Here is a 71,752-nt window from a genome sequence, read left to right as displayed (position 1 = left end):
GGATTTATAGAAGTGTAGGAGGTGTGTCCCAGGGGTGCAGGGGGACGCACCGAGGGCAGAGAAGCCAAGGGACATGCGCTGAGACAGACGACCCCGTTGGTCACAAGGTCACATGGTTTTAGGGGATAAAAGGGAGCGCCAAGTTTGAATAAAGCCTCTTTGATTTCCACTTCATCGGAGAGCGGTCTGCATTTCTTTATCATATAAAGACACCCACGCTACAGAGAAGGGCTTAGTAGGTTTGGTGAGGCTTCAGGAATCTGTGAGTCAGGCCATGCACTTGTTTCTCTTCTTCTTCAGTCTATCTCTTTTCCTTGAAACCCACTAGAAAAGGCTGCCTTTTGCTCACCTCATGCTCACACAGCTGCGTCTTGCAAAAAACAACCTCCTTACTCATATCCTTACACTTTTGAGTTACAACAGGTCCTAGCTGGAATTGATCTAGAACACTTGAGAAGCGAGTCACTACATATATTTCTGTCAAGGATGTGAATAATACAGGGTGGTGGCTATTGCCATTTATGTAGGTGGATAGTCTGAGATGATCTTTTATAGGAAATAAAATGAGAATTCTTGCTTATATTGTAATGGGAGTTGAATCAAAGCATATACTTTGCAAAAGAAAACATGTCATTTTTAAAAGTAACCATATGACTTCTTCTTTGGTAGCTAAATACCATTTCAACTGCGTAAGAGGCTAATTGAAAAAAAAATAAAATCCTTGTCATGCTTTAAAAGTGTTTGGCCAATTTGAGCTAGACCAGGCAGCATTATGAAGTCTTTGTGGTCTGGCCTGGCCTGGGGAAGAAAGGGGGAGGTGAGGAGGAATAAAGACAGAAGCACCACACATAATTACTGATTAATATCATGTGAAGTATTTTAAGCTACTTGTGGCACATGTGAAGCAGCAAAGTGCCATTTTATCTTTGTACATACCTCTCTCTAACCACAAATGTGCTTAATATGGACATATTCACTGCTCTTGGCTTTTCTCTTTGCAGATAAATCAGCTTGATGATCTTTTTTAGATTTCCTGAGCAAGGCCACCTCCTGGATCATCATGTTCCTTTCACAAGCCCCAGTGTTGCAGAAGTTTCCTTGCCTTAGATGTAGAGTGGATTTTTTCTTCCACTAAAAGCTCCTGGTTTGTTGTCAGCAAAGTATTCTCAAGCAGTGAGTACAGAGTCCTTTTGAGGGGAGCTGTGGAGGCAGTTATTTTTTACCTCAACTGAAAAACTGCACCTGTATTTCGTAAAGGAGGGAAGGTTATACCCCCCTGCAGGTGATCATAAATGCCTCGGGGAAGAAAACAAGGCTTTTGATGTGTGATGAAGTATGGTTACTGTGAGGCCCTATGTTTCTTTGGCTAGGGGCTTGTAAGGGCTGGAGGGAGACATGCTGGCTGCAATAGCTCCAGCTGACCAATTCCTTGGACCAAGAACTGTCTCACAGCTAAAGGACCCAGTTTACTTTCAAGAGCTGATGAGAAAAAATAGAGGAACAACAAACACTGGAGAAAAGCATGAGAACTCTGCAGAGTCAGGCCAGCAGTTAACTGAGCCAGGCATTCTGTCTTCAGCAGTGGTGAAAGGAGTTGCTGAAAATCTGACTGGTATCTCGACAGCTGCTCCAAGCTGTGGGCTGGCTCTCCAATTGCAGAGGCAACCAGGTTGGTTGCTGCTACCTTCTCATCTCTGCACTGCCCAGATGCAGTGCACTTCAGCTTCTGGCAGGATGCTCTGTTGTTGCTGGAAAAGGGTGACATTTCTGAGTGCTGAGGTGGGCATTGAAAGTGAAGCATTCCTTGCTCTGGTGCTGCACCTGCATGGACAGCCTCCCAAGGGTGCCAGCTCCAGCTGCACCTCTCATAGCTGTCAGCTCAAGCCAGCTTGGCTCCCATGCCATAATCACTTCTGTGCTTTGACCATCCTGTAGGCTGCTGATGCAGTGTTTGAGGTCTAATTCTGTGTCTGTCATCCTTAGAGCTTTCTCACATACTCCCTCAAGACAAAGGAGTGGAACCAACAGTAGGCAGGCCCTAAAAGGAGCCCAGCCTGTAGACCAGACATGCTCCCACATGAAACCTCTCTCCTGTTGCTTGATCCAGCCTTATCAAGCTCTATCTTTGATTGTAGACACACCTTGTGCTGACAGGTTAATGGATTTTGTCATCACTTGCTGTTAGCTAGGACTAACTGGGGTGTTTTAATGTCACAAATTCCAGAATGCAGTGGTGGTTGAACAAAAGTGAGTGACATTGTCATATAAACACTCGAAGATCTTGGAGTGCTCTGAGCTAATGGTGTGTTTTGGTCTCCCTTCAGCCTATTTGCCAGCATACACCATCAGGAGCTGTGCACCTTTGCTGCTGCTGGGCCATGGCTAATTCAGACTACATGGATTTTATCTCCAGCACTCAAGATGTGAAATCTGAGCTCCACTGAAACCCTGGGATCAGGGTAGCATTCTGGTGTCTTAACCCTGAAGTTTCTTTAGTATTTTGTTTCCTTTTCCTCTCTGTAGCAGCAAACAAATCCTGAAGTGAAAGCTGTTAGGATTTGTGTGGCTTGTTTGGCCTGTGTTGTTCCAGTATTTCATGGCCTTTTGCTACTGCCCGTAGCAATAGTAGCCAACAAAGTTGTGTATTTACAGTGAGATGCTTTTATCATGCTAAGTCAGCAAATATTTAGACTTGGGCATGCTGTTGACTTCCTTTCTTGAGAGTGAAAAAGAAGGTTTTGTGCCTTCTGCAAAGTCCGTTGCTATTGGTGGGAAAGAAAGCCACTGGGGTGAAGTATCAGAACCCAAACTCTGTTCTGTAAGCCTTGAAAACCACAAAGAGTAGTGTCTATTTCCATCAAGATATAATAATAATAAATTGGTCTATTTTTATTGCATAACACAATTAAACACATCCCCACCAGAGCTGTCTTTCCTTAATAAGATGACTTGGAACACTGGGGGTTATTAAAACAATCAACCTTCTCTTGAAGAAAACATCACTCTTCATTGGCTCTTGGTCAACAAACACTCAACAGGAAGTTACCAGAGAAATGTCTTCAAGCATCATGCTGGTGCAGCCATCCAATGCCGCTGGATATCAGGAGACTTGTGATACTTTTTTTGATATCTTCTGTCATGGTCTGACAGGTGCTTAATCACTGTCCTCACTAGTTTGGACAGTCCTGCTCCTTCTGTCTGTCCACACCCACTCAAGTCTGTCCTTTCTGTTGTGCCAGCACAGCTGCCTGTCCAAGAAACCGGCCCAAGAACCAAAACAGCTGAAAAAGAACTGCTTTTGTTGTTCTTCTCAGCTAGTTAGTTCTTAGGTAGGTCTGTTTCCTGAACTCTCTGCCATGTAGGAAAACAAAATAATTCTTTTCTGGCACAGGGGAGTCAGGGAAGGCGAGAGTGGATGTTTAAGGTGGTGTTGGATGCACTGCTCCTAAAGCACAGACTTGGCAGGGCTAAGCAGTCTGTATTCTTGTGGCTATACCATTTCCAACACTCAAGTATTTCCAACACTTTGGAGCTCCCTCTGTAGATTGCAGTACCGTGTCAGGAATACACTGAGATAATGTTTCTCTTCTCTGGCCACCTGTTTGGGTTTTAAGGATTCTTATCTATGCATTGCATCTGATGGACTTTCAGTTGCCCTGGTCAAGGGGTTGAGCAAAAAAAGTCATATCCCATACTAAGCAGCATAGTCTCACACACCAGCTTCAGATGGGGGGTATTTTCTTCAATCAACACAACTCTTCTTATGTTTTTTACCCATTCCTTTCTCTTGCTTCAGCACAATCTCAGTTCTGGCCATTCAGGATGTTAGAGAGAAAAATATGATGGATCTTCAGGAAAGAGGCAGCAGCCCTGTGTAACTCCTTCACAGAGGACATTGCACAAGGAGGAAGTTCACATGGGTTCCTGCAGGGACCAACCCTGGAATAAACAGACAAAACATAACAGCCTCAGGACATTCTTGATGCTGAGAGCAATTGAAGGCTAGGATAGTACTGAGGTGGAGTTATAGTGTATGTTGGATATGATCTTACTCTTTGTTTTTCTTAACAGTCCTTACTACAGAAGAAGTACTGAGTTGGATGGTCTGAACCAGCACAGCTATTGTCATATTTCTATGACTTGAACCATAACAGAAATACAAAAATGGAGCTAATCTATCAAAGTTTGCTGTCGCTGCTGTTGGCAAGCATTATTTCACTCCTTTTTTTATGTCATTTATTGATAATTTAATTTAATAAATAGCAATTATTGGAAGGAATTATCTTGTTTGAATTGTAGACTAGTCAAAATTCAGCATTGACTACTTTTGTCTATCACTACATGTTCCTTTGTGTCAACAACATTTGTTGTCATTGTCCATTTTGTTGCCCCAACAAACTCCCCAGTTGCTTTTTAGCCTTCTGAAAATTTGACATTTTGCCATGATTTCAGTTATCCCAACTAGATGTTTCTTGTTCCAATATCTGGTATTTTCATTGTTTATCGCAATAAACATTATTTATTTGTCTTTTCAAGCTTTAATGTACCATCTAAAAAGAAACTAGGTGAAAATCTCCTTGAAACATTTTGCTAGAACAGGTTCTACTTTTGTCATCACTATTTTATTGTCTCAGTCTTTGAAACATAAATATTTATGTTGTCTTGATGCAGATGATACTTTTACTGCTTCCCATTGGACATTTTGACTTAAACTTCTGTGTGCTTCTTCTTTCTCATTATTTTACCCAAAATTTAATTAATTAAAAGTTAGCTCCTTTTTTCCATATATTGTTTGACTCAAATGACCAAACCAGAAGAAATAGCAAGAATAGAATATTTTTAGTAAGAATAATGACTGAATGATTTTAGTATCTCCCAGCTATTTTTTCAAGATTATATAATGTAGCGATTGCTTTACAGATATGTTTCCTTCATTGGCTTATCAGCCACAGGGTTGCTGTTCTACTTATGAGAACCTTTAAATTGTGTCTTTCCACCCTTTAGCATATGAATTCATAGAAAAAGAGTGCTTTTGCTAGTAATTTAGAGAGAGATTAAATCTATTTTCTGGTTTTATTTTTTATTATATACTGCCATTTCTGCTGAGCTCTTAAAATTCAAACTTTGCAGCTATCCAAAGGTCAGATCTGAAACCTGAGGTTTTGCTGGGGCAGGGAACCAGCTTGACGGAAACTTTATGCTGACTTAACAGTATTGAGAAACTTTGTGATAGCATCAGGAAGAAAGTCTGTGGAAAGAGCTCTCCACACAAGTACTCTCATTCAGAACACTTCTGGTTGTCTGAAAAAATTAGTATAAAGTAATTTTCATGATCATAGTACTGCTTCTGTGATATCCTGCAGAGCTGAAGAAGTCAGTGCCTATGGACAAGAACTTAGACACACACAACCCCCAAAGGGAAAGGGATGATCCAGTCTGGTTAGTGGCAGAAGGCAAGGACTTCTAAGACATTCAGAGAGAGTTCTGCTTTCCAAATTGGCTACTCTTGATTGATCCTTACTGTTGAATTTAGAGAGAACTAATGGGAAATGCTTACTTCTACCCCCAGTCATGATGTAAGCTGGACATCTGTCTTCTGAGAATAGATGTTAACAGAGGAAAAACAGCTCTGATGATACAAAAAATTAGAATGCATGGTGCACCCCCGCTCAGTTCTTCATTCTCATACTAGCCCTGTGGTTAGAGCAATCATCAGGAAAATCCCTGAAGGAGTGTGTGCTCCCTCAGCTCCTTTTAGGACACTTTCTTTTCTGAGGTACCTGGGCCAATTTGCACCTGGTAGTACAGTTTTGCTTGTTGAAAGCAAATCTGTTGGAACCCAACCCACTTGAGAGGAGTCAGAGCCTCAGAATTCAAATTTCTCATCAATGTCCATCCCCTGCATAGCTAGGGTCAAATTCACTTGCGGTTGTTCTGTCTTCCTCATGATTTATAAGCTCCAACAAGCAGCAGCCCAGTTTCAGGGGACAGAGTGGAGGGTTCTTCCTGTGATTCAGAAGCCCCTACAGACCTCAGAAGTTGGGTCTTCTGGTTTCTGGTTATGTGTTCTGACTGAAAACCTTGTCTGGTCATTGCGGATTGTTCTCAGTCTGAGTTGTAAATAATTTTGCATTGGAGAGAAATCCTTGCCCTTTCCAAAGGATGGGGTTCTGATCCTGCAGAGTGCCTATCTTAAGCATAGAAGAGACCTTGAATGAGTTCAGGCAATGCTGAACATCAGAAGTATGGGATTTTTCCCTGAGGTATGGGTTAATCGTATTTTCTACATCCCAATTCAGGCAATATTTAGGTAGACATACATGACAGCTGGAGCCTGAATGACAGACCATTTGTGGCCATGTCTGTGTTGTCTGGGCTTCAGTGGCCTTTTGGAACAGCCAACTGATTCTGTCCTTTATAATGCACCAAGATAACCTTTTCCTGGATAATGGAAATGAATACCAGGAAAGAAGCCTCCTGCTAGTCTGCAACTTTAAAATAAGACAATAGCGAACCTTGTTGCTGTCTGGATGTCCAACATCTGACCCAATCATCTCCATGTAACCCACCTATCCTATCATATCCCCAGCAGTGTGGGTATATCTGCACTCGGGCTGCTGGTGCAGTACTGAGCTGGCCAGAGAGCCCCCTCGGCTTGGTGGCCTGTCCTGTGATTACTGTGTTACATAGTATGTGTCTCTGTAATGTCATCTGAGGATGTCAGACAACTTGTTTAAGACACAAGAACCTCAAGATCATTACTGAGCTAATCAGTGCTCTGAACATGGGCTGTGGCACTCACACGTGCAATTATCTGAACAAAATGTCCAGGGTGGCTGACACTTGCTTAGGAGGCCAGTACACGGTGCATGCTGACTCTGTGGAATTAAGAGTATGTGAGGGCTTATATGCCATAATTTGTCAGTCTTTGCAGGATGGATATTCACTGAACTCAAATGCATTTTAAATATTTTTTAATAATTTTTAGTACTCTACTTGTGCATTAAGGATGTTTATCTACCTGCAAGATACCAACATGCCCACACTAAGTAATAAAACCAAGCATCCTTGAATTTTCCGTCTTTTAGACTTAACTTGTTTCTGCAGTTACAAAACTGCTCCTTTGTAGAGAAGAAGGAATGAAATAATGGTTTATCTATGGCACTGAGTTATAGTTTCCACAGCAGCAGAGGGACCCAGAAGTGCTCAAAGCAGCTCTTTTTGTATTCATGTTTTTCCTCCGATTCTCCACTTTAACGCAAATGGAGTCTGCAGTTGACATGGTGGCTCTGTCAAGTTGTGTAATGTGTCTATAGTCTAGATCTTACCTCTGTGGAACAATGCTTCCTTCATATTTCAATGGCCATTTGAACACAAGGTAGGTTTCGTTTCATTTCCTTTTGCACTTGCATGGCACTGACTGACCAGTTAAAAAAAACCCAAGAGCAATGTGAAACAACAATCAATGAGGCAGTACCTATAATGGAAGACCATGGCTTCAGTACTCATGTGCTTCTGAGCAGAGTGCCCAAGGGCCCTAATGCCTAGCATAGGTGAATCAACTAAGTGCAGTTTCAACTGAGCTGTGTACTTGAATGTATGGTACTTCAGCAACTGGTAAGAAGTACCAAAGAAGAGACTGTACCAGAAAGTCTGTTTCCCAAAAGGGCTTTGACATAGCAGTAAAACTGGGATGTGGAATGGGAAGTCATCTATTGGCATAAAATATTAGGTTTCTTTGCTTAGAAATGGAAAATCTTGTCGTCTTACATTTATTGCCAGTGTTCAAACTACACGAGTTTCATTGTTTCCTCTCTGGAGAAGCACTTTTCCGTACATCTGCATTACTCTCTATTTCCGAGCCACAAAGAATGGAAATTTGCTAGTGCGTTTTTTTTTTTCTCAGAAGTTTTTTCTACTCTGAAGTAAGAACAAGGGGAGAAAAGGAATGAACCTTTTCGAACAGCACAACTTCAGACCTTGTTCCTTGAGTCTAGGAACAGATCTCCAGCCTCTGCAGGAATTCCTGGTTTCACGGAAGACAAATTTCTCTTTTGTCTCTCAACAAAATTATTAATCACAGTATTTGTGAGATGAAATGAAATGAAATAACTGACCAAAAAAAAAAGGATTTAAATTAAAGTAAGAGTTAACTATACTTTTTCATTTCCTCTGTTTTCCTATTAATGTAAGAAAATAAGAACTATCATACCAGCAATTGTCTTTATCCCATTGCTAACCAAAAGAACAAGCCATTAATAACGGGCAAAGGAAAGGATATTAAACCTTGCCAGTGTCAATCATGTGGCATGGACATCTTCAGTTAAAACAGTTTTTTCAACAGCGTCTTCAATGGTGATCAAAGTATCTCTCATTCTTAAATTTGAGTCATGCCTTTTGAAACCAACTGCACATCTACTTTACTAATAACTTCACATGCAATTAGGTTTGGGTTTTATTTATGTGAAAGAGTACTGTTTTCTGCTTTAACTATATGCCTGATCATTTCCCTATTTCTATTCTCATGAGAGGTACTGAAAAATTGTTTCCTGTGTAATTTTTCCTAATGCTGAAAGTCCTCTCCTTTCTCACCTGCAGAGTGACAGACAGTTTGATTTATTCTTGTAGCAAAAGCCCTCTTTACCTTTGATATCCTTACTGCTCATTTTAGTAACTTTTTTTCATGCTACTATTTCCTTTCTGTCACTGGATACCAGAATTACACCCAGTTCAAGATAAGGATGTGTTGCATCAGTATAATAACATTTCCTGTTTTGTTCTCTGTTCTTTTGCTAATAGCTCTTCATAATCTGTTGGGCCTCTTGGCAGCTGCTGAACATCATGTTGTTTTCAGAGAAAATCCAAAATGACCCTGAGATGTTCCTTCCATTTATATGTGTTGGTAGGGTTATTTCTCTGAGAATAGGGCTTTGTGTAGCTCAGTAGCTAAAATAAACAAATAAAGCTAGAAGACACCTGATCTCACGGCATTTCCCATGAAAATTTATCCACTGTCCAAAAACAATCATTCTGCTACAGAACTAAATGACAGGTGGTCTTTGCATTTCAGTTAATTTCACAGGATCTAGGAAACTTCCAACGTTTGTGCCTTGTCCTAGAGCCTCAGTCCTGGACCTGTGGGTCTGGGAAACACAGGTAGATAGTTTGGCTGTTGGGCTCTGGTGTATAGGCTGTGATGTGGTGAGAGGAGGACAGAGAGACTCACCTGTTCATGTCATACAGTACAGAGCACAGTCTTTGATGCTCATGCAGGAGGTCTCGGACAAGCTTGTTTCTGTAGGATGTTGGCTGCAGAGTATAAGTCTAGGAACAGTTTGGCCTATGGTCATGGACTCTCAGAGCAATATCAGACAGGAGTGCTCGAAACCTGCAGCTCTTGAAAGCGTTGAGGTCCTCAGAAGCTGCTAGGAGACCACAAGCTCTGCTGCTGGCCATGGAAATGAGGTGGAACAGAGATGTTTCTAACTGACATTTTGGATAAAAAACTGACAAGAACTGACCTCTGTTTCTGGCTGGATCTACACTGAAGACCTGTATTTCTAGTGTAGGCATTGATTAGCTGTGGGTTAACCCTCTCATAGGGGAGGGAGGAGCTCGTGCTCTATTGCCTTGGAGAGCTGCCTCCCAGAAGTCATGGACCCAAAATCCAAAGAATAAATGTCTTTAAAAAATGTTTGCCTAATGTTAAGTAACTCCATCATACATTTCCTGTGTAACTATGAATTGCCTGTATTATACTGCCTACATCCTATGGGGAAAGCAGATGGGGTAGAGTGTCTCCTGCATCTTTCCAGCAACTGCTGCTTCTTATCAGCACCTTGCAGGCTTGTACACAAAGACTCATAGATCTGTGAAGTAGCCCTGGTAAACCCTGCCTGGGTTTGCAACAGGCCATAGTTACATACAAGCTCTTTTCCATGTAGAATCCTGCAGAAATTAGGAGTTTGACCCGGGTGACAATGGAAAAGTGAGCAATTGATACACCAAGACTGTGTTATGCAGTGGGAGTAGGCACGGTGACCATCAATAAGAATAAATAACTCATTTTATATTGATGGGAAAAGAAGATTGGGTCCTGGAACAGCTCATCTCACAAGATGACTTGCAGGAAATCATGTGGAAAGCTGCAAGAAGGCTTTTGATAAACAGAGGATTCCTGGTTAGTGAGGGAAGGCAAAATAGTGTGTTGAGTTTCTGTTTTCATGGTGGAAGAAACAAGCCTGATATCTGAGGTAATCAGTGCTAAAAGGCACTCTGCATGCCATTTGGTATCTCTAAAGAGATAGGCAACTGTCTATATTCTCAAAATTTCTTGCAGCTGGCCAAACTGGGAACATACAGCACAATAAACAACCTGTTTCCTGACATACTCTATCCTAATTTCCATGTAACTAGCTGATGAGAGTCAGGCCCAGAGAAGGTTTTCATGCTGATAGTCCTCCCAGTTTTGACAAGTGCTCTAAGGTCTAAGGATTAGGTGCTTTAAGGTTTTCTGAACTCCAGCAGGGGAATCCTTAGGGCTTGGATACCTGAGTTCTTCAAGTATAGAAAAACTAAAAAAAAAGATTGAATTTTTTTATTCTAGAAAAAGTAACTTGGGTGAAATTTCCTTTTTATGAAAGCCTTCTTTTTTTTCCAAAATATTTTAAACTTTTAGGGAATGCAAACTTCAAGATGCAGACAGATCTGATAGTAAATACAATTAGATTATAAAGGAAAAAACGTTCTTCTAAAAATCCAGTCCATAACCTAGAGAAAAAAGATAAGACATTTTCCTAAATAGTGGTATAATCAAAAACATAAATAATTTTTATAACAAAACTCTGCTTCTGCATGCTTTCAGTATGTCATGACCCTCTGTTGTCAGTAAGACATTAACTTCCAGTAACTCACGTACATTCAGGAACAAACAAAAATATTTAGTAAGAAGTCATTATAAACAATATAATTTATCAACAAATTATCTTCAATGACTTTCCAGAGAGTCCTCATTCATTTTAGTTGTGTAAATTAATAAGAATTGTGTCTTATGCATCTGAGTTATGATTTCCAGAATGCCATGTATTTGTAGACATTTCTTCCCAAGAAATTGTGTAGAAAAAAACCTCTTTATTCTCAAGATAGAGGTCAGATAAGAACAACAGTGATGTGCTGAATAATTGTTTCCACAGTAATGAAACAGAGTGGGCACTGCATGGGAGGAAATTAGCTTCCCGTGCACTCCAAGGGGAAGATTTGCTATAAGGACCTGAGACTTCTGGAATTAATCTATGCTACTACATCAAGCAATGTCTTCCTGTGCATCTCATGGCCTTAAGTTATCAAGCATAACTTAAAATTTGGAAGATTTCACTTACACACATCTTGTCTGTGCTGTGAAGTTATTTAGGCACAGGAGGGTTGTTTTGTTTGGTGTTTCTTTTGTGGAAAAACCTTGGACAGATTTCTTGCCCAAAGATAATTGCCTGCTCAGACTCACTCTCACCTCTGTATTTTAAAGTATTCTGGCATCCAAGGACAGGACCATCTGTGGGAATGGAAGATCCTGAAGACTCAGTGAAGTATTTTAATTTCCATAAGAGCAACAGATCTGCTGCACCGATTCTCTCCCTGGTGGGCTTTGTGGTCTCCCCTCGGGGATCCTGCTGGTGGCCTGGTGACATTCAGACATTCAGAACAGCTGCTATTATTTTCATTCTGGCTGGCTGTATCCAGACTCTGTGGGATGGCGGTGCAGCTACTTTCCTTTTGGGGCAAGGCATGGAGCAGAGAAATTGAAAACTTCTTTATGAAGGGAAATTGCTTTTAAGACACATGGGCTTTGTTAATGATGTTATGTTTTTTGTTTTAATATTGTTCTTGGCCTGACAAGCATAACTATCACTGTTAAGATCTTTTCTAAACTGCTAGTGATCAAATAACATACCAAGTAATGTATGAATGTGCAACCCAAAGGAAATACATGCCATCCACATAAAAAAGGACAGATATAATTCTTGTTATTTTAGCCAATTGCTTCCTTCAAGATGGTGTCAACTCCATTTTGCATTCTCTGAACTTTAATACACTATCTGGCAACTACAGTGGATTTGAAAACCTTATAAGAGATTTGATATCTCTGGTTTGGTGGAATGAAGGAGAGAGATGAGTATGGTAAAAATACGATGGCTTTCTAATACTTTAAAACTTATTAATCCTTTCCCGTCCACATGCATGTCCTCACTGTTGTGTGAGAGCTTGCCATGCCAGTTGACCTTGACTGGCTACCAAGGCCCCACCGAGCTGCTCTATTAACCCTCTCCCTCAACAGGACAGGAGGAGGAAATACTATTAAAGTCCATGGGTTGAGATAAGGACAGAGAGATCACTTACTAATTAGTGTCAAGAGCAAATCAGGCTCAAGTTGGGGAAATTAATTTATTGCCAGTTAATAACAGAGTAGGATAGTAAGAAATAAACCAAAACTAATCCCACTTCTTCCTACCCCTCCCTTCTTCCCAGGCTCATTGCCAAGTCTTCTACCTCCTTCTCCCAAGTGGCACAGGGAGATGGGGAATGGTGGTTTCAGTCAGTTCATAACATTTTGTTTCTGCTGCTTCCTCTTCCTCACACTCTTCATCCGCTGCAGTGGGGGGTCCCTCTCTCAGGAGACAGTCCTTCACAAACTTCTCCAACGTGGGCTCTTCCCATGGGCTACAGTTCTTCACAAACAGCTCCAGTGTGGGTACTTTCATGAGCTGCAGCCTTCAGGAACAGACTGATCTGATGCGAGTCCACCATGGGCCACAGGACCTTCCAGAACACCTGCTCCTGCATGGGCTCCTTTCAGTGGCCTCAGTTCCAGCCAGGAGCCTGCTCTAGCATGGATCTACGGCTTCCTTCAGAGCACATTCACCTGCTCCACTGTTGTCCTCCTTGGGCTGCAGGAGGGCAAACTCTGTCATCACGATTTTCTTCATGGGCTGCAGGGGGATCTCTGCTCCAATGCCTGAAGCACCTTCTCCTCCTGCTTCTTCAGTGACCTTGGTCTCTGCAGGGTTGTCTCAGTCTTCTCTCACAGTTGCTGCGCAGCACTTTTTACCCTTTCTTAAATATGTTACCATAGAGGTGCTACCAGTGTTGCTGATAGGCTCAGCTTTGGCCAGCGGTGAGTCTGTTTTGGAACTGGCTGGGACTGGCTCTATTCAACATGGGAGCAGCTCCTGCTGTCTTCTCACAGAAGTCACCTCTGTACCCTCCCAAGTTTTGCCGCATAAACCCAATACACTCTGGTTAGGCATGTATCCCTCCAACAGTGTCTTCTTGGGATAACTGTCTCAAACTTCTCAAAGAAAGGAACCAGCAGAGCTATTTGGGGACCAGCCCATTCTTCTTATCACAATGTGAGTGGTAATAGGACCGCATGATCAACAATAAAGACCAGGGGCAACTCTTACCTTGGGAGAAGTCCATCCCCATTACAATATTATAAACCTTGAAAAATCTTTCTGATTTCTCTTCTACACAAAGCACAAGATGCCTTTGTTAGCCTCAAGAAAGGTACCATGATACAGAAGAACAGGAAGGACACTGCAACCTCAGTAGGGTGGATCCCCACCAGCTAAAAAAAGCCTTAGATATAACAGGTGGGGACACACCCAACATCTTCCCCTGCTGTCCCACCATTCACTGCCAGTGCTCCCTGGGTTGGCCTCAATGAAAGTAGAAAGCAAAACCTTTCCTGACAGGGCCACCTGTGTCCAGATGTTCCCTACTGTGTGTACTGATGGTCTGCAAGCAGGGAGCAAAAATTTTACACAGTAAGTATTTCCTGCCTAGTAGAGTTAGGTATTAGACAAGTAGGACTACCGTGTTGTTAGACTAAACACTGCTTCTTGAAGCAGAGTGAACCCTGAAGTTGCTGAATTGGTGTTTCCCTATCTCTGCTTTTTATCTGAGGACTTTTTCTGTGTTACTGTTTTTCCTCTTGAAATGCCTAATGCTTGAATGCCTAAGTATTAAGATGTCAGTAACTTCTTTTGATTTGGGTTTTCAGTTTTGGCATCTCACATGCTTTAGCATGCATGCTTTTCACAGCTTAGAAGTAATTTTGCCAACACAATTGAGTCAAATTCATAGTCATGCTGCACCAAAACCAGTCATTGAACCACGGACAGCTGAATCTCTGGGCCATTGACTCCTAGTGCTGATAAGGACTTGTGGGGTCAGCTACAGCATCGTGATACCAATACTAAATTTTTCTCTAATATCAAGTGGCAGCTCCACTAGGTTCCCAGGAAACACTTCCAGTGCTTCACTACCTTTCCTGTCAACAGATTTTTCCTGCTGTCTTGCCTAACTATTCCCCACTTCAGTTTAAACCCATTACTTCTTGACCTCTTTGCTTTGAGAACAGATGATTCCCTTGCTTGCTGAAGTACTATGCATACTGGCTGCCAATGGAGCATGATGCATCTCACTCCTCAAAGAAATCTCTTGAGATATTTCTGTAAGCACACTTTTCCATATACTTATCAGTAGAATTTTTTTTAAAGATGGGCCAAAAGTTACAAGGCATTCAACATTGATTGTAGTTTCTTATGAAAGCTGCAGAATGGCTTTTGCTCAGCTGGCAACTATCCTCTCTAGCCAGGAGCTCAATCCCTGCCTGCACCATGATCTGGGAACAACCTGGGCATGGGTAGCAAACTACAGGATGAAGGGCTCTTCCGAAGGGCTCTTCTGAGGTGTGCAGCAACGCTATAAGAATCCCTGATCTAAATTTCAGTGGACTTTACGATAGAATAACCTATTCTCTGTCCAGGCAATGGAAGTTAGCTTTACCTGAATATATTCAACCTTTCCCCAGAGTACCCTAACATGTTGTGTTTAGAGGATGTTGAACCTCCCACTGAATGCAGACGGTTACGCCAGACTTTTTTCCAAGTCTCTCACATCAGGAAATGAGGAAGACCTTGATGTTGATGAAACTTCACAAACCTGAGCAAGGAGTAGTTTGTGAACTTTTTAAAATAGGGGTCTGATCTGACCCTGACTGGTTGACCAAAGCATTGTGAGATTTCATTGTTGCAGGTGGGTTTTTTTTAGCTCTTTTGCGTCTTCTGGGTCATATGAGAAACGCAACCCCCAGACCACTTCAAAGGAAGCGCTGTACCAAGAACTGGGGAGAGCAAGGGTGTGACATCAATAAGATTTTTGCATACTGGAATACGATTGGTACATCTTTGTGTATTGATGTGGAGTTGCTGCATGCTGACAGTAGAGTCCCAGGAACACTGGAAGGGACAAATGGTATTCATAACTCTGCCAGAGGGAAAAAAAAAGGGGTTGAATAACCACAGAATAAAATCTTTCAGAGACTTAATTTAGCTGTTGATGCAGAAAACTGGTTTCTCAGCACCTTCTTTGTTCAGTTTAGCTTCAGTGAAGCAGTTTCCTTCACTAAAAACTATTCCTGATTCACCAGGGACTTTTAGAGCTGTTCTCAAGAAGCTTTCACCTGACTAGACCAGGCAAAGCTGTCACTTGTTTTCAAGCAGAATGTTTCAAAGCAGTCTCTGTCATCTGAGTGTCCCTTCTTTGTCCTCCCCATCCAGCACATTTATTGCAATATAATAGTACTAAAATGGAATAATTTGCAATTAACGGGAAAACTATGCTAGTGGTAAAAGATATCTGATTGATTTGAACTATGAGATGCCACCTCTGATAGATATTTAAGATAATTACTACAGTCATTTGCATGTTCTGCTCTCTTCAGTGGGAGGTGTCTCAGGATTAAGCAGTGTATTTTGCTATGCAGATATGAACTGCACAAGCCAGATAAAGAGTTTCCAGTAATGTCTGGTACAAGCTAAGCAGAGAAATCAGTGCAAAAGACCCAGCCACAGAGAACAAGCCACTTCTCTGCTTTCTGAATTTTCCAGATGGTAGGTCAAATTTTTATATTATCATTTAACCAAAAATAATTGTAGGATTTGACAAGGAAGTTTTTATTCAGTTCACTTATGTGCTTCTTTATCTCAAAAAGTAATACTAGATTAGAATAGTGGATATGCTTCCATGATAGACAATGTTGGAACCAAAATAAAGATTTATTTTATAGTGAAGTGTATTTAGAAATGGATTTGGCCTCAGTTTTCTGGCATACAGTTTTACTAATAAGTGAGAGACACAGAAAACCTTTACTGAGCAATTGACTTATCAGAGTTTAATATATTTGTGTACTTTCTTCAAAATAGTTTTAAGAATACTGTGTATATCAATTCTAACATTTCCATATTTTGATATTGAAATTCCTAAATTTTACACTGTAACAAGTGTAGTTCTTAACTCTTGTGAATGTTAGTTCTGGAATAAGTACAGTTTTACTGTTTCTATTTTAACAGCCCATTTTCAGTCAGAATGGATTTTCTGGTTTGTTAAAAGAATGAAAATCACTTTCAAAAGGTATGTGGGTTTTATATCTTAGTAAACAAATCTCACACAACTTCTCTTTCACGGTATGTTTACATTGTAAAATCTGTTAAGCTTTTAAAAATAGAAATTGCAATAACGTTTCCAAGTTTTGTTAGCATGCAAAGTATGGTGCCTTTATAATGTTTGTCACTTTTATAAACAGTACTATAAACATTTTGTTGCCAAATACAATTTTGGAAAGAAAATCAGAAATATATTACTAAGACAGGTTAAGCCCTATAAAGTACTGCTTCTGCAACATACACAGTGGGATCCCAGTTCTTTCACCTTCCTTTGATATTGAATCATTAGAAGCCAGGTTTTGACATACTCAGGTAGTTATCCCAAGTTTTGGATCTACTGCTTTTTCAGCATCACACTGAAATTTTTATTCTGAGCTATAGGAAGAAAGAGATTTATGGAAAATGTCTCTGTATCTTTTTTCCCTCTTAATATTAGCAATCTAAATTTATGGTATACTGAGGACCCAAAAATATGTTTTGCGGGTTTCACATTAGACAAATGTAATAAAACAAACGTTCTAAATGATACTACAAAAGCAGAAAGTGCATAATTATTTCCAGAAATTATGGCCTTTGTTTCTCAGTGCTTCAAGCTATGGAAACTTCTTTTGACTATGGGACATGAGGTGTCTTACTGCCTTTGTTTTGTGCCTCAGAATACTCTTTTCATTTGACCTTAGGATCATGGACATATGGATGCCTTAATTTTGCTTTGTGCAGAGTAATGCCACAAGCTGTAAGGCACTATAGAACCAGTTCATCTCTTGATATTTTCTGTCTAGAACTGTAAACTCTGCTTCAGTTCATATTGAGGTAATCTGATGTTTGCTGCTGACTTTGGAAAATGCAAACAGAATCACATTGTTCTTTTAATTGCCTGATCTCTTTGTGTTTTCAGGGAACATTCCTTTTTAATTAGAGCCTCATATATTGTCTGTATTCATACACACAAACCCTAAACTCTACTTAAACTGCTGCCAGTACAAGGTAGCTTAAAAATGGAGGGAAAATCAATAAAGAAATCATCAAATTAGGGAGAATCCCAGCTCAAATATTTTACACTCTTTTGGTGCAGGCTGGTAGCAAGTATGGAGATAAGAAATTATAAATTTCTTACTCCTGAATCATTCTGGCACTTGTTAGAAAAGTTTTTGAGAGCAAGTAATTGGCTCCCTTCCTGGACAAAGCTGTATCTCAAAAACAGAGAAAGCACAGCTCCTCATAAGTTTCTCTTAATCACCAGCCTTCCATTTCTAGGGCTGCAATAGCACTGGCAATAAGGGACTCTCCAATATCTCTGCTAATGGTATTACTTGTGGTCAAATGCATAATAGACACATAAATTAAAATATAAAATGAGAAAGGACCTCATTTCAGACAGTCTCCAAACTTAGTCTATGAAACTGATTTTCCTTTAAAAATCAATTGTTTTACTTTTTGTCATCTTGCTGAGGTATCAGTTGCTTAAACAAAATAGCTCTAAAAAATAGTAGGGCAGTTAGTATAACTGCTGGTATACCTTGTTGGGGGCAAATAAGTTCCTGGAACAGAACCGAACACTTGCTGGGAAAAGGCTCTCAGCAGAGAAGGAATAGTCAGGGTATTTTTGGTCCATGGTAGTGTTAGAAATAATGCTCTGAGTTTTGTTGTGTGCTGTTTTGTGACATATCTTTCTCTCCTGAGGGTTTGTCCTGACCCAGGTCACTCATGAACCCTGTTCTTGGCCAGCTTATTAATTTCTTCCAGGGCAAAAGTCCTGATGTTTGTTATGTTCAAAAGTATCCTCTAAAAATCTGTTCACCTGGCCTAAAGTTTCCTTAGAATTAATGAAGTCAATAGACTTACACTTGCATGTGGTGCTTTTGTCCTGCTCTAATGAAAGCAAATAGCACTCCTCACACACATTGGCTGTTCACTCGCTTTCTGTAAAAGACATGGCATCAGCCCTGCTGTGACATTAATGCTGAGACTCTGCTTTTTTTGGTCTAAACCTCATCTTTTCTGTGATTTGTGAATATCCCTGCACCATACCTATGTTGAAATTCTCACACTTTTCTCTTCCAATACTAAGTTTTGTTATTATTTTTCACAGTTTTAGAATAGCCCTATGGATGTTATTAAACCTTCTAAAAGAAGAAACTTTCCAAATCAATAAAAAGCTGGTGACATTTGTGAAAGCTTAAAATTGAATCTGTTGTGAATTTCAGACTTGGCAAAAATGTAGGCCTTGATAAGGTCTGTCAATGTTTATTTAGTTTGGAAATCTTTGGCATTGAAATAAAATTTCCTTGCCATAAGTGTGATGATGGTACTTACGTTTCTTGCCTGTTTTTCACTACTTCTGCTCACTCTCTGTAAGATTAATTACAATTAATTTCTAACTTGATTTCTCTTGAAAGCTTGTCAATTATCTGTAGTATCGTGGGAGTGCTTCTTACTCATACACGATAATAGAATCCACCACTCTGTGATCTGCAGTGAAGGACAGCATTCAAGGGAAGGGTTTATTAATGGTAAGTAAAATGCTTACAGCTATGTAGTAAAGCTGGATTGCATGCCTACTGTCTCCTGATATATTCCTGGGTTAGATCAATCTAATGTCCATGATCAAATGATCAGTTTTTCTAATAAAGTGGTTTGCTGTGGAGTTCTTGAGCCACATCATGAGATGGGAATTACAAGAAGGTCCATATCAGTTAGACACAAATGAAAATATCAGTGAAGGATGGGATTTGCCCTAGAGGAGCTGTCACTGAAAACACCTCCATTTCCTTAGAAAGACAAAAAGGTGTTGTGCACCTAAGTAGTTGATTGGATGTAACCTTCCTTCAAAGCCTGGGTATATATTTTCTAACCCAGATAATATGTTCTTTTCTAAGTTGAGGTATAATTTTTCTGCACTTGACTATGAAGAGAATGCCAATGTACATATAGCTTCCTTAAAAAGAAAGAAGCAACCAAGTGAAAAGAGGCTTCTGCCTGAGACCTACAACCGCAGAGTAATTCCCCAACCCCTAAAGTCATAACAGTAGTTCCAATGGAAGATCAGCTATTGCACTGATAATAGAACAAAGAACATCTCCTCAAAGTTTCAAAACCACTGCTACACACCCACACACAGATACACTGTACAGAGCAGCTCACATGATGCAGTTTATCACTGCATGATACCATTTTCTGTTAGTCGATGTACATTAGTACAGTATTTTTGATGCAGTCAGAGTATATTCTAAGATACCAATGTTTTTCTTTCTGGTTTAGAAATATGCCGGGGTATGCAGATTTGATCTTCCTATCTACCTTCCTCTTGGTTTCCATGACAACTGAACCATGTAAGTCACATTTTAAAAATACTTTCTGATGAAGTTTGTTCTGTAGAAATGTGTAAGCTGTTTCCAAACTGGTAGTTTTAGTTTTAAACCTAAAATTACTGAGTTTATTTCAAGCTGCAAATTATGACTTAAAAACTTGGTGTGTTTTCTCTGTATACTAAAAAACAGCAAGTACTGTCTGTTTCTACAACATCAAGTCTAGGTTCTACTCTGCCACTTGACATCTCTGCAAACAGAAAGAAAAGGGTCTTTTTGAAAGAACTTGAGAGTAGCTGTTGCTCAAGGTCCCAGCCAGGCAATGTCTCCAAGAGCATGCTTAGATTGCCCTGAACAGGGCCTATGCATATGCGCCCTGCTGAATCAGGGGTTTAACTGGGTGCTCTGCTCAATAAAAATGCTCTTTAAAGTCCCAGATTTAGGGGTATTAACTGAAGAGTGCAATTTAACAACAATATTTCTCTGCATATGAGGGATGTTCAGAACAGTAAGTCTTTCTGGTGGGTCAGCTCTTCTGACTCAGCTCTATATTGCTGTCCAGTGACATAGTGTTACCCAGCGCTCATGTACTTCCATTCTCTAGCTGAGATGCTTATTTATCTGAAAAATTTTGTATGATATGATCTCTAAATATTTCCCCATATTGTCAATTTTACAATATGAATGCTAAGATTCAAACAAATTAGATTTATTAAGGTGCCAAATCCTGCCGAAGAATTTACCAAAATAATTTTCACTGAAGTAATTGAGTTTAGATGAGGCCTCTCTTTTTCCATGTCTTCCTCCTCCCTACTAATTTTCCCTAGAGAAAGCTGTATTTCCAATGTGTTTCACTTTTGGTGGGACAATGTTGCCTTTTCTGACACACCTGATATGTCCCACCATCTTTGCAAGGCTGATGGGTGGGAATGCTGTTAAAATGATGAGGCTGGGGGTATTCATACCTGATGTGGCTAATTTAGGGGCCTGAATTAGTAAGCAAGATGACACCTAATATCAGTGGAGGCGGACTGCTTCTTTAGAAAGAACCAAAGCAGAAGAATTCACCATGTAGAGAGGCTCACCATCTGATTTGTGCACCTATGTGTCTAAAGCCAAGTGGTGGCAATACTCTCAGAAAGTGTCAATTTTGATAGATACTCTCTATTTTGGTTACCTATTTGGTTGTTTGCTCTCATTTTCATGTTCCCTTATCTACTGCAGTTCCTCTGCCAATCTCCATCCTTATCCCATCACTATCCATGCTCATTTCCTCATCTTTCTCTTCTCAACATGCAATATAACTTTCGGATTAGTATTTCTTTTTTCAGTAGGCGTTTCACTGTTCAGGTGCCTGAGCACTCAAATGTTTGTCAAAATTGCTTGATTCAAGTTTCTCTGGATCAGTTTCAGTACTAAAAAATAGAAGTATATGCAGTTAAAAAAATTATTAAAGAATGTAGTGTTTTACTCCCAACTTGTTCCTCTTTTTTCTTATGTGTGAGCATGTGTGGTTTATTGTCCTAAACTTCTTATTTGTCTCTTATATATTTCTAGCATCTTTTCACTGTCCCACCTTCTCATCAAATTCTTCCTTTCAGTCTGTTATATTTCTTTCATTCCCCCCCCCCCATTTTCATGAACTTCAGAGAGAAGCTCTACTTTTGTGGTTTTTGTTTGGTTGGGTTTTTTTTCCCTAAGGATCTAATCTATAGACTTCCTCCATCTATGATTCTTTTCTTCCATGAAAAAAAAATCAATTTCCTTTTTCTGCCTTAAAAAACCAGAACAAAACCACTTATGTATTGTATAAATAATTATTCATGATATTGAGGTATGGAAAGCTAACTTCATAGTGCAGCATTAAAGACAGTATTTTTCTTTGTGTTTTAATTCCTCTTTTGAATAAAAACAGTATTTCAGGCTAAGATTTACATAAGAAGTTCATTGTAGGAAATCACTATTTTTTCAAATAAATCCTCATAGTTTTTAGCATGTGTCTGCTTAGAATCTAGAGATTTGTTTGTTTGTTTCAGTCTCATAGATGAATTACTATTTTTGCAAAAAAATTGCTCCATAATTCAAGATAAACAAAATCGAAAGAAAAAAATCTGGTGAGAATCTGGTCATCTCTGAAAGCCCAAGGAATGCAGAGGGACATGACCGGCCTGCTGATTCAGGAATGCCAAGTTCTCCTCTGACTCAGTGGGGCAAAGGTTTAATTCATCTAAAATTTTAATCTTTTGTTCATTTACAGTTGATCCAATGGAAGGTGAGGCTTTAGTTATAAAATGTCCCAAACGGAGTTCATCTGTGAAAGTCACCTGGTATCACATGGATACTAACAAAATAATTCCTGCAGAAAAGGAGGGATCACGAATATTTTCCTTAGAACGATTTCTTTGGTTTCTGCCAACTTCTAGAGAGGATTCCGGAAACTACACTTGTGTTACACATCTGTAAGTGCCACATTGAAAAATGAAAGGTGTAAGACTAGCAAGAAACACACACATTTCATTAACATCTTCTAATTATTATGTGGGGAAATGATGCCTTTTTCCCCATAACTTTTCATAAGTTTTCATCCTGCAATTGCTATTTTTATAACAGATCATTAAAATCAATCTGTGACTGAAGTAAAATAATCATCCACAGGTTTATAGAACAAGACTCACATTTTTAAAAAATATTTAATAAATTCTGTATATAAATACTATAATTGACATACCTTTATTCCATTTTTGAAGTTCAACAAATCGCACAAAGTCATTCAACGTGAGTGTGCAAGTGCATTCATACAAGCAAGGAGTATGTTTCCCAAGTCAGATTCGTTACCCAAATGACACTGAAAGAGGAAAAATTGTATGTCCTACCATTGATAACTATAAGAATGCTACTATCGTCCAGTGGTATAAGGTAAATAAACCCCCCAAGAGTGCCAGTGTAGATCAGAATACTGTGAAAAGCTACTTGCAACCAAATAAATTTTTCTTTTCCAGGACTGCAAACCTCTTCAGGGACAGAGATACTTCAAGCAAGAAAAATACATTTATATTGAGAACCCAACAAGGGAGGATGATGGTTATTATACTTGTCAGTTTATTTATACTCATAAAGGAAATGTGTTTAATGCATCAGCAACAAGAATTTTCATAAGTGAGGGTAAGGCAGTAATTTTGTAGCTTGCTAAGATAAAAAAGACTAATGTCAACTTACAGCAAAGGAAACCCCTTTTTTACATTAAAGAGAAAAGGACTTTCAGTTGGTTTATTTATCTTCTTAATTAAGCTTTAGATCAGCCTTTTAAGGTGAATTTTGTGGATGAAAATCCAAATGGACCAAGATGGGGTAAAGTCAGGCCTGGTCACGTTCAGCTTTTTACTGAGGACTCTGATTATGTTCTGTGGTTCATAGAGCTGTCTGGTAGCACTTATTTCTGAAATGAAGGATCTCCTCAGAGGGATGCCACAATGCTCTGCTTTCTATTTGTTTGAGGGGAGTAGAATTTGTAGCTAGTGAGGATCATCTGGTGATCATTAGATCACTGATGTGTTGATGTGGTGGTGGGAAACAGTTTTCCCCCTGCAGTTATAAAATGGTAAGACCCCAGGGGGTGGTGACCCTTGAAGTTTTGAAGTTTTAGCCAATGAGTGCTTCTGCAAAATATAAACATATCACAACCATAACGGAGGAGAAGGTAGTTGTAGTTTGGTAGTAGCCATGTTGTGAAAGCCACGAGGAGAAACAGCAGCAGCCCACTGGGGGCTGGCCCCCTCCCCAGCCCCTAGCTGGAGCTGCAGGGACTTGGAACAGCGTAATGCTGGGCTAAGTGCCTGTAGCTGAAAGCTAAAGGAGTTTTCTCCACCGTGAGTGAGCAGAGACAGAGCAGCGGCAGAAGCAGCATCCAGAGACTGTGGCTAAGAGCCAAAAGATAAGAAAGCAACAGTATGCAGCCAAGGAAGACTTAGAGTTGCTCGAGCCGAGATAGAGAGCCAGCAGAAGAGAGAGAGAGAGGAAGTTGGGGTAAGAACTGAATAAAACCCCCAAACTCCTTTGAGACCCCTCCTAGAAAGGAGGAAGATGATGGACTCTTACTTGAAAGAGCCTTGGAGTGCTACAGCACTGCAGAAAGGAGCTAAAGAGCTCCGAGAGGAATGCAGAGAGGGTGACCTTGGCTCCCCCCGCTGCTTGAGACAGAGCTCTGTAGGGAACTTGGATCCCCTGAAGATACAGACCATCACGAAGACCCCTGAGCTTCGTGGTATGACCGTGGTGAAACGGCCTTGTCTGGGTGAACGTAGCCCACGGAAGAAGACCCTCGCTTGAAAGACAAGTGGCCGAGGGGGCTTGGATTTCCCCCTCGTGTGTGCTGGCAGAAATCCAGCTATCAGCTGCTGCATGAGGAGAGGATAGATGACTGCTGCCCTAGAGAAACTGCTGCTCTGAGACTGGAAAGGATCTTTCCTTCTTCCCTCCTGGACTTTTATTTGGAGGGGAAAAGAGATTTGATCCATTGTAAATACTTGTGTCATGGTAGAGATAATTAAGACTGTATATAATGTATTGTAGTATTTATTTCTACAGTCATTATAATATATTCCCTTTCCCCCATTCTGAGTCTCATGTGGTTGTCTGGAAAACACATCATACACTGGGTTGAGATCTGGGAGGGGGCTTGGACCAGGGAATTGGATTTTGGAGTTCTCAAACCATGACAGTTGATAACCTATAACCCAATGCCTTTTGGTCCATCTTGACTATCTAACATTTATTTGATAGTAGGTTTGAAAAAATCTTTAGATTTGTCTTGGATGAGACAAAATGAACAAGATACATATAGAGACAGAAAACGAGTGGAGTTCAGCAATTACTGTGTCTTTGTGATTTTGAACATGGCCAACATGACTCTGGCATGTGGACTTTGGGGTGCCTCTAGGATGCAGTCTTCTCAGGGAGGATTTGTATTTGGATGTGGTCAGGGAATAGCACACAGACATCAACCCTTTCATGTTGCATCAACTTGCAAAACTTCAAAATGGGTTTTCAGTTCTGCAACCAGATCAGTAGCAAAACAGTCAGAAAGACCTTTCATTGAAGGGTGGTGGAGGGTTTGAGCTTGGCTTGTGTAGGGTTTTTTTGTTGTTGTTTTGTTTAGTTTTGGGGTTTTTTTTCAAAAACAAGTAATGTTCATTTGCTGTGGGGAGGCACCCAGCTTGTGGGCAGAATGCAGATTTGGAGTGTAGGAGCCTTTCTTGTAGTTTTTGCTGCTGTGCCCACATCTCAGTAGCAGAGTTTGTTCTAATTATTCTGAGCTGGACAAAAGGCAGATTTGAGCTGAGACCTAGTACAGTAACTTAGACGGTCTGGTGCCTTTCCTCCTATTCTGTGTAATACCATGTTGGTCTTCATGACACTTCTCTGCCTAATAAAATTATTATTGTTTGAATGTACTTCCACCAAAACTTCTCTGACTGGCCAGGAATATTGTTCTGCCTGGGTTATAATAAACATTTCTGGGTTTTATTTGGCATAAAATCATTCAAATTTACAAAAGCCTCTGTTACATTCAGGCAGATTTTGAAGTCAATCTGATTTTCTTTTGAAATCTTTGCAGAAAGAAGAGATTGCAACATAACGTGAAATATGAGCTGGGTCTGTCATGTCTGCTCCAGTTTTTGCTAAATTCAAAGTATAAAATGAAAACTTCTTTGAGGTTTTATCAGACCTTAAAATTAGTATGCTGATGAGTGGAGCTGTTAAGTTTTGTTAATAATACTGAATTATTATGTACATTCCTGTTGCCTTGCAAATCCATACTGATCCAGAGGACCTTCTGCCTCTGAATGCTGGCAGCTAAGAACTTAGCATATTCAGCTAGCTAGAGCTACCGGCTCTGTCCACACTTCTATTTTATTAGATTCAGTTAATGAAAATTAGAAACAGTTAGGATGGGTAAAGAGAACGGCTTTTCTGGTAGTCTGGGAAGCAGAGGCATAAATGAGTCCTGCAGATTTTTTTTAGGGTATATAGGTTATATGGGTTTCACGGATGTGCCTTGAGTTGGAAAAGTTTAATGAGGAAAACAATAGCAAACAATGCATTTGCAGTGTGAAATATGAGACAGTATAAAAGGCAAGAAAAGAAGAAAAAGGCATAAAGAGAAAAAATTCTGAAATATCTGAATGCCTAATTCAAATGGCTGGATGTAATTTGGACATGTCCATAGCAATTATTAGTGGGAATAAAAACCAAATATGTCAAAGAAAAAATAGTATTCCTTCTGGAAGACAATTATAGGAAATGGCATAAAGTTGTACTAAGGGAGGTTTAGATTGGATATAAGAAAAATTTTTCACTGAAAGGGTAGTCAGGCATTGGAATAGGCTGCCCAGGGAAATGATGGAATCACCATTCCTGGAACTATTCAAAAGGCGGGTAGATGTGGCACTTGGAGTTCACTTGGTGAACACAGTGGTGCTGGGTTAATGGTTGGACTTGATCTAAGAGGTCTTTTATATAACTTTAAGATTTTATGACTGCACCATTCTATGATGAGGAATGCTCAATGTCATGTAGACTGATGTAAAGAGAAGCAGTTGTGTGCAGCAACAAGAGATGCACAGACAGCACAGTCTTCAGAAGATGGGGGAAACACAAGAACATGGACAGGTAGCTGTGGGCTAGAGGGTTACCAGTTCAGATACTGCAAAAAAGTATACATTAGCTGTTTCATATAGTGGATATGAGTAATTTCTCCATTGTTGGAAGGAATCTCTGTATCTCTTGGAAAAAAAAAAAAAGCAGCTGAGAAAACAAAGCCTATAACTGCATTTGATTTTTTTTCCCCACTCAGCAGCTAAAACAGTACTTCAGAAACTAAATTTTTTCCTTGCTCTTTATGTACAAACTTAAAAATTAAATAAATGGGTAGAAAATACTGAAACTATTAACATCTACGTACTCCCCAGAAATATTTGGTTATAGAATTAAAATCAGATTTTTCCAACAGGCATGTGAAACACTGTTAGTTTGCAATTCTGTTTTGTGATCATAAAATATTAACTGTACAGATTACAGATGTTATCTTACAAAATGCATTTTAAACAACTTTCTAAGATGTGCTTTCTTTTCCTCTTTTATTTCTAAAGCAAAACACTCACCTCTACCTCCTCAAATCTTATTTCCAAAGAATAAAGAAGTAATAGAAGTGGAGCTTGGTGAGTGCAAACTTCAAATTGTTTTTAAATTAACATTTTGTTATGGCCTAGCAAATATGGGGATCTTCCAGAAGATTCTTATTTTTCATTACAGTTTTGCATCACAATGTTTACGAGATTTAATTCACTGCTAGCACAGTTGTGTGAAGTTAGAGATAACTGATGGGTTTTTTAGGTATGAAGTGTAGTTTAAGGGGATTTAAATAACCTCTTCTACTCTCACTAGGATAGACTAGGATTAGTCACACAGTGAATCATTACGTCTCAGCTGAAAGGGTGACAGCTTCCATCCACTTCAAAGAGGACTTCAGCTAAATCCCTTGAAACTGCTTGATGGTACCACTTAAAAGGGAAAGATGGACTGTTCTTGCAGTTAGATCTACTCCATGTTACTTTCAGTCCCCACGTGGAGACAGTGTCTCTGTCTCTGTTGAGGAGTGAAGGAGAGGAAGGGGCTGGTCGCTGGCCCTGAGACTGAGGAACACTGCCTCTCTCATGTCTGTGTTGGCTAGCATGGATCAGACCAGTCTGATCTATCAGGAAGATACTGGGAGGGCTGAAAGACAGGACCAAGGAGTGAACTTAGAAATAGCTGGTTGGAGAACCCATGAGGTAGAGCTTGCTCCCTCCCTCCATTTTGTTTAGGCCTGTAGATGTTCTCAGTGATTCACATTCATCTTGGGTAACTTGAACCATCATAGCAAGGTGTTTCTGGTAGGAGTGAGAGTTGTCTGGGATTTCTGTATAGTCAGTGCAGAAAAGTGGACCTCGCCAGCAAGTGACCAAACCCATCTGAAACCTAAATAGGTAATCCAGGATGCCTGTCTCCCAGGGCAAGTGGGGTGAAGCTGGGCCAGTGGGAGAAGGGATCACAATTACCACTCCACTGTTTCTGTCCTACAGCAAGACTGCTCTGGTAGCAAGTACTTCAGGGGCCCACAGCCCTCTTTGAGGTGCCACATGCTGTGGTTCATAAACTTACCATGTTGACTTGCATTACCGTTATTTTTTTCTCTTTCCCCCAGTTGTCTCCTCACATTATTAGATGTGAATTAGATCTATTCTCCAGGAAAAGCTTTCTCTAGTAAGATGGTCAGGGTATAGTGCACTGTGGGCTCTGTCTACCCATCTGGGACAATAAGTAATCTGGCACTGCTTACATGAAGCAAATTCACTTTACATATAAAACCCACTTGTTGTACTGGTACTATTGTCCCTTGTTTGCAAAAATGAAGGTAGTTCTCCATGCTCTCAAATACCAATTCATGATTTAATCATAAGATTTGATAATCTTATCTAAGTCCTGCTTAGATGCAGATTTACATGGAAACAATTTCACATGTTTTATTTATACCTTCTTTTAGTGCAATGGTGATGCTTACTTTGGAACAATTATTTCCTAATGACAAATATATAATAAATATTTTCCCATTTTAATTTTACTTGGACAGGTTTACTTTACTTTTGTCCAGCTTGTATAAAATCCAAGATAACACTCTGCACACAAGACTTATTCAAAATAATAAATACTAAAATTTAAATGTGTTATTGTCTATGTACATTTGTGTGTAAACCAGCATATACTTTCCATGTTTCTCAATAGCCAATTACATGTGTTACACATCACAAGTAAAATGTACATTGCCTTCATCATAATAAATATAAACAATTCCTTTTGTAATCCTTGGAGTCTTATTAGATCTTTTGTTAAATTTCATTTTACTAATTATTTTTGAGTCTTTTCCATGCATCATTTTGTCAGCAGTAGTTCAGAAAAATATGTCAAAATCATTAAGACAAAACTCACAAGTCATATGAAGATTTGTAGAAAAAGATGTTATGAGGAAAATAAAATTACATTTTTCATCAAGGAATGTTTACATCTCTCTGTGTCTTGATTAGGTGCTGCTTTGTCTCTGAAATGTCAGGCCCTCCTGGGGATTAAGAAACAGCCAATGTCTGCTGTCAGTTGGGATGTGAATAACATCCCAGCAAAACACTACGATTTTACAAGATTTCATGAAGAAACACATTTGTAAGTGCATATAACAGCATAATCTTTCCTCTATGCAAACTGTGCCTAGCCACTAAAACCAATGGTACCACCTCTTTCTCTCTCTGTTAGTTTTGAAGGACATGCGCAAGAATACTATGAAGAGACCACTTTGAATGTAACTGAAGTAAAAACGGAGGATCTGCAGTCAAATTTCACATGTATAGCATTGAACGCAATGCACAACACAAGAGTCACTGTGACGTTACAACTCAAAACACAATTTGAGGGTAAGATATTTAATTTTGATTTTTACACTTTGAACTCAGTTCGAAATATGTTGGTGAGTTTATTGTTTTGGTTGGTAAGAAAGTTTCTGCTAGTAAGAAAAACAGCCTGCTTCTTCCCCACATATTCAAGCCAGTGGCAAAATTCTCATGGCTGAAAGTCCTTGGGGTAAATTCTGTTGTGTGCGTGGGGCATTATTCAAACAGTATCAGCAAGAGATGAAATATACAGAACAGAGAGTGACTGTATCAGCCCTGTGATAAGAATATCCTGTTTCTAGGTTATTTCTCCACTGTGACAAACTGTTGCTTCTAGTGTGAAACCACGGCAGAAAATAGGCAAACTTTAAAAATAAGAGTTTCAGCTTTGATTTTGCCAGTTGCCAGTTGATTTGCCTTCTTTCCCATACTGTATCCACTGTAGTGCCTTTTTTTTGACTGACTGTTAAGTGACTAACTGCTTTGGAGTCTCTTTATCTTCTCTCTCTGAGAGAGATTCACTCTGTGCCACACAGAGGCATCAGTAGCACTTCCAAGGCCTTCCCTTGGTTTTGTTTCAGGAGTACCTGAAACAGAAGAAAAATCCAAGGCAGTAAATGGTGGGGACGGGAATGATCCTTAGCTCATATGGGAATTTTTTTTTTTTTAACAGGGATAGGCAGATCCCTAAGCACTGTTACCAGCACTCGTAGGTTAGATTCCTATGGCAGAAAATGCTATTTTGTCTGTGAAGGCACAAGGAGAAGCTGCTGTCAATGGTTTCCTTTCTTATCCCTTCAGATATGCTGAACCACCAAGAATCACAGAATGGTTTGGGTTGGAAGGGACTTTTAAAGATCATCTAGTTCCAACCTCCCTGCCACAGGCAGGGACATCTTTCACTAGACCAGGTTGCTCAAAGCTCCACCAGGGATGGGACATCCACAGCTTCTTTGGGCAACCTGTTCCAGTGCCTCACCACACTCTGAGTAAAGAAATTCTTCCTAATATCTAATCTAAACCTGCTCTCTTTTGTTGAGGACCTTAAGAATAAATGTCAAGGCCTTAAACAGGGATTATTTTTCTATAAGTGAATGGTGGGAAGAGTAAAATCAAGTGCATTGTGATCACAGGATGTGCACAGATCCATGTTTTGCAGTATTCTTGACTGCCCATAACTTTCTACAGGATCATGGCTTCCAGGACTAGACATTTTTCCTTGCCGTAGCCAAGGCTAGAAGGCACGTAGGTGAATTATAATAGCAGCATAGCACCACATCCTTCCAGAGGAAGGTGGCAGATGTTTTGGTTGGATAAGTGAGTGTGAGCATAGCATCACTCAAGGAAGCTGGAAGCACACCAGCTCTGCACTGAAGCATTTGAGCGTGGGAGGGTACTTGCAATGAGAGGAAAGGAAACTGAGTAACATGTTCTGCTCACTCTAGTTCAGCAATGCAACTCCTTTATTGGTCCTGTATTACAGACTAGACAAAGGAAAGAGTGTAACATATTCTGTATTCATCCAGTGAATCATTTAATCTGACTTCTGTTGTAGTCAAATCTTTGTTTTTTATCCATAAGTCTTCAGTAAATGTTCATGAAAGCTCTTGACTGTGATCTCCTTTTTGCTGCTGCCCTTTTTGTGTGGATACCTGTTCCTTTCTCCTTGTTGCTGCTATTGACAAGCTGTCTGCTTCTGCTCCTCAGCACTGTTGGTGTAAGCAATGATGCGTCCAGAAGTAACTGTGCTCTGCTTTAGTTTTCTTCACTCACTCCTCACACAGCTGAGCAATATTTATGCTAGAACAGTGACAGCTTCCCTCTGAAGATAATAAAAATGCTGACATTTGACAGTCTCTGCAGCTGTGTTCTTGCCTCCATTAGGAGGTGCTAATGTCCCTGCATCTTTTGGCTGCTGTTGCTGCTGCTACATTTAGAGGTTGCTTCTCCTTCTGCTGCGGAAGATTTCTCAATTTTTTTCTTATTCAACCCCTGCCTAGACTTTGATCACCCATAGTCAATATGGAACCCATCTTCCACACTATTTCCCATCCTTTCTGTCCCTTCTTTGGCTGAAGCTGTTTGGTATCTTCTGACTCCTTCACCAACACTTCATGAGTCATAATACCTCTTCACATCCCATTTCCTACAGATCTTTCAGTACTGTACCTTTTTAGTGCCACAGATGGTGAGTATTCCAGATTTTACATTCTCTTTCTGCCATGAGACATGTCTACTCATATGCTCTGAAACTGTCTGTGTCACTGCAGTAGTGTGCCTCTGGTCACTAAGGCTAATAAATTTGTGACAACTTTTAATTCCCTTTTCTTCCACGTTTCATGGCAAAGACAAAGCTAGTCTTGCTGCACACCTGGCAAGAGACAGCAACTCTACCTGCCAGACTACTCTCAGTTGCCCTCTGCAGCTGCTTGGTATCTCTTACGCTGAAAGATGCCACCTCTCAAGAACGAGGAAATTAATCATCTACACTGTTCATGTCAGTTCAGGTCATTGATAACTGCAATGGATGAATGCTCACAAAAGTATCTCTGCTGGTGGAGGGAGGGAAGCTGTTAGCTCCTGAGACAGAGGCAATGACAAGTAATTGCAGAAACAGTGAATGTGTTATCTCTTTCTACCAGCAAGGACAGGAACATCCCTTCAGCATCCCTTTTAACCTGTCTGCTAGGGAAATATGGACTTTCTGAATATCTTTCAACTCCTTCCCTCTTTATTAATATATAAGCTATCACTGCTTTTTAGTTCATTATCTTGATTCAGGACTTGTTAAATAACCGGAGGTGGCTTTTCATGTATCTGACCCACAAGTATCATCTTATTTCTCCCTGAGCATTCCTCAGTTCTTATTCAGGAGGAAGTATAAAATGCCCAGAGGACCACAAATCATACTGGCACGAACCCTCTTCTCTGGAAAACACCAGAAATTCCAGTCATTCAAAGCAGAGATAAAGGTCAGCCCAAAGCATCAGCTCTGTTCTTCCTCAAAGATACTTAATGCTGAACCTAACCTTTTGACTCATATTTGGGGGACTGATGTGGACAGGAATTCCAGACCCAGATCTCTGCCTTTACTGTCTGGAAGTGCATCCATCTTAGAAGTTAGAGAAGTTAGAAAAAACTGCTCTGAAGTTCATCAGGAAATCCTTCAAAAGTTGCTTTCTGGCTTGTTTTCTCTGGCCTCTCCAATATTGTTTCTTGTGAGCTGATAGTTCTGTATTCCCATTGCTCTTGAATATAAATAGAAGACAGCCTACTCATGATCTGTCTGCCACTAAATGATGCAGCAAAGTCAAATGGAACAACAGGATCTATTCAACTTTGTTCAGGGACTTGTGGCACTTGCTCCCATTGTCCTGAAGAGAGCTGATTTATTCCAGAGAAATGAGAGGCTAAGCCGGTCCTGCTGGGAATTGAACTTCGTCTTCCAGGAAGACCTCTGTGGAATTCTTGTCTAATGCTTTACAAGTTGCATAAGCACAGGAAATTTATCACTTCTTTTCCAGCCTTGGTCTAATCAGTACAAAACCAAACATAAACAGTTTTTTAGGTTCATAATTGCAGAAGTTGTTGTTGGAACCTGTTTCTTCTATAGATGCTTATAGAGACATGCATTACAACAGTAGTAGTAATGTTGTGATAGGCACTGTCAACAAATGAATCAATAAGAAACAGTGTCGAGTTCTGATGCTTGGGTCATCCTCACCAGGCAGTGTCAGGAGTTTCCTCATTTTGTGAGTGTGTGTGTAATTGACCAGGAAAATGGATCAAATAATAAAATTTGAAGGTGTTGACAAAGACAAGATTCCTTCATAGGTATCATGTGGCACTGTGAAAAATACAAAACAGTCAAACTTCACCATAAAAGGAACTGTTTTCTTACTCACTTCAATCTTATCAGAAGGTGTTTTCCTCAAATCTAGTTCTGGTGAGGTAAGCTTCATCACAAGCCTGATGTTTCCTTCTCCCTTTAAATGGCAAAGAAAAAATGTAAAGAGTGTGAAAATAGTGATAGATTTACCTCACATCCTACCAGAGAAAAGGGAAAATGTACTTCTAAATTGTTCATTTCTATACCTTTTCAGCAGAATTTCTCTGGCACTAATATTTTTATGTTTCCTCTATAAGTACAACTCAATACACTGTAATTTCAGTGATCTGAACCACAGACAGTCCCCAGAGCAGTTATATCATTACAACTATAGGATGGTGAGTTGTCCTGTTAGGCACAAATAATTATGTAAAGGCAGTGGACTGTGAATGGAAATCTCTTAATGGATTTAGTTGTGAGAGAAAAAATGTACACAGGACTGCTCTGAGTCTACATGTTACAACCAAGTGAAGAAGACCTTGGTATCTTTTTCATTGGCTTAGGAACAGATTTCTATGACACAATTGCCATTAATCTTCCCTGCAATGGAATAATGAATCCTTTTTGTGTAACTGCTGTAGAAAGCTTTTGATATTTTAATTTCAATCTTGGCCATCTGGAATTCATAGTTTTTTCAATACTGAATCCTGGTGAATTCCGTACATCCAGGACATAGGTCAAGAGTATCTTCTTCAGCTTTGTGACTGTAATAGTCTGTAGATTAAGATTCTCTTTCTAGTTTGAAGTGAGTATGAAATGACCTTGCTTCTACCTCACCTTGTCTCCTGCTATAGTAGAACTAGATGTTATCTAGAGGATGCAGATATCTAGATTGACTTCTGCTCCATGAATCACAGAACATGAGGAAAAATGGACTGTTGCAAAAATGTGTCTAACTGGGTTATGATAGAAATGCAGCTCTCTTCTAGAAGAGTGTTAATCACAATCATGTCCTAGACTAGCACAGAGTTGGTGATTGCCTTCTTTATAGAATCATAAATTTATAGAATGGTTTGGGTTGGAACGGACTTTTAAAGGTTATCTAGGCCTAACACCTCAGCCATTGGCAGGACACCTTCCACAGTTTCTCTGGGCAATGTGTTCCAGTGTTTTACCACCCTAAATGTAAAAATTTCTTTCTTATATCTAGTCTGAATCTATCCTTGATAAGTCTTCATCTCTGAGATGAAGGTGGTGAGATTCAAGAGCTCTTCCATGAGAGAAGCTGGAACTAAAGTGGGTGGCTACTTTCTTTCTGATTTTTTCTTACTCATCATTGCTATTTTATACTCCTTGACCCTCTTTAAAGGAAAAGGTAGGAGAGAACATCGTCTGACTTTAGCATAGTTTATTTTATTTTTACGACCAAGATATGTTCTGTTTTCCTTCTTGTTTAGTGTACTTAGTTCTTACATCGCAGATTTCATTACAGGCACATCATGCTTCCTTGTACCCTGTTTGTGCAATCATGCCAGAAGCCTTGTCCTTTTGTGGACACTTAACGGTTTTCATGTATAGGCTTAGATGTCTTAAAAAATGTTTGAACATTGTTCCTGGTTGTGTTATTAACACTTTTACAAAGTTACAAAATACTTAAACGTCATTGTCATCTGTGGTATTTAGTATAAGTAGGTCTGGATTCAACAAAGTAAATGCTAATTATCTACTACATAATGTGCTTCTAGTTTAGGGGTCTCTGTGTTGGCTACACAAACTGGGGAAGGAAAAAGCTTTGTCATCTCTGTTTTGAGCTCCTTAAAGCTATAACAGAAGGCTAAATTTTCAGCACACAGGTTAACTTCTTTATGGCTAACAATGTATCCCTCTACTTTGCAGTGGTTCTTTGTAATGTCCTCTTGATCACAGGATCTCTAGTTCTGCTAGTTGCAATAGCAGTCTCAGTTATACTTTATCAGTCCTTCCGAGCTGATATCGTCCTATTGTATCGGGAGATATTTCAGCCCTACTCCGTCAAGGACGGTGAGTAAGATTTGAGAAACAAAGTTTAAAAAAAGGAAATGAGAAATCACACTAAAATTAATTTATTTGATATTTGCTAACTCATATGACACCTTAGCCTGATCCTTTGCTTTCTTAAGCCTTTAGTTAAGAAATCATACATAGCTCTGGAAATTCCCTTGTTTCCTGGGTTCTGCAGTGATATATTACATAAAAGAGCGATTCAATCCTGGTTTCATAGTTATTTAAACTGAAAGTATTTGCCAGAAAACATTGAATGACTTTGAAAATGCAATTTATGGTGCTATTAACTGTACTTGTTATGTGTTCTCTAAAGCAGAGGAACAAACCTGCTGGCTAATGTGTTAAAGACGTGTTAGAGCAACACAATTTTTATAAGTCAAAAAGAAAGATAAGAATATTGTGTAAGACATTTTTGGGAGGAATACATCCCATCCAGTATTATGGGTGGACTTCAGCTCAAGATCAAGACATCTAAATTTAGTTGCATGCAATGAAGGTGCACACATGCAAGTTTTCATCATGGACAAGAACACTGTGCTGTGTTCAGCTGTGTAGCTGTAAGCAGATAGTCCATTGGAGCTACCTTAGGACTTAAACAAGACTTGAAGCCCTCTGCAGTGGCAGCTGAAGGGCAAGCAGGGCTTAATGACATGATGTGGTACATGTTTTTAAGAGACCAAATCCAGTTCCTTACCAATAAAATCAACAGAGCTAACTAGGCACTGGGATCGTGCACCTGTGATCTAAACACTTCCAGGGACAGTGACTCCACCAACACCCTGGGCAGTCCATTCCAGTATCTAATCACCTTTTCTGTGAAGAAATTCTTCCTAATATGCAATCTAAACCTCCCATGGTATAGCTTAAGACTATGTCCTCTTGTCCCATTGCCGGTTGCCTGGGAGAAGAGACTGACCCCCACCTGGCTAAAACCTCCTTTCAGGTAGCTGTAGAGAGCGATACAAGGTCACCCCTGAGCCTCCTCCTCTCCAGGCTAAACAACCCCAACTCCCTCAGCTGCTCCTCATAGGATCTATTGTTAGGACAGTTTGAGCAAGAACGTCAGACAGGAACAAAAGAAAGGATCTCCACTGGAAAGAAAGAAATTACACATTTGGGATTAGAATAAAAATGCTGTAATGGAAAATGTATTTGAGAGAAATAAATATTTAAATAAATAAATAAACAACAGCTAAATAAATATTTAACTTTGTACTTGATTCTGACTATAAGACTTCTTAATGGAGCTTTTCACTCAGAAGTATGATATCTTGTGGTAATGATGAGTAATATCTTCAAGATGGAAGAATTTAAGTCCTGAGAGACAAAGTCTATTAACAGCCCATTGTATCACTGAAATAACAAATGCTGAGCTTCATCTCTATTTCGTGCTAATACGCGTTGCTCAATTGAAATCTTACTCTATATACCCTGGGATTCATCCTTCACAATACAAAGTTCAGGTTCTCCAAAGGTACAAACACACAGGACATAACAACTGAGCATGGAAAACAAATGTGCACAGTCTCTAATTTCCAAACATGCACCCGATGATATACATTATTCAGATAGGCAGGAGCTTCCTCTTAGATCTATTTCAAAGACTGATATTTTTATTTCTCTCCTAGTTTTTGCAATAGACAGCTCTAATTCATGCCAACACAATACAGTTTCCTCTTGTTTTGCCTTACAGATGGGAAGATACATGATGCATATGTTATCTACCCCAAAAACCACACCAATGAAGCTAATTTTGTGGAATACTTTGTTTATGAAATCATGCCAGATATTCTAGAAAATAAATGTGGATATAAATTGTGTATTTATGGGAGAGATATATATCCTGGAGAAGGTAAGTTTCAGGTCTGATAATGCACTAAATGACTTGTCAAGCATGAGCAAACTGTGGTTCTAGTCTCTTTTAGGTGTCTGGGAGGTCACTTTAAATTCCTGAGCTTGATGTTCATCTCTTCAGCAGCTGCGTGTTTGCTCTTTCAGGCAGGGTGACACAAAGGCATCCTGTGCTTACCAGCGTGCTAAGAAAAGCAAGCTACAGGGAAGGGGTACAAATTGTTTATCATCTTGAAATATGCAGGGAATGTGACCCCAACTGTGACTCTTTCAAACATACACCTGCTCTTTGGATAGTGTAACTGCACAGCCATTGTCTGGGCAAAGCTACAATGAAACCACTTAAGAGTAGGATTGGCTGTCTCAACACAAGGAAGATGAGAAAACCACAAACTGAGTTGAGGAAATACCTTTGCTGTTATCACTCAGGGGTTTTCAACCTGTTATGAGGGCGTTAGAGTCACAGGAAGTTCAGCTTCTGTTCACTGACATGACCTACTTTCTGTTCACACAATTCCCAGCATTGATTCAGAAGAGAGTTGGTATGCTTTATTTCCACTTCCTTGTCTTACAGGATGAAATCATGTTAATTAAACTGTGCTAATTTCCATATGGACACCTTTACACTATTTTGTATGTCTGCTGTCACCTAGTTGCTATCTGCTCTCCTCCAGAGCTGATTTGTCTGTTTATCTTGTGCTCTGGTTATTCTGTGGAGCAGATCTTCTCTCCTTGTCAGTAAGCAGGCACAAGGCCTAAGCTGGCATATTTTCTGTTACACATTTCTGAAGTCATCTGCAGTGGGCCAGGTGTCATTCATCTGTCCTGAGTTGAGACTGGGATCTTTGATGTTCTTCTCTGCTGGAGAGTTGTGAGAGGGCTGCCTGGCCTTGAGAAAAAACTCTGCAACACAAATGTAAAAAAGAGCTGCAAAAGTTGCTGAGCCAGATCGTTCCCAGATCCAGCACAAGGAGATAAGAGTAACTCACAAAACTGTCAATGACAAAAACTTACACCACCTCTTCAGGAGACTTGGGACAGTTTAATATTTTCTTCTGCGATACTACTCTAAACCTGTGGTTTATGGATGGAAATCATGAAAGAAACTGAGCATGGCATACAACTGAGGTTAAAACTGTGGAACTTAGAAGGGCTCTAAGAAGTTGGATGAAAACAAACACATTTTCACTTAGTGAAGGCATGAATGGAAGCCTGTAACCCAGGAGTGACAGACAGAAGACTCAACAAGCCAGCCTGGGACAGTGAGTAACTTTTGTTTGGTCTGATTTAATCAAAAATCTAAAAATGCCACAAGTGTTGACCACTGTTCTTCTTTTTTTCTTCTTGCCTACTTTTCCAGCCTTTGCCTTTTCTCTTTCTTATCCACTTTGATGCCCAAAAAATGTTTTCACTTGAGTGGAAAAGCTGTTTCTAATCTACCTGCCACTGAGAGCACTTAAAAGTTCTCTGTTTCCGGGAAGATGGACTTTACACATATGCTCCCCACTCTTGTTTATCTTTTGATCTTGAGCCTTTCATTATCTGGTTCACAAATCCAAAACCTTACAATTAAAACATTCTAAGCAAAGATAAACAGGAAATGCCTCTTTGAGTTATTGTGATCCTTCCTGAACACGCATCATAGTTTTTCATATTTTTCTTTGTAAAACTCCATTGTAAAACTTTTTTTCCTATTTCTAGGAAAAAAAAATAAAATTGCAGTGAGTATATAAAACAGAATTAATTTTCCAAGAAATGCTTATGATTCTTGGTTTCAGAGCAAATCTTTGTTACTTGAACCTTGTGTTCTTCCAGTAAAAGGGAAAGTTATACAGAATGATTCAAGTGATAAACAGCACTGATAGCTGTTGGACTCCTATTATGCCTCCTTAAACTAGCATTCGTTTTATTTCCTGGTCTTACCAATTAATGGCATTTTCTACAACCTAGCAGTGACCTGAAGAGTTGCAAATGCAAGTACTAGCCAACAAACCAGGAGTTTTCACCAACATTACCTCTACTCCATTATTCTCATGGTCTCATTTTCCTGCCAATTGCATCCTTTGCTGCAGAATCTAGCAAAGCACTGCTGGAGCCACTGTATCTGTAATACAAGAAACCATGATCAAATATCAGAGGAATGACTGTACTTCACTGGAGCAATGTTCTGTGTAGCCAAGTGTTCTATCTTCAGCTGTGGCCATGGGCAAAGGACTGGAAAAGGCTTTGAGAACCAGATAAGCTTATGTTATACTTCCACTAACGTACTCTCCTAGCTGGACTTCAGATGCTTGATTTTTTCTGTAATGGTTGTGATGTATTTTTCTCTCACAATATTTTCTGTCAGTTTCTGAACTCACATAAACTTCTAAAATTCATAGAACAGGCTGCAATGAATCCTTCAGTTAAAGTATTTGCATCATGCAGCCCCATCTTTCCTCTTGCCACAAGTATAACATCAGAAATCCAAATGGAGAAATGAATATCTCCTCAGGTCCATCGTCTTTCAGTCCTGAGCACAATGGACTGCACCTCAAAACTGAGAAAGGTTTTGGTTTTTTTTAATTGTTGTTATTATGGGAACTAAACCTATGGCAGTAACTCCTTAGCTTCATTTTTCTCACCTTCCAAGGTATCTATTCTCCTAACAACAGGAAAACTTAATGAAAAAGAAGAAAATTAAAAGAGTCTGAACTGGTAAACATCATAGAAAGGCAAATTGTTTTCACAAAATGGTCCCAGAGCCAAGAAAGAGAATGGAGAAGTCATTGAAAGAGTTTTCTTCCTGAAAAAGTAAGGAGCTGGGCCTCTCTGAGACTGAGAAGACCCTTGCAGCGGGCTGGCAGCCCCCAGCAAAGGAAAAGAGGATGCGTATGGAGCTGTCTGGTGATGTCTGCTTATCAGTTGGCTTCTTAAATAATTGTTACATTGAATTTCTTCATCTGGGCTCCCACTGCCTTTCTTTTGGCCCAGCATCATATGCTCCCACCAAAACAACTCCAGCTTTCATTCTACAGACCACAGGAATCTCTTATAACTGAGATGAGAGTTTCACTGGACAAGCATTCATTTGCAGTCTTCCTCCCATAGACATCCCAGCAGGTCATTAAGAAAAAGCAGCTCCTGGAGGCTTGATGTGGAGTTTTCTGAGCTGATCCAGAATTTTCTCCCATAACACGCTGGCTCTTGAGTTTCCTAGGTTCAACACATCCAACATCATAGTCACAGTTCCATTGATCAGGTCTGTCTAACATGGTAGTGGGAAATCTAAACACCCTCAGTTGTGCTGTCATACGAATGCCCTGCAAGTCTGGATCCACCCCTGCAAGGTGAACACCAACCCGACGCAGAGATTAGTGTATAACTTAGCATGCTATAACTCAGGAGAATTAACACTTTCCCTGCCTGTAAAGAAGCTTCTTAGAAGCAAGTCACCCTAAAGTCTCCAATTTACTTGTTTTCATGGGTAAGTATTGCAAGATCAGTCTCTAAAGCACTGAACTTGATAGAACATGATTCCTTACATGGATACTGTTTACCAAGCACAAATTTGATGTAATCCAAATCTACAGAATTTGACTCTAGGTCATTAGACTATAATTCCTAAAAATTCTTAAGAGCAGTGAAAATATTAATGTTACAACCAAAGAGAACATTTGAAAGGAAAGTTTTGTGTTTTGGGGTTTTTTTGCTTGTTTTGCTTTTCTCTTCTCTCTGCTTCCCCCTTTGGTTGGTTGTTGGGTTTTTCTTTGGGGGGGGGGGCAAGGCCTTCTTCTAATAAATAAACTGTACCAGACTGAAGTGAGATGGAAGTTATTTTTGGTTAAAAAGCAATGAAAATGAAGTGCCCAAACACAAAAGGGTTCTAAAAGAAATATCAGGGTCTCATAACTTTCTTGTACATTGCTAGATACAGCCAGTGCAATTGAGAAAAGGGTGCAGAGGAGCAGACGGCTGATCATCCTTCTAACACACCAGCTGATTAATTGTAAAGAACCCACTTATGATCAACACATTGCTTTATACAATGCCCTCATTCAAAATGACACAAAGGTGATCCTTCTGGAAATGGAGAGAATCGGGACTTATGGGAAGCTTCAGGAATCTCTTAGGTTTCTTATTAAGCAGCAAGGTACTATCAAATGGAAAGAGCAGCACACTGTGCACCCACAGTCACCCAATTCTAAGTTCTGGAAACAGGTGAGGTACCATATGCCACTGACACTCAAATCCTCACACTCAGCTAACACTGGGTGAACAGTCTGTGGAAATACTGCTGGACTCTCAGGATGGGCTGCAACTCTTTTTCCTTTCAGAAGGTACATGATTTTACAATCTGGAAGTCTGACTATACTTTTGAACTTCTTTTGAGCTTTTCTCGAGCTTTTTTCAGTCCTTCAACTGAATAATGATAAGGTAAATTGATAGAAGAGGTCTAGGGAACTGAGACAAGTTTTTATAGGTATGAGAGTTCTGTGAAGAACTAATTCTAGATCATGTGGAGTATTTTGCTTGAAGCTAAATGTACTTATATTCTTTCTTTATATAGTTGTACATATAACAGAAAGTTATTATTGTGAATAGGTGAATGCCTTCCAGGTTTACTTCACCTTTCTAATGCAGTTGATCAAACCTAAATGCTTTCTGTATTATTTGATTAGAAAGTATAATGTGTATTATGCCACTAGAAAATATAATGTTATGCTTTTGTTACCTTTTTTTTGCCACATTTCTTTTTGATTCAATAGTGATACTCAAACCATGAAATTTTAGTTTTCCTTAGTATGGATGCCTCACTAAAGGCTCTTTTGAGACTGATGTGAATACAGCATTAAAAAAATGCAGTGTTAAGGGAAATAAATACACTGATATATTTATATGCAATTTTTTATATTTTATATATATATTAAAATCAATTTAACGCAAAGAGGAAATTTAAAATCTTTCAAATACAGTAGGCCATGCTGTTACTGTTATTATTACTCTTGGGAACACGATGTGACTCTTGGGGATGGTCCTGTGCAGGGTCAGGATTTGAATTCGATGATGCTTGTGGGTCCCTTCCAATTCAGCATATTCTGTGACTCTGTGATTCTATGATCTCCATACAGAAATAACATTTTAAAATTTAGGGTGGTGTTTTGGACACTGATAGCATTCCTTCAAGGTACTGAGAAAATAGACTGTATTTTTAATAACAAGAAATATCCACTTTTTTTCCCCCCTGCTTTGAACTCATGCCTAGTTATACTTTCTTCTGATAGGGAATACCCTCAGATTCAAAGATCAGAGCCAAATCTCCTCCTAGTTCATGGGAGTATGAACAAAATGTGTTCTAGTAAAGATATCCCTGCAAACTTTAATCTTTTTAGCTTTTTAAAACCAGGAAATTTCTTACTGTCAAAGAAAGCTTTGTTTTCAGCTTCAGATTTGCTACAGAACAGACTTAAAAAGTGAAAATTTGATGCAGAACACCTATTGTTACAAAGTCCAGGATTACAGAACAGGCAAGTTCTTTCCTTTTACTGTTTTTACTAAATGTGGACCTTCAGACTTATGGATAGCTATTTGGAGTAGAAAAAATGTGCATGCAATAAATGTACAGATATTTTTCAACATTATAATAAAAGATCTATGGCAAATTAAACAGTTTTTCACTGATGAGTTATATTTTCAACTGTTCTATCATTGCTCACTTCACCACAAGTATAAAGCATCTAATGTTGCATTTTGTTATTGCCTTGTTAGATTGTGTGCAGTGTGGGGTCCTGTTCCTAAAGATCCCCTCTGGACAAACCTTACTGTCTCTGTGGAAGCTCCACAAAAAGGATTCATGCTGCTGTAGGAGACTTGGTTTATTCCTACAGTACCATTTCTTCCCACAGAAAGAATACTAAGGCATGTGTAAAAGCAGGAAAGCCTGTTGCTATACATTATAAAGATTTTTCACATAAGCTTCTGAGTAAGACTTAACATTCACTTCCAAGATTATAACAGGATCAGTTTTTAATACAGTCTGAGTCCTGGGTATCTGATGAACAAGAAAAGATGAGAAGCGAGTATCTTGGAAACAAGAAGTCTAGGATCAATTTTGAAGTTGGAAAGGGATCAGGAGAAGGTACAATGAGGAAGTGCGTGGGGTCAGAAATGAATCAAACTACTCTGAAACATACTGCTGTCTCATTGACTTCTGTTAGCCAGACATAGTTATGGTGGTGAAAAACAAACTTGATAAATGGCTCTTGTACTGACATTACTTTTGTATCAAGTTTTGTGGTCAACCAAGAAAAAAAAGAGGAAAGTAATCGAGCAAAACCTGACAACTCTTAATACGGTATGCCAGCAGTGAACAGCATGGCCTTGACAGAAAGAAAAGGGGCAAATACAGGGAGTGGCAAAGAACATGTACAGAACGAGGGGGTGAGTATGTGACCATAATAGTGACTAAAAAATGCTGCAATTGTCACAGATTTTTTGGTATGCCTTGATGGTTAGTAAAGAAATCTGAGCTATGCATTAAAATGGATGTCTTTCTACAGATGTTATCCCATTTGTAGTGTCAGAGAGAAAGCATGAAAAGAACTGTGGAATAGTTTTACAGCATCATTACAATTTCAGCAGTGCTGAGGCCACATCTGTAGTCCTGTGTTCTGTTCTTGGCTCCTCAGTAGAAGAGAGACATGGACATACTGGAGAGATTACAACAAAGGGCCATGAAGTTGGTGAAGGGATTGGAGCATTTCTCCTATGAAGAAAAGTGGAGAGAGCTGGGACTCTTCAGCCTGGCGAAGAGAAGTCTTTCATCTGAAGGGAGGCTATGAAGAAGAGGGAGTCAGGCTTTTCTCAGTGATGCCCAGTGACAGGACCAGGGGCAATGGGCACAAATTTGAAAACAGGAGGTTCCTGCTGAACATCAGAAAACAGGGTTTTTTTTATGATGAGGGTGGTGAGGGTGACCCAGCACTGGCAAAGCTTGCCCAGGGAAGTTGTGGAGTCTCCAGCCTTGGAGACACTCAAAAACTGCCTGGACACAGCGCAATCTTGAGTGAGGGGGGTTGGCTAGATAACCTCCAGAGGCCCCTTCCATCCTCATTCTGTGATTTTGTGAAATGCAACTTATAAAGAATCTAAATTTAAAACCACATGTTTTTAATTAAAATTGGCTATTTTACACTAAGCAGTCTGCCCTTGTGGAATAACAGAATGACAGTCTGCCCTGTGCAAAAAAAATCTCTGCTTTCAACATAAAATAAATAACCATAAAAGTAATAACATAGGAGTAAACATTCAAAGCTTAAAGATGATTCAGTTTGGATGTTTTAAGCTTAAAATAAAGAGAACCGAGGCAATTTTGTTGCTGAACTATACTGTCCACATAGAGATTTAATGTCCTTTAATTTCTGACCTGTGCTTCCCTGGTTTTGGCACCTCAAGGGACTCCAGAGTGCAGATTTGCTCTAACTTCTTAATAGAACAGAGTCATCCTGCCATCTCGTGGGTGAAGAGGCACTCAGAGATTCTGACCAGCTAGAAATTAGTCTGTCAACTTTAGAATTAAACACAGGGAGTTTTTTCAGGGTGTGCATACTGCTGTAGTCTCCTGAAACCCATGCGGCACAACTTGTAAACAGCAGCTCAGAATCTGGCATTAAGAATACAATGCTGACTCTCTTATAATAACATATTTTAAAGGAATAGAAGTGTCTCTTTGCCATATTAACCACAGTCATACAGAGTTGTATGTCCTCAATTGTAAAACCTTGTCTGTGGATACTTCATATATGAAAAAGTATACACTGAATTGCTGGCAATAAAGAAATAAAGAAAGGACAGGAATAAGCAGTGACTTATCTCACACTGATGTCAGTGGCGAAGTCTCTGGTGATTTCCAAACTATGAAAACCAGCTCCTGCTACTATGAAATAGGATAACTTCAGACAGCATGTGGAATGTACTCCCCTCACCACATATGCATTTAATATACACCAGCCCTTTGTGTAAACATATTAAACGGTTTGGTCTTGGGGTTTCCTACAGTGTTGAGATTTGATGATCCTACACAGCTTCACAACCAGTTCACATGGTTGTGAAGTGCAAAAGACTGACCACTCAAAGGAATGTTTAGAAGTTTTTGTAGCAAGCTATTATTTGTAGTGTATGCAACATTAATTTCTTATAGCATTGGACAAAGTACGTTTAGAAGATGATATGTAAAATTGATAGTATATTCTATTGAATGTACAACTTTATGTTCCTGACTCTTTCAAGGGTTGAAAAACTACAGCTATTGTTTTAGAAACATATAATGCATATCCAGCTGTGCTGTGGACAGTGGGAGAACACAGGATGCTACATACCTTGTTTTGAGCAAGGTCCTTTGTACAATCTCTGTTAATGACATACAGATAAGTCTACAAATGTGAGTGGAAAAACAGTGGGACCAAAGTCCATGGTGGACCAACATACAAACCTCAGCTCATAGCACATTAGCAGTGGTATCTCTCAGGGACTGATATCAGCACCAATACTGTTCAGCAGCGTTATTGATGACCTTGACAATGGGACAGACTGCACAAGCAATGGATTTTCAGACAGAAAATCAAACTGGGGAGGGATAGTTGACGCATTGGAGCAGAGGGCTGCTGTTTTGGACAGCAACAGGCTGAAGAAATGGCCTGATGCGAAACGCACAAGGTTCAATCCAAGGCATGTGCAAAGAGCTGCATCTGGGATGGAATAAACCCGGTACAAGTGAGGGAGGCAATGACATAGTGGAATTCAGGGAAGGACCACAAAGAGCACAGGTCATATAGGGAGAGGATAAGAGGCCCTATTTCTATCGACAAGAATCCAATAAAAACAGAGAGAGACGTATAGAGCCAGACTGTTCTTAAAGGAGCACAGAGATGGGACAAAAAAGTAACTGGCTCTAATAAGAACATGGGAAATTTATATTACATATTAGGAAAAAAAAATGTCACCATATGCACGGTCAAATGCCGTAACATGTGCCCAGAAAGGCTGTGGAATCTCCGTCCTTCTAAGTGTTTAGATCTCAGTTGTAAGTGCTCTGACGAGAGGCTGGATCCAAGGACCTCCAGAGGCCTCTTCCAACCTCAATTATTCTGTGATGCTGTGATGCAGAAGAAAGTTTGAAAATGTTCAACTTGTGTACTTTAAAATTTCTAAGAAATATATGAGGCTCTAACAGACACATTATCAGTCTGTAACCTGCTTTTTGACATCAAGGACAGATAATGATGAAAAACACTATCGAATATAACTTAGCCTCTATCAAGAATTAATATAACTGGTACATAGCGATAAAAGATTTAAACAGACTACTGCCAGCTAAAAGCAAACAGGTTTAGACTGTGTTTGCAAGAGTTGGATGTGTTGCAATATATGATGAAAACAGTTTCACAATTTAGGTTTTTCAGTTAGTACCTCAGCATAGTGTATGTTGGATGAAAAAGAAGATGTGAAAAACTGTGAGAAGTAACTCATCTTCCCTCGCTGGTTGGTGAGGTGGTCAGAGATTCATACAAAAATCTGTTTTCCAAAATTAGTGCAAACTTTCATTTTTGCTGTGGCATTTTCAAACTGAAAATTTGAGCTGTAGCTATTTTTAGTCAAGTTACTTCTCTATTATGAGACTATGACTTCATTAAAACTGTATTAGTCTCAGGACTAAAAAGCGTAAAGTTTATTTTCCTTTCATATACATTCACATACCACAAAGCTAGCTATGACATTAGTTGAAAGGACCAGTTGAACACAGCAGTTTCTGGTGCAGATGAAAGTTCAGAAATTTGAGAGTATTTCAAAGGGATATGAAAGCAAAAGAATGTGAGAACAGCTCATGGAAAATACTGCTACAAAACAGTGAGTTAAAAAAAAAAGTTTCCAAACAGTCACTAACAAGACTTAGTTTGTGAAAGTAAAAAGCTGATGACATTTTACTTCATCATCTTATTCGCTGGGTGCTAAATAGCTTTGGGATCATAATGTAATTTTTATGGTATGCTTTAGGTTTTAAAATCAAGTACTAAGTCCTAAAACCAAAAAATACCACAAAGTATGTTGTACAAAATTTTAAAGTAGTTATAGTGAGTTAGATTCTTAGCTGACTTTCCTACAGCTGTGCTAATTTACATTATCTAAAGGTCTGATTGTTATTATATACGTATTATTTCAAACCGTGCTGAGGAAAAGAAATGAGGTGAAACAGTCAAACTCCTCAGGGTTTCTTTGCTTCACCTCGGCAGTGAAAATATGCAAGAAAGCCAGCTGTGTGTAATCTCTTCCTTCTTTTTAATTTAACCTGTTTCTTTTACATTTAAAGTGAGATCTCCTGTTGCAATTGGGAACTTCTGCATTCACAGTTGTCCTGGGTAATTTCTGAGGGAATGATTTTTTTCCTGCTGTTATCAAAGTAACTTTATTTAGAAGTATAGTGAATCATTGCACAGTACTTTGCAGATAAACTATTGGTGTAATTAACATTGTCAAGCATTCATTTACTCAGGAACACCAGAAACTCAGAAACTCCTCATGGAACTATCGTTCCAATATATCAACATTTGGCTAAAAAGCCAGCTAAAAACCACGAGGGCTTATTTAGAAGTGAATACATACACTCCCTTTACAGTAATGGACCTATAAAATGTTTCATATCTTGAAACTGTACATTACTCTCCCTCTGAAAGGGATGGTAGTGCAGAAAAAAATAGCAGTAACATGGGGACATTTCTTATAAAAATATCATAGGATCTTATAAAAATATCGTAGGATCATGTCTTTTGTCTTGTCTTTTTTCCTGTAGACCCTATTTTGTAATTTTTTGGGAGGTGGGGGTGGGTTTTTTTGTTTGGTTTTGGTTTTGGTTTTTGTTTGTTTGTGGTTGTTTGTTTTTTTTTGTGTGGGTGTCTTTTGTGGTCCTTACAGAATGTCAGCCTTTCAGTTTTAGCTCTTTCCACGTCCTCATTCTCAAACCAGCCAGAGAGGTGGGGAGGAACCCGTAGCAGAGATAAAAGGTGGTATACTTAGCCTAATATACTCGTGCCTAAGCTTCCATCCTATCTCCACCACATTTCTTGGAAAAGAGTCCTACAAGGGGCGTTCAGCACAAAAGTGGAGGAAGAGGCGTTTCTGCTGAAGACAAGAGAAGGCATCACCTCCTTACGTCTTTTCTTCCGCTGGGAGGTTGTGAGAGCGAAGGCCCCCTCCCTCCCCCCACCGTCCCCTAAAAAAGTTGATCATCTCTCCTACTCGCGGGGCGCACCGCCGGGTTTCGCCCAGGCCGGGTGACAGCCCAGCGCCCTCGGTAATCCTGGCACTGCTTCGCGCTGCTGCCTGGCCCCTGCGCCGGGCCCCGCTGCCTGCCACTGAAAAGGGGAAGCGGCGCCGTCCCAGAGCACGGCCCCCGCCCCCGCCCCCCGCGTAGGAACGGGCGGCGCCCGCCGGGCACCTCGTCCGGCAGGAAGGGCCCGGGCAGCGGGGCGGCCGCGGAGGGGCAGGGGAGAACGGGGGAGGGCAGGTGGGCTGGGCAGGGCGAGGGTTGGGCGTGGGCGGCTCTTTCTCCCCTCTCTCGGAGAAGCCGACAGCCGGCCCCGAAGGGCATCTCTGCGGGAGTGCGGGGGCCGGCACCCGCTGTTCGGGGACTTCTCCGGGGCCTTTGCCTGTCCCCCACCCTGCCTGTCCCCCACCCTGCAGTCCTTCCCTTGTCTGCGACACTGCGCCGCGCACCCCCAAGCCACTCGGCTGGGACACCTCTCTTCGGGGCCATGATATATTTTTTCGTTATTATTGAGCTGTCGTAAATAATTTAGCCCTGAAAGTGGCTTATTTCAACACATAGCCCATCACTGGCGCTGCCAAGTCGCCATCTCTGAGCTGTCTGCAACCCTTTCCCTCGCACCTGGGTGGCTTTGGAGGAGGATGGGCTCCGTCAGTGGTGGAGTAGGCGGTGGGAGCAAAAGATTGTGCCTAAAACATTTGTGTATCAGCACTCAAATGCCTCATTTAGAATAAATGTTAATATTAGGGACTTGCTATTACTATTCCATTAATGCTAGTAAAAATGAGTTTCTCTTCCGTTTTCCTTCCCGCAGTCAAGTGTTCACGAAGTGAGAAAGTCCACTCTTCTTTTTCAGGAGGTTTTTCAGATTGAGCTGTCTGTATATTGACTCGCTGAGAGGGACTGCAGTCTGTTTCAGTGATGAATGAGGTTCAGAAGAGTTATAAGTACAAGCTGCAACTCTGTGGAGTTTGGAAGACTACCTCTGCAGCGACTTTCCACCTGGCAAGATTTGCATTGTAAGTAAACAACTTCACTTATGTTCTTTGAAATTAAGATAGATTTTCATTTTTACCAAGAAGTTGCAATCCTGGAAGAACGGTGCCTGGACCTGGTGTGGTTAACTGTTTGTTAAATACTTTTGTTTTCTTCATGAATGCTATGTAAATTTTGGCACTATCTGGTGATATTTTAAAAAATACTTAGATTCCACAAGGAGCCATTCTGACAGAGGGGATATTAGTGCTTTTCTCCCTTGACCCCAAAATGATCATTCAAACAGTCTGCTGTTCAGAAGAATCTGTTGGTTTTTTCAGACAGATGAAGTCACAACCCTTTGGGACCAAACTGAGTTTTCCAAAAGTGTTAACCAAAATGAGTTACTTGACCAAAATTGAGGATCAACTACTTCAATGTATCATCACCCTTTCATTCCAAAATCTTCTGGTGATTCTATAAAAACGAGGAATAATTGTAATGGTGCTTAAAGACACAGAATTGTCTAGTTAATGAGATATCATTAATGTATCTTACAGAACTTAAACCTTCATTTTGTTTAAAGTTTTTGTTGGCTTCACAATGGCAAAAATATTTTTAAGAAGCATTTTTATTATTAAAACTCCATCATGTATAAAATTCGAAAAACAAGCCTAAAGCTGTTGTCACTTTGAGCCTTATAGATAATTGGTGATTGAATAAATTTACATTGAAACTGTAATTCCCTATTATTGCCTTAGCATTTTGCCCATTGAGTATTTTCTTTACTCCTTTATTAGGCATAGAATCTTTGTCTTACTTTAGAATAACTCTCCATTTTTTTCTGAAAATTAAAAAATCTTATTCTGTTCCTCAAAGATTCTCTTTATATTAGCTGACTTTCACCAAAAACATTTATCTTTTTTTCCTCTCTTTCCCCTCCCTCCCCAAGCTTTTTATTGAAGAGTACTGCAAACTGTATGGCTCAAATGTAAATACTTTTAGCCTACAGTAGAACAATTTCAGACAGATTGAACAGGTTCAACAGCAGTGGGAGAGTAAGATTGATGTTCTGTGTTTTGCTTTTAAGAGTAGTCAGGAATATCAAACCTGGTTATTACTAGGTAGCTTGCATTACACTGTGTGCATTCAGCAAAACTTCCTCTGTGAGCTGATGTGATATATGAAAAAAGAATTGGATTTAAAAATAAAAATCTGGTGATAAATTATTTTATCTTTATGTAGTGGATCATAGTTTTATGATCTCTAACAGCTGTTTTTCTTCTGGATATGATAGGGTGGAAAAGGAAGTATTTCTTATTTCAAGAAATAAGAATAGAGTCCCTTCTTTCCTTGTGAAGTGTAGGAGCTTGATAATCTTTCTGGTAGGGAACTGAAACCAGGCCTGGCAAGTTTACGGTATGACCCTTTAAAGTTGCTTGTTATAGTACTCAGAATCCAACTTCTTCTAGCTTTCTAAATCTGTTTCTGCCTACCAGTCTGTCTGAAAAAAGAGATGTGAAACACTTCCTTCATCTCCTTACAGTGCTTTATGGGATGATGACACAGTGAGAAACTGAGGAGAAAGACTCAGAGGAAGAGCAGCTACACAGGTCAATGTCATTCTGGAATACTGCTGGAAATGCAGTAGCCTCCTGCCTCCAGACTCTTTAGTTCACAGGAAGTTTCTGACTGTAGATCGCAGGGCAGTGTCTTACAACAGTGTGTACTTTCTCAAATTGCTACAGGTTTCCTTATTAAAACCAAAGAAATGGATTGCTAATGAGATTTCTTTTGACAGATCTTTGAAATACATCTCGGCTGTGTCTGTGTGTCTCATTTGTTCAGGCATGTTTGGGTGAGACTAAGCATGGTTATCTGTCTTGGCTTCAGGAGTTGAACTGAGCTGATCATGCATCTAATCTTTCTGTTTTATAAGCAAAACTGAAGCACAGTTTTAGAACTGTCTTTGGTTGTCCGTTAATGTGATGTTCTGAGGAACCTGAGAGAAGATGCTCCATGCTGGTCTTATTTATTAGTATTTTCCATTTGCCTTCAGGTGGCTACACATGAAGCAATTGAATACGAGTTGCTTCATGTCCTCCCACTCAGTGGAAATGTTAGTGCTGTCAGCTGGTGCTTATTCCTTCCACAGACAAAATTCTAAGAAAAAATTATATGTCTCGTTGTTTTCCAACAGGCTCAAAATTAGCCATCAACATACCCCATCTAAAACATGCTGCTGTTCTCACTGAAGGCAAGTAAAGTTTCTACTAGCTGTTTCTACAAGGTCCAGTCTTGCAAAGTTTATAATCTTTGTGGAGCTAAAAAAGCACTGTCCTATCCTGTGGTAAGTATCTACTGTTTTGGAATTTGAGTGCTTCTGTAAGATTGTAAAATGCATCTATTGAACAAGAAAATGGAAGAAGGAAACCCTGCAATGCTTTATGAATTTAAAATAAACTTGCTAAGAAAAATCTAGATACATTAACTGATGTATGAAAATAGGTGTTATGGTAAAAATATGTAACTTCCCATTTGGAAAGCCCTCTTCAACACCAAGCAATAGTTACACTGCTCACATGCTCAGAGGAATCTGTTTCGCTGCACTTGTGATGAGTGGTGAATCTGTTTTTCTTAGGCTTTCTGAACAAGCAAGAACAATTCAGTTTCATTTTTCTGGAGAAGAAGTGAGAAGTAACTCAAAAAAATGACTCTGGTGATTTTTTTTTTAATGTTTATCATAGGATCTGCTTCTGGTAAGTAAAAGTCTTTAATTCAGTAATAGGACCTTCAAAATATGTGCCATCTTCTTGACAGTTGCTTGGAATAGGGCAAGTTTTGTATTTTGCAGCTAAGAGCAAAAACTTAAAGATTTGACAATTTCAGCCCAGCTCCAGACTTAGGAAATTATGAAAAAGAAAGATCAAGGATGCTGCCTGGAGACACCTGATGATGTTGTATATGACCATAACTATATGAAGAGCCACAGCAAGCAAGAGAATGAGTGTTTCTTTTTGTGTCATTCAGAAGTGCGGTCACAATAGTTGCTAAACAACAATAATCTCTGAGAACCTCAGGAGAAATAGAATTTTTGTTACTGTTAACTCTAGACCATGGTTCCTTTCCTGTATTTTTATGACTTGTATGAAAATTTGGGAAATTTGTTTGGAAAGGCAGACTTCAAGACTAAATTTTACGTATATAATCTCATTTGAAGAAAACTTTCCCAAAGATATCTGAAGTTTTTTCAGAAATCTACATAATGTAGATAGTCTACATAGTTTTAATTAAGAAGATAAGAAAATGCAAATGTTAATTCATAGGATCTGTGCTTTTATCTCAACCATATTTGTCAAGTCAAACCATATGTGAAGAATTTCTCCTTTCCCCTTCCATTTGTTGCAGCTGCTTTACTGTAGAATGAGGCCAGATTCTGCCCTTTGTGCCCGTTTGATTCTGACACTGTGGAACTCACATGAAAGAATTATAGGGATAGGGACACGTCCTTTTTTATTTCACCCTGCTCTTCTTTCTGGTTTTGCTCGTGTAAGGTAGAATAAAGGCTTGGAAAACTGTTTTTCAGTAAGTATTTCTGGAATAAACAAATGCTGTCAAACCACTTTGCTGAAATCAAGTCACTTTACAAAAGACCAACAGCACAGCAAATCACTTTAAAGTCAGGCTAACATAACTTTCTGAAAGAAGTATTTGGCTTCCTAATGTATCTTTTTTCCCCTTTCTCTGAAGAGAGGCTGTGTCCCCTTCGTGCCTCCATTGACGTGCTAGAAGGGGAATTTTTTTTCCTTTGTTATCCTGAGTCAAGGCAAGAGCATTTTCAGGAAGAAGCATACACAGTAAACTGGTACAGAGAAAACGCTGGAAAGCAACAACTGATAAAGGAAACACAGAGAATTGTTTCACAAATGAATTTTCTGGAGTTTTGGCCAGTTGAACTCAGTGACTCTGGGAATTACTCTGTCACTCACAGGTAGGTACACAACCCAGTGTGTGAACATCTTGCCTTTGCACATGTCTGTGATGAAGGTAATTTCTTTGTCTTCCTTTGTATAATCCATACAAAGGTGCAGGGAACTGCATTGACTGTTGTGTCATTTTCTATTTCATTTCACAATAACCATCAAGGTGAACCTATTATACTTACAAATATCTAGAAGCAATTGAAGCCTTTTAAAGGTTCTGTAAACCTTTTGATAAGGCAGGTATCATTTCTGCTGGCTTGTGATTAATTACCTAAACAAAATGAGTGATAGGCAACCCTTATGTCCACTACCAAGTAAAAGGAAACATTTGCTCATCTTCTTCCCCAGACTTGTTCTTGTTTGCAGTGTTGGATGGATCTGTATAGTAAAGCAATAAACAAAGAGTGGCATAGCTGAACTCTCGTTTCTGTGCAAACCTTTACATGCTTGGAGCCATTCAAAGAACAAATGAAGCAACTGGATTTGATTTCTTTCCACTGTATAACATCATGAGTCAAAAAGAGAAATAGGGAGGCCCCCATTATTTGGTGGTAATCTTCACTGGAACATCTTGAAAGACTAGGGAACTAAAAGGTTTGCTGCATGGAGTTCTTATGACTGACTTAAAATAAAACAGTCATTCAGCATTTACAACTGAAGCAATGATTAATTTGAAGCAGACTACTTTGCATGTAATGATTTGTGCTGTCCTTCAAGAAATATTTCTAAGATTCTTGCCTGGTTCATAAAGGGTATGGGACTACAGATACTGAAAAATGCTATTCACATTTTTCCAGTAACATTGCAGACTCAAGTTTGATAATTTACTGTTCTAAGCTAGACTTCAATTGTTAACTTGGAAGTTAACTTGGAAGCTGAAAATTTTATGTTTTATTTTGCCAGGTATCATAATTATTATCATCTATAGTGATATTATTTTTAAAAGTACAAAGTCATGGTATATGAAATGTTAAATATTGTTAATTGTAGGGTAAAGCTTGAGAAAAATGTTGTTAATATATGCCAAAATCAATCTTAAGAGAATTATCTTTAGGGATGATGAGTATGGTAGTTTGTCTACTTTGTTGTGCAATTTTGTGTAAAGGTGCTGTATTATTCAGTACAGACATTCATCTGAAGCAGCACAGCTGAGGTGTGCTGCTCAGTTTCGGTCTGTAGGCGTTAATATTCAGTGATACCTGACACAGGCTTGTCTGTTGTCATGGAACTGTACTTGACATGTCAAGGCCGAATTGGGGTTTAAATTGTGGCTTTATTTATGGCCTTTATCAGTTGTCTATATGTTCACTTCACAAAAAACTATCAAATCTAAAAATTTGCTGTTGCTAAAGATTTTTCTGTTAGCGTCAGAATGAAGGCACATGCCAGAATCTTGCAATCCTCCTATGGGAACTCTTCACAGGTCTCACTGCTGGAACAACAGGCATAAGGGGATTTTTTTCATAGGATTGTAATGGGGTATTTACCTTAGTTTATTTGATGATTCTCACTAATGGCAGGCATATTAAACGAGTTAAATTTCAGCAAATACAAAAGATTATTGCAGAAACTGTTTTCTGCAGAGACAGAGGACTTTTAGTGGTCTCTATTTATAGGGAAAAATTGTGGGCTATTGTGAACTACTCAAGTGATTTAAGCTTTAATAAGAATTACAATTATAGCAGAGTTAAAGTTTTGCTTTTGAAAGCAGGTATTCAAATTATATTTTTATTTATCTTCTTTTTTTTCAACAATTTAATTTAGAGATAGATATTTGTAAGCTATATGGGAGTACTTATAACTGTTTAGGCAGTTTCAGTGAACAGTGTGACAATTACATATACTGCAGATTTTCAAGAAAAGAAGACACGTTGACAGATTTTGAAAACTAATTAAACGTAGGGATTTTTTTCCCTGATATGTTACAACTGACAATATGCAAGAAGCAAGAGGTGAAAGTGATGTAACAATGTTTTTATGGTGTATTAGCCACTTTTTTTTTTTACTTAAAGAAGATTGAGAAGTTTTACAGATAAATCTGAAGTGTGCATATGTGTGTGTTGATGTGTTCACATGTGTTTGTTGGTATACTAGACTTAGGATATAAATTCAGGAATTAATGGACATCACCTGTAAGTCTGAACGTGTCCATATTTAGCAACATTTCTTGAAAATAAAAATTTCATATGTACTTGTAGTGAGAGAGTGGTAAGCAGAAAAACTGTGTCACAGATCTTTGGGAGGATTTCTAATTTGTGTGGGTTTTTGTAGCCTGTATCCTGTGGTTATCAGAGAGAAAAACAGAATACAAAAAAGCAGGTCAGCAGGTGTTGGCGACCTTGAAACTGAGAAAACTTAACATGTTCCCGAAAAAACCCCGAAAGTACAGAGATCTGTGATAAACACGATAAATTTTAAAATCCTAATATTGCTCACTTTTTTAATAAGTTTGGGTTAAAAGCAGTGGGAACATACAATATTGCAATTTGGAAGGTACAGTGACAGTTTCTGCAGTAGACTGAAATACTGAAGATAACACTGGCTTGTTGCAGTGAAACAGCTGAAGAATTACCTAGAATTCTCTATGTATCCAGTAAACTTGGTTCATATTCTCTAAGGGGCTTCACTTCCCTGTATCATCTCCTGAGTCAAGATGATAGATTTTGTTGTTCTTTCTTGGTGGGTTTGGTGGGGGGGAATTGAAAAGCCAGAAATTTTGTTCCCCACAAAGAATCACCAAAGGATCTCAGCAAGCAAAAACCAGGAGAGAATATAACAATTCTGACACTAGCAGTTTAAACAATACAAGTAAATGCATTTTTTTTTTTGATTGAAACCCAAATTTCGTAAGACAAATTTATCTTTATTTGCATAGCTATGGTTTTGACACCTTCTAAGGAGCTGCTCCTAGCCAGATTTTGCTCATCAGGTAGAATATCTTGATCCAGTTCGAGTGAAATCCTCATGAAATGATTGAAATGATTTCACCAAATTGGATCACAGAAGAAAGCCTCTGTGGAGTGACAGTGCTGAGGAGAACATGTGGCTTTATTGACCCTTTCCTTCCATCTACTGAATCTAGATAGTAAAATTATATATATTTCATGGCTAGATCTGTATTTGCCTCTCCAGCAGTATTCAGATTAGTAATGTGATACCTAAAGAAACACACAGACTAAGTGGAATTAATTGGAATTAATGTTTATGTCTACACCTAAATTTATCTTAGGTACCTTTACTGTCAGGGAGAGAGAGGCCTTTCTGGTGCACAGATTATCTTGTCCTAAACAGAATATATAAAATAGATCGTATAAACTGCACTGTAAAAGGGTGACTGCTGACTGTGGTCCCATTGCTGACTGTGATCAGTAGCTCTGATTTAAATGTGTAAATATGATGTTGAAGAATAGGTGAGGACCCCACCCATCATGAATACCCACACAAGCACATCTCTGATGGAAAAGTTTTGGTAAGGCTTTTCCTGTTTATGACGGCATAGTCAGCTAATCATAGTTGATTGAGAAACCAAACCACTGTTTTGGTTTAGAAAATCAATTGCAACTATGAGTAATGAATATCTCAAGTGAGTAAAGAGAACAAGGAGAACCTGTGTAGGCTGAGAAGGAGCTATAAAGGGAAGAGGGTGAGCAGAATACATAAATACATTTGTTTGGCAAGCTTAAGAAGTGGAAAAGAAACAACCCAAGACTTGGTCTAAATTCATCATATAAATGATGTCCTAATAGTTCTTCTGAATCTTGTACAGTCAAAAGGCACGTCAGTCAAGAATGGTGTTTAAGCTGGTATACTCGCTGGGGATGCTTCTCCTTTCCAACTGCTTTGTCTTCTTGGCCCTTCTCATTGAAATGATTCTTGACTAGTTGTAGCACTGGGAGCAATTTATTTTTCTTTTCTTGGAGGCAGAAGGATTCAAACATATTTATGAAGATATGACTGACATTGGAGGGAAGTGCTCTGTGATTGCTGCTTTTGCTTTGTCAGGCCCTGTTTGTTCAGTAAACAAATGAGAGCTCTATGCACTAATTGCGAAATCTCACCTGCTAACTGACAGAATCTCACCCGCTAACTGACAGCAACATATGGCTTTCTCTAAGCTCTAACTTTGCCAGATTTAAGTCAAAAGTCCTCCAGGTTCCTTTCCCTTGGTAGTCATGTATTTGGACATATCCAACTGTGAAATAACTCATGGCTATAATATGATTCTTTCAAGGAATATGTGAATAGAACTTAGTAGATATCTGAATCACAATGATCAGCTCCTAAATATCCAAAATAGGTGTTTTTGGAGCATATTCATGTGATCTTTTATAGATACTGCATGGGATGTTACGACTCTGCTGTAGAAGTGATAGTTCCTGACTCTTCCAGTCAGCCTGGGGTGGTGAGCTACTGTAGATCTTTTATCAGTGCAGGACTCAAAGACAAAGAGATGCATGCTTTCCAAAATGTCTTGTTCTGCAGACATGCTTGAATCCATAAATGATGCTGTAATTCAGGAGACTTGCGGAATTCGGGAGTATTTCCAAAATACCAGTGACTATCTGCAGAGTATCAAACAATGAATAATGTTGCTTTGTGAACAACAGTAGAGTTGTCTATCTCATTTTTGATATGTTTTACAAGTTTATTTTTCAGTTACTGCTTTAAACCTTAGCAACACGTAGGAGATTATACTCACAAAATATTTAGCTGATTCAAGGTCCTGAAATTCTTTTATGCTCTTCTGTAACTATACATGATGCCACAGATTGTTGCATTCTTGTTTGGGTTGATGTAGCACATATTGCCATATTCCATAGATATAATTGTATTGTCAAATGTTTTGTGATAGTTGATTTAGTTTAGGTAACCTGTTTGTTGAAGGAAGTAACACTTACTTGGGGGTGGAAAAGTAATAAAGGTGAATATAAATAATTAGGTCGCTGTAGATCTACTTTTTACCTAACAGATGTATTAGAGAATTTATTTTGTATTTTGTGTGTAACTCACTAGGCTGCATTCTTTTAAAAAGCTCCTAAAACTGATTTTGCTAATTTTTTTTTCATAGCAATGGAAAACAAAATTTTGTAATTCAGAAGTGGACCTTGAATATACTTGAAAGAAATGAAAGCAGCTGTTTCAACAAGAATCATTTAACTACGGAAATAAAAAATGCTGGAACTGGTCATTCACTGAAATGCAGTGATTTATCTGTCAATGAAAATGACAGCATAACATGGTACAAGGTAATTACTGAAACAGTTTCACTCAAATAAATGGCTATAGAAACAAAATATCTGATTGCAGAAAAAATTAATTGCAAGCAAATTTTTAGAACCATCTAAAAACACTGTAAGACTTTAATTTCTCGGGTGATTAGCGAAACAAACTTCAGACAGATATACAAAATGAAGTTTTTCTCTGCTCTCAGATTTATTAGAAAAGTGTACTTTTTTCAGAAGTTATGAAACTGGTAGTTTGTAATGGTAAAAGATCTGATGTATGTGTCTGTTTGCTGATTTAGACAGCCGCTGGTTTAGCTAGCTGCTACTTTGCTGATACAGATATTATACTGATGCTTAATGAGGTATCAAGATATTAGTTTTACAGGTGGCATGTACTTGTAGAGTAACTGCAAACTTTTTACTTTTGCTGCTTCTGAACACTTTTTATAAGTGTGTAACAGATCCAGTTCTGTTCATTTTAGGCGAATCATCTGTATTCTCTCTACCAGCTTTTGCCAGAGCATAGCTGATAATAGTGTAAGCATCTGTAACTGTTGGGTGTTGTGCTCAACCACTGGATGAGGCACCCTGAACAGGCTTCTTCCACCCTGTTGTGTCACCTTGAGCATTGCTCCTTATTCCTCTCAGGTCTCCTGGTTGGAGTAACAGACCCTGTTCACTGCACGTTGAATCAGTTTCAGGAAGGGATTTCGACTGCTTAAGTATGGGCATCTGGAGTAGCCTGGCAAGAAAGAGCTATGGCCCTATAATAACAAGCTATTTTCTTGTTCTTTGGGGCCTGGGAGGAGGGGACCATTGATGGATAGGGCCACAGGTTGTAATGCTTTCCTCCATAAAGGACCATACCCCAGACTGGCCTCTCTCATGGCTAAACTGAGCATACCAGTGCTACTGTGTGAGATAGGTGAAGCAGCCATCCTTGCACCTAAATATCCTTTAGCACTTGATTGGGTGAAAATTTTCAAAGTCTTCCTATTGCTCCCTAAGGTGAGATAAAACCAGGGTGGTCACACATGCCTTTTGAGCAAGAGCCTGCTAGTAAACGTGCATCCAGAAAAACCCATTCCTTGGACAATTTCTATCAGTGCTCATTTCCCTTTTGATCTAAGGTAATTCAGACCAGAACCAGATATTGCTGCCTTTTCACAGGATGTTTCACTTAGCATGTGCTGTGAATTAAAAAACACCCACAAACTAGAGTTTTTTTCAGGAATAGGGAGAGTAAACACATGAGTCCAATTCTTGTCACCCTCTGAGATGGTTACTTTCCCTGTTGTTGAGGTGTTTTGTTTTAACCTGAAACCTCATAACCTAGACAGCTTTGAGCCACAAGGAGATGACACCTACAGACCCAAGCCATCATTTTGAAGAAAAAAAAAAAAGTGTTTTTTGAGTTCCCAATACAGTATTTTTATACTCAGACGCTTACTTGAAATTGCAGTGCTCTCAGCTTCTAATGGGTTAAATGGTCAAAAGTTTCATTTAAGTGACCATGAGTGAAAATTTGGCCTCCACGTCTTTTGGGTCAGACACATGTTATTGAGATAGTGAAAAGAATGATGGTGACACTTTCAAGAATAATTTTTAATTTCTTTAAGTTTTGAATGCATGTGTGCTACAGAATAGTGTTTTCTGGTTTTATTGATGCAGGACTGTAAGAATTATGAACATGAAACAGAGAGGGAACTGCATTTTAGAACCTTAACAGCACAGCACTCTGGGATATATACGTGTAAAATTATAATCAGTCATGAAGGAAAGATATACCACAGCACAAACACAATTAAACTGGTAGTAGAAGAAGGTAAGGAAGCTTTCTAAAATTTGGAAGCATGCTTTCTGGTTCACTTTACAATGAAGATTTTTAATTGCAGTTCTCATTTGATAAATAAATACAAGGGGGAACAGATCTGGTAATCCGAACTATTTCACAATAATTTGAAAAGTAAAAAAGCAGAGGTTAAGATGACATATTACCTATTTTGGAAGATGTATTTGGTATGTTTTTCCTGCAGTTTTGTTTTGTTTTGTTTTGTTTTTTTCCAAAATAGCTGCTGTAAGTCATACAAACTTACTGAGTTTTGCAGAAGAGCCTTTCCAACCATTTTAAATTATGCACTGTACATGTATGTATGTAAAAAAATTCAACAAGTCATACTGTGTTTTAAACTACTTAAGTAACACCAGAGTCCAGATATTGTTCTTCGAATTAAATGGAATGTATGCTATTAATTTTAGAAATAGAGCAAGTATGTAATTTGTACTATGGAACAATGTATGTGAGCTATTACTTCAATAGCAATTATTCTATTTTAGATGCACCAGAGGCTGTAACTTTGGAGATAATTGGACACCATGAAGAAATTGAAACAGAAATAGGTATGAAATTAGTACAAAAATCTTTATGGTAGCTACTGCATGTATATGTTTTTGTTCTGATCTCTTTATGGTTGATGGCCTGGTTAAGTGTAATCAACTAAGAATTGTCTGTGCACCCTCCTGTATCTCATCTAACTTCACACCTGGTTATGTTTTGCCTAGTGTATTCCATGTTTGATGTACCAGTACACTAAATGTACCTTCTACAGAGGCAGAAGCTGAGGTTGCTGCTGTGACCAGCAAGAGAAAGTGGTAGTGGTGATAAACCATCTCTCCATGGCTTTCTTTTGTAGACAGCAAACCCTGTGAAGCAATGTGTAAAAGGTGTACAGTTTTTTCAGTGAACAGCAATAATGAGAAATCTCCTTGCTACCTGATGCAGTTGAGGATGTTATTCTTCAGGGAAATGAGAAGTGTGAGGAAGTGACAGTCCTGGTAATGCGGGCATGAAGATCTGTCACTGCTTCAAAGAATTTGTCAAGAGACCTTACCTGTTCTTCTAGGTGGGAGTAGGTTAGATAACATGATCTGCAGGCTTCACGCAGTCTTGGACAGGATACAGGATTTTGTGTTTGAGGCTGTAATTAATTTTAGAAAACAGAAGTTTACCTGTCTTTTTCCTCTCCTGTGCCTGAGGGCTTCTCCCATCTGGTTACCTAATCCTTCCTTTCCATGTGTTACCGCCTCTGTGGCTCATACCTGTATCTCATTTGCTTGTCTAGGACCTCAGATGCTAATTTTCCTTCCTTCTTACAAATGTTGCTTGATAGGTCCTTTTTCCAATGGTAGTACCCCAATCCTATGATGCCTAATGACTTCCAACCTCCCAGTACACGCTTCCTGCACGTTTCTTCCTCATTACTGTGCTTGTCCCAACCCTTAGAAGTTAGCAGGGTTCAGCATCAATTGATTATGAACTACCATCCCTTATCTGCCTTGATAAGGTCACTGAACTACCTGCTGAGTCATGAGACAGATGGCGTGGTGGAGAGTGGAGGGAATTCTCAATGAGCTAGGTCCATGATGTTTAAAACCTGTCATTGTCTAGATGGTGTTCTGTAATCTCCCCAAAAATAGCTGGAAAAGCTGGGGTTGCAAGGTAGAGGATACTAGAAGGTTAGGTCTGTATTTCAGTCTGTGCAAATGTGATTTGGATTTCTAAGGTCTGAATAGAAGATGACCAGATTTTCATCTGGATCCTGCTTTGAAGATTCTGTAACTATCCACTCTGATAAATCTTGAGAGGTCAGCTTATAAGTGCCCTTGGAGAATTGCTGGGCAGGCCTCTCTTACTGGAAAGCATTTGTGTGTATGGCCTGAACAAGGACTAACATGCACTTTTTATGGCTTGATAAAGGGCATTCTGGATGTGTTCTCTGGAAATGATGCTGGCATAGCCTAGAAATGGTGGTGCAAAGTTGCAGCTAACTTCAGGTCAAGCTTCCCATGACAGTGTTTAAAAAATCTCACACTCCAGAGCTGCAGTCTTCTGCCTTTATTTTTCCAAGTGTACAGTTGTCCTTTTGGTTTTGAACTTTCTTAAAAATAACTGAACTTTAATGGAGTGGTTCCTGTCACTTCCAGTTAGTGCTTTGAAGTGGGGCAAGTAACTGACTGAGTAAATGACTTGTTCACATATTCAGGAATTCCAGGTGTGGGAGGGGAACTTGTTCTGTGAGAGTTCAGCAGGGGCTTTAGCTTTACTGAGTAGTCATATGTAGTTTATTTATTACAATCAATTGGCTGTAATTCCCCTTACCAGTTACTTACTTTTACCTGGCCCTGGAGCACTGGTGATATGTTGTCATCCCCTGTTCTCTGCTTGCAAAACACAGTCTAGTTCATAGAATCTTAGAATATCTTGAGTTGGGAGGGACCCACAAGGATAATCAAGTCCAACTCCCATTAGTTCTCTAAAGCCTGAAATACTCTGACATATTTAAACTCGACTGGCTGTGATGATTTATCTGAGAGAAAGCAATGGATGACTGTCACTCTGCAACACGGTGCAACAGAACACTTACAAAACATTGAACAGGGGCTATGAAATCCAGAAGAGAGCACAGCTCATGGGATATGTTGGCTGGAAAGCTGACATTTTACTGCACTGTGAACATGAATACTGCTTCTGACTAGATCTTCTCATGTTATACTTTTTTTTTAGGTAAAGAAGAGATACTCAATTGCACAGGTTTCTTGGGTTATTATATGCAAGAAGATGCCAGCCTCTACTGGTTAATTAATCAAACGTTTCCAGAACAATGCACAGGTATCCCTGAGAATGAATCTTCAATATGTGAAGAAGAGTTCAAAAAATTACAGTAGGTTTCCTGAAAATGCTGTACTTTATATGGGATAATGTCCTGCACTTTGTACAACTGCAAATTCAGTAAAACTGCAGCCTGAGGGTTTTTTTTAGAACCCTTTCCTCTAAATCTGCCTCTCTGGTGGTTGTAGATTTCTGTACAGATAGTGTTGCTAACACCATTCCTTCTTGCAGGTTGGGAAACAAGTTTTATGTCACAAGGCTACTACGGATTAAAAAAGTAACAGATGAGGACATGCATCATAATTTCACCTGCATGTTGCAAGCCGATGAAAGCACACAAATAAAAATAGTAAAACTGAAGAAAGGTATGGTATGATCATACTTCTCATACTTAATTATTAATCATGGCAGCCTTCCCAATGCTGAGGGCAGGGTACTCATTTCAGAACGTCTCTCCAAATATGTCTGTCTGCTTATGAAGTCCCTGGTCCATCTAGTACTGGACCTAACAACACCCTGGATGATTCCTCCTGCTCTGAAACGGGCAGAAGGAGTTGCTAGAGCAGATGTGTCTGGGTTCCATAGTCTAACTGTTACTTCTGTGGACACAGCTGGGGATAGATCCCTGGGCAGCATGTTGTTAAGATCCCGTGAAAAAGCATTCCCCTGTACTCTCCTACTCATCAGATAAGTAAGATCACAGGAATTAAATACCCAAACTTGGTGTAGCCCTCAGTCTTCTGTTTGGAACACTTTGTTTATTAAGCATCCTTTCTTAAAATTAAAATCTGAGGTTTTCGTTGGGTTTTTGTGTGTGTTGTTTTTTGTTGGGTTTTTTGGTGTTCCCCCTTCCCTCCTGGCCCTCCTGCCCTCAGAAGAGTCAGTCTTTTATGTTGCTGATAATGCCTGAAACATTCTGGTCAATGGTTTCTGTCTTGTCAGGAATTCTATACTTCTAGCTATGGAAAGCTAACCTCTACCATATAGTAGGACTTCACATTTATAGTCCGGATGACCTGGAGATTCATCACAAGTGGGCGTTCTCTTCTTGCTTTCTATCTCTATCAGGCCTTTCCAAGTTTTACTGGAAGGAAAATATGTGAAAATAGACTTGTCAAAAGATGATGCATATAATAAAGCAGAAGTAGTACAGACTACAATGAGCATGACTTAACAGTGCCTTCATCAAAACTTCACAAAGTTAAGTGTTAAAATTCTATGTTTGAAACTAAAAAAACCCCAAAGATAACATAATAAAAATAATTAAGAAAAAGAAAAGCCTGAAAGAGATTAGAGACAAGAAAAAAAAATCGACCAAAGAGATTAAAGGGGGCATAAAGGACTGTTATGCATGGACTGAGAGGGGGTGAAAGGTAGATAATAACAGGACATTATCAAGAACCTGGAGAAAACTCATCACAAAAGTGGGTGGCCACCAGTTTGGTATACTGTACATCTATGAGGATTTGTAGTGTCAGTCTTGATCTCACATACACTTCATTTATGTTGTAAACGCATGCAAGACTGTTTCTCCAGTTTTTAGAGTATTTCTGTAGTTTTTCTCCATCTCAGGACAAGTGGCATGCGTATGTGCTTGAATTATTAGCAGGAAAGGATTCTCATCAACACTGTAATTTTTTGAGGTGATTTTAAGGTGCCATCAGTATTGGATACAGTAATTTTGTCATATAATACTCTTTGATAAGGCTGTAATTTCATGGGTTTCTGTTTTACAGGGAACACCCAAGATCTGCCTGTGCATGTATTTACAACTGGAATGGTCCTCGCTGTACTATTTCCATTTGTTGCTATAGCTGCAGTGTTTGTTTGTGTGATGTTTAGGGTTGAGTTAGTTCTATTTTACAGGAATATATGCAGAAGAGATGACACTACTGGAGGTATGACCTTGTTAATGTTGACATTGAAATAAGTGTATTGATAAAAAAATAATTTCTGGTAGGCTTTATAAAACAATCATCTTTGAGGAAGACAAAAAATTAATCTTAAATCTCGGAGTTTTGTGAGTAGAAACAGCAAAGAATATGTAAAAGAGAACTTGATGGTCAGATGCTAAAGTGTGTTTGTTATACAGCTGTGGCAATAACAGCAGATAAACAGTGAAAAAGCTGCCTCTGGAGCAGGTAGTGGAAGGGACATGGTTAGATGCTGTTCAGATGAGCTCTGTTCTGCCATGTTCTTCATTGCAAAAGTATATAAAGGTGGAGAAGTTTGCAGTTATCTATCTGTGAAGAGGATGAGCACTCTGGAGTTGTCAACCAGGCAGACTGACAGAAAATTGTTTTCTCCTCACTGATGCCCTTCAGTGAGGTTAAGGTTAAAACATTGTGACGTTTATAGGTTTGTCATTACATGCACTTAAGGAGGGCAGGATCTTACCAGGCAGCATCACTGTGGTCTTCACAACAAGCTAGCCTGACAGTAACCCAATTTTGGGAATAATTTTTCTGAAAATTGTGGTGAAAAAACTTGCTGTATGTATGGACCTGATTTTCCTAATCTTCCTTGGTCTCTAATGCTTGAGATTTGTCAGTAATAGGTGGATATCATTTATGCCTACTGGTGTTATTTATCTGTTTGTTGATGTTAGCTGTCACTGCGTACTCTGGCTTTCAAGGAGGATCTCTGAGAACCTGGACTAGGCTGCCCTGGAGGAGCTGCCTGTTGGATAATAGGCAATGGATTTCCTGTTCCTAGAGCTCTTGCAGTTGTAGGGTTTCACTGGCTTTACTTTGTGCTCTCTCTTATGAACTGAATGCAGTAAGGCATTCAGAAAGGGAAACAAAGATATACAATTTAAGATGCAAAGCCATGTGTGCTGCTGTATCGATCCAGATAGTTGTTCTGCAGAAAGGTTCATGATTGCTCAGTGTGGTAGACTTGACCTCTGAATTGGCCTTTGATTTTGTGTTTGTAAATTACTGCCCAAAGCATGACCAGAAATGGTATACTCCTATAACTTTTAGTTATGACTTTTAGTTATAAGAGTAACTGATTGATTTTATTTTGCTAGTACCCATTCTACAGAATTATTTGATACTCTCAGACAAAAAATAAAATAAATGTGGAAATCTGCAATATCTCTTAAATAACAATTTTATCAGGTTACAGATACATTTTTTGCTTCCCTTAATTTCTTCATCATCACAGATATGGCTTTAACTGGTTAAATTAATCGAATTTTATTTCAAAACACTTTACTGTGGAAAGGAAATGTTATTTTCAAGTATTTGGCAAATGCAATCAGAATCTTTTGTATGAAATTTAAATTGATTCAGGACTTCTTTTAAATCTGATGAAGAGTGTTTGAAGACTGTTCGGGGTATCAAAAGAAAGAGCAGGAGTTTCTAGATGCTTTGCTACTGAGACAATAATTTTGAAAACCAGAATGATGGATCAGACACTGGATTTCTGATTGTTGCTGACAAGACAACAATTGTTGATTTGTTTTCAGATGGAAAAGAATATGATGCATTTGTGTCTTACCTGAAAGACTGTGTTTCTCCAATTGAAGAGGAGAGAGAATTTGCCTTGAAGATATTACCCATGATATTAGAAGAAAACTTTGGGTACAAGTTATGTATATTTGAGAGGGATGTATTCCCTGGAGGAGGTAAATGTATTGAATATTCTTGTCATTAAATAGGCTCATCATTTTGAGGGTAGAACTCTGTAATTAGAAGGAATTGTGTCAAATGTGTTGTGCATTGAAAGGATACATTTTCCATTTAATTTAGACTGTGGGCATGCAAAGTTTGCTTGCACACATTTTACATATTTTATAGATATATTTATGAATTCATATACACTTACACACAGAGACACAGACACATATATATCTTTAATTACAAGGAGCCAAGATGAAAAGATGAAAAAGATAGCATGGAGGAAGTTGAGAACACAGATGATGTCAGGTATTTCACAATGATAGTGCTTTTGCACTGCTTTTGCTGAGGGCCGATGAATGTACTCACATTACTGCACAGAGCAGCTGGTGTCTCTGGTACTAGTTACTCTTAGGTAAATTGTATGTTTGCTGTATCTTCAGTGTGGTGGTTGAAACAATTTTCTGAATATAATGGGTGCCATAACAAAATAGAAATGAGAACATGGAATTTTGTTTCTCTGCATGCCCTGTGGATAGATCTGACATCGGCCTTTTGCAGATGCTTGGAAAAAAAGATATTAGGAGTTTCTATTTAGTCCAGAGATCTAGTTGAGGATTAGGATTTCATTATTAAAACCATGGAACAATAAGTTCAGTCAGCCTCCTTCACTAGGCAGGATCTTGTCTCCTTGTATCCATTCCTGAATTATTTTTCTAACCTGAGAAATGCCACAACTCTCCCAAGCCTTTTTTTTTGTTTGTTTGTTTTTACTTATTATTTCTCTTTAAGTGTTAAAAAAATGTTTACTGAAGTGTGCATTCTGATTCCTTCGACAGTTTTAACTTATTTCCTTTTCTCTGGTCTGATCCATTGTTAACATGGAAAATGGAGTGTTTCCTTCTATTTACAGGAGTTTTTGGTGTTTCAATACCCTTGTCAGTCTCCTTTTCCCCACAGTTTTCTCTTCTTCAGGGTACTTCTGCAGTTTGCTTTGCCTTTCCCTACAAGGCATGTTTTCTAGATCTCTGGTCCTTGTAGAGTTTGTTCCGTGGTGTTGAAACAAGCACTGGAAACTGTGCGTGAAAATTGCATCTGGTGTTTAAAGGGTATCACCACTTGCTTTCATTCATCACTTTTCATGCCAAAAGTCGTCAATATAAAACACAGTTGGAATTCATTCTGCCATTACATGCTAGTCTTATCAGCCTTGGATTACTGGCAATAGATTTGGGTGTTTGGTGTCATAAAGAAAGGTGTAACCTGAAGAGTACTGGATATTTGGAGAGAGGTTGCTGTTGGTGGCTTTCTGTGAAATCACTCCAGTGATATCTATGATGAAAGAGCAGAGATGTCTGGATGGGAGGAAGTTAAATTTTGCTGTCACCTTCTGTCCATGTTACTCCTGCCAAACAGCCGTCTAGAGCAGATGGCGATTATAAATAGGTTTTCGTCTGGTCTAAAGAAAAAGTTTTGGCCATACCTGAGTTCATTTTCCCAGACTCTTAATCTATAATATATATTAATCACTTCATAAGAACAGGATGCTTACATGCTATCACACTATAAAAGGAACATTTTTTGTACATATGTGAATGTTAAAAAGTAGTCAATTCAGTGTCTATTCTTTCAATTTAATTTAACAACGTATTTATCTTTAATTTGCAGCAGTTGTTGATGATATCCATTCATTCATTGATAAAAGCCGAAGATTAATCATTATACTGAGCCAGAACTATGTTTCTGACAGAGCCATATACGAACTGGAGAGTGGACTGCATAAAGCCCTAGTTGAAAGAAAAACTAAAATCATATTAATTGAATATATGCCTATAAGTGACTACAGTTTCTTGCCAGAATCACTGTCTCTTTTACCATCAAAGAGGATTGTAAAGTGGAAAAAGAATAAATCTCTTCCTGTGAATTCCAGATTTTGGAAGAACCTTCGGTACCTGATGCCAGCAAAACCTACCAAGATAAATACCAAAAGGCACTATAATAATCTTGACATAGATTCAAAAGCTGCTCAACTATGGACTGAGGACTGTGACTTTAATGCAGTATTATAACAATTCTGGTGAAAGAAGATGTTGCAGAAAATGGGAAATTTTGCTAACTAATAAAACTAAATAATATTTTGGAAAACAGTGTTCATAAGAGGCCAGCTCTGACATTTGAGAAGAATGTAGAAGAATGTAGAAGTTTTTACAGTGATTAGGATGATGTTAATCCCAGTGCTAAATACTGTCCTAGAGAGTTTCCTCAGCAACCTGCACAGGGAGCAGAAGTTTCATTCTGCTTAGGACTTACCATATGGCACAAAGCACAAAGAAAAACATTTTTATTTTGCATTTTTCAGTAATGTAGAATGATAATAGTTTTACTTACATACTTCTTGAGGCTCTTCAATAAATATATTAGTATTTGCAATCTCTTATTTTTATTTAGATGCTCTTTGTTTTGTATTTTGATATTTTCTAAGGATCCTAATTGGAAATAGACCGAAATAGCTCCTACCCTACAGAGTTTGGCATGCAGGCTTTGGGCAATGTCAAGCAGAAAAAACAAATAAAAGCAGAGAAAAGGGAGATTAGAAATAGTAGGGCAGATTTGGATAATATTTACTACTGAGTTGTACATGGTATAGACAAGTGGGAATGATTTGGAGAAATGGTAAAGAATTTACATCCTATTTCACTGAGAATAATGTAAACACTCATTTTGGCAGAGAGAGGAGGGGGATGAGATATAATTAAAGGTCTAATGTCTTATATTATGTATGTGAATATGTGTTGTGCATCATCATCATCATCACGGCTGGGCTTCACGAACGAAGATTTGGGAAGGGCTCTACCCCATTTGTTGGAAGCGTGTTGGTGGCTAAAAAGGCCAATACAAGACAGGCATGTCCGGTTGCAAAAGGCACAGCAGAAAGACTCCTTAGGCGGTATATTCTGCAAGGCACGATTCTTTCTGCGTTGTCTTTTCTCCTCAAGGGTGATCCTGTGTACTTTCTCAAAAGCATCAGCAGCGTTATAGATGATGTGTCTCCAGGCCTCCCAATTTGAGGCCAGAGTAGACCAGTTATGGTGATCAATATGGCCAAGGCTGAGATGTTGTTTCAGGGAGTCCTTGTATCTTCTCTTTGGGGCTCCTCTCATGCGGCAGCCAGTGGCAAGTTCACCACAGAGCACGATCTTAGGGAGGCGGTGGTCCTTCATCCTTGAGATGTGCCCTGCCCAGTGCAGATGTGTTCTCAGCAACATGGCCTCAATGCTTGTGACTGCTGCTTGTTCTAGAACAGATGTATTGGTCACATAGTCTGATCAGTGGATGTTTAGGATTGAGCGGAGACAGCGTTGATGGAAGCGTTCTAGGAGTCGCAGGTGGATGGAGTGGCGGTAGATGACCCGTGATTCAGATCTGTATGAGAGAGTAGACAGCACTATGGCTCTGTAAACACTGATCTTTGTACTTTTCTTCAGGTGTTTATTTCGCCAAACTCTTTTATGAAGCTTTCCTAAGGCACTATATGCCTTTGCTAACCTGTTGTCTATCTCTCCGTCAATCTTACTGTCTGAGGAGATGAGGCTACCTAGGTAATTAAACTGCTGGACTGATTTGAGCTCTGATTGACCAATGGTGATATGGGGATGAAGGAAGACTTCCTGAGGTGCTGGTTGATGGAGAACTTCTGTCTTCTTTAAGCTGACTTCCAGCCCAAAGAGCTCAGCAGCATCTGCAAAGCAGGCTGTTAAACACTGCAGAGCTGCTTCTGTGTGGGCAACAAGGGCGGCGTCATCAGCATAGAGCATCTCATGGACAAGATGATTTAAGGTCTTAGTGTGGGCCTTCGGTCGCCTTAGGTTGAATAGACTTCCATCAGTATGATATCGAATGTAGATACCATTCTGATCATTGAGGTCTGCCATGGCCCTTTGGAGCATCATGCTGAAAAAGACTGTGAATAGGGTTGGTGCGAGAACGCAGCCTTGTTTCACACCATTAATTATTAGAAAGGGCTCAGAAAGTGTGTTGCCATATCTGACTTGGCCGTGCTGATCCTCATGGAGTGAGATGATCATTTTAAGGAACTTGGGGGGACAACCTAAACGTTCCAAAATCTGCCAGAGACCTTTTCTGCTCACAGTGTCGAAAGCCTTGGTGAGGTTGACAAAGGTTACATAGAGATCTTTGTTCTGTTCCCTATACTTCTCTTGCAGTTGTCTGAGAACAAACACCATGTCTGTGGTGCTCCTGTTGGCTCTGAAACCACACTGACTTTCAGGTAGAATTCCCTCTGCTATAGCGGGTATTAGTCTGTTCAAGAGTATTCTTGCCAGGATTTTGCCAGCAATGGAGAGCAGAGTAATGCATAGTGCACATGATTTGTTAAAAGTGCTGGACTGAGTCTACCCTCTGTGAGAATCAGCTACTAGAAACTGAGCTTGAATTTCTCTTTCACCTCAGCTTGGAGAGATGATGCGACTGCATATACCTGCTACACCTCATGAACCTGTATCCTGAAGCCTGTGACACCATACAGAATTTATACTGAGGTTTTACACAGTAATGGAGGAATATACATAAGGGAGGTTGAAAGCTAAATGGCATTAACTCCAAAGTTGTTTGAATGCCAGCAAAGCAGATGTATATTGAACTACTCAACATCTGTAAAAGGGAAAGCATTTTTGCACAGAAAGGTATCATGACACAGTCATTTAATCTCTATAGCTGATCCTCGCTGCCCATGCAGTGGTAAAGGGAGACAAGGGAAATTAAGGAGGTGCATACTCCTACTAACACCAGATGTTGTTCTTATTGCTTCAATATCCTGAATCACTGACATTAATCAGGGCTTGGAAATGCCTGCTTTCTGTTTACCAGTCCATCATGATGGCTTGGCTTCGCGAACGAAGATTTGGGAAGGCACTATCCACTTTTGCTACAGGCACGTGGTGGCTTATGA

General features: G+C 39.3%; 2 protein-coding genes across 11 annotated transcripts; both read left to right on the top strand.

Annotated features, from left to right (window-relative positions):
- Positions 1-15,847: 15,847 nt before the first annotated feature.
- IL1RL1 (interleukin 1 receptor like 1) lies at positions 15,848-42,656 on the top strand. 2 transcript variants are annotated; one of them, XM_032679349.1, is made up of 13 exons: positions 15,858-15,950; positions 16,410-16,470; positions 18,902-19,015; positions 19,764-19,834; positions 22,068-22,269; positions 22,558-22,726; positions 22,810-22,972; positions 26,959-27,027; positions 28,930-29,062; positions 29,153-29,310; positions 35,012-35,155; positions 36,852-37,010; positions 40,920-42,656. In XM_032679349.1, the coding sequence occupies exons 4-13, from the start codon at positions 19,768-19,770 to the stop codon at positions 41,264-41,266; spliced, it is 1,611 nt and encodes a 536-aa protein (XP_032535240.1). In that variant the 5' UTR covers positions 15,858-15,950; positions 16,410-16,470; positions 18,902-19,015; positions 19,764-19,767; the 3' UTR covers positions 41,267-42,656. The 2 variants fall into 2 exon arrangements, with proteins under 2 accessions (XP_032535241.1, XP_032535240.1); XM_032679350.1 differs by lacking the exon at positions 16,410-16,470 and having other exon boundaries at positions 15,848-15,950.
- A 5,609-nt stretch (positions 42,657-48,265) lies between these two features.
- On the top strand, positions 48,266-69,653 carry IL18R1 (interleukin 18 receptor 1). Of its 9 annotated transcripts, none has more exons than XM_032680700.1 (14): positions 48,266-48,335; positions 49,165-49,327; positions 50,830-50,896; positions 51,484-51,633; positions 51,925-52,042; positions 53,034-53,274; positions 58,335-58,512; positions 60,163-60,316; positions 60,829-60,891; positions 63,056-63,212; positions 63,392-63,525; positions 64,897-65,058; positions 66,633-66,791; positions 68,452-69,653. In XM_032680700.1, the coding sequence occupies exons 5-14, from the start codon at positions 51,994-51,996 to the stop codon at positions 68,850-68,852; spliced, it is 1,698 nt and encodes a 565-aa protein (XP_032536591.1). In that variant the 5' UTR covers positions 48,266-48,335; positions 49,165-49,327; positions 50,830-50,896; positions 51,484-51,633; positions 51,925-51,993; the 3' UTR covers positions 68,853-69,653. The 9 variants fall into 9 exon arrangements, with proteins under 9 accessions (XP_032536591.1, XP_032536588.1, XP_032536594.1 ...); XM_032680697.1 differs by having other exon boundaries at positions 48,313-48,335; positions 49,123-49,327; XM_032680698.1 differs by lacking the exon at positions 48,266-48,335 and adding an exon at positions 48,510-48,970 and having other exon boundaries at positions 49,123-49,327.
- The last annotated feature ends 2,099 nt before the right edge of the window (positions 69,654-71,752 follow it).

Source organism: Chiroxiphia lanceolata, chromosome 2 (genome assembly GCF_009829145.1).
Source record: "Chiroxiphia lanceolata isolate bChiLan1 chromosome 2, bChiLan1.pri, whole genome shotgun sequence".
NCBI lineage: Eukaryota > Metazoa > Chordata > Aves > Passeriformes > Pipridae > Chiroxiphia > Chiroxiphia lanceolata.
This window is presented reverse-complemented; position numbering and strand designations above follow the sequence as displayed.

What these genes read in the sequence shown, in the direction of transcription:
- IL18R1 (XM_032680700.1), top strand. Translation starts at nt 51,994, where the DNA reads ATGACTCTGGTGATTTTTTTTTTAATGTTTATCATAGGATCTGCTTCT. An exon ending in TATCATAGGATCTGCTTCTG is followed by an intron (nt 52,043 to 53,033) that starts GTAAGTAAAAGT and finishes CTTTCTCTGAAG; the next exon opens with AGAGGCTGTGTCCCCTTCGT. An exon ending in AATTACTCTGTCACTCACAG is followed by an intron (nt 53,275 to 58,334) that starts GTAGGTACACAA and finishes TTTTTTTCATAG; the next exon opens with CAATGGAAAACAAAATTTTG.
- IL1RL1 (XM_032679350.1), top strand. Translation starts at nt 19,768, where the DNA reads ATGCCGGGGTATGCAGATTTGATCTTCCTATCTACCTTCCTCTTGGTT. An exon ending in CTATCGTCCAGTGGTATAAG is followed by an intron (nt 22,727 to 22,809) that starts GTAAATAAACCC and finishes TTTCTTTTCCAG; the next exon opens with GACTGCAAACCTCTTCAGGG. An exon ending in ACTCAAAACACAATTTGAGG is followed by an intron (nt 29,311 to 35,011) that starts GTAAGATATTTA and finishes TCTACTTTGCAG; the next exon opens with TGGTTCTTTGTAATGTCCTC.